The following is a 72,089-nucleotide window of genomic DNA, read 5'->3' as shown; positions in this document are numbered from 1 at the left end:
CTATTACAGACAATCAAAATATTTAAAAAATGTATTAATAAAACAGAATACTTTCTCCATTTCACAGTGTTAATAACATTTTCACCATACAGGATGGATATTCAATCTGAAATGCATGAATTCCAATATGCATCAATTAGGTTTGATCAGATGCAGAACTCAAAATATATATATATATATATATATATATATATATATATATATAGGAAATTTGCTTTTGCCCAGTTGTTGCTTAGCATAGTAGCAGCTATGCCAACATCACCACATACATGTAGAGAAACTAGCACCTTACTGTATTGACAAATTAAGGGGCTATTCATCATCACTAAAATGGCCAATCATCATTGATGGTCTAAAAGGGCCATCTAATATTCAGCAAAGTTTTGGGGGTTTGCCTGCAATATAAACAACATCTTCTCTTTCCTATGGGATCCCTCCACCACCTCATCATAGTCTAACTTGCGGCTCTATGCATGCATGACCTCAGGTCACATACAGTATGAGCAGAAGCCGGCATTGGGAGTAGAGAGTAACACTGCTGCTAAAGTAGCAATGTTACTAGGGGGCCTATTCAATAAGCTCCCTGGTCTCATGCACCAAATAAAATCATGCAACCATTATGCATTGTAGATTAAACTTATTTGGAAAGGATGCAAGTGTAATTATTAATGTGATTACAGTTATGACAAACAAAAAATCATAGAATTTCAAATTTACAGTAAAATAAAAATGGAGCTATTTTACAGTATTTTTCAATTTATTTAGTGGAAACAAGTTTTTATTATGAACAAAAGTATATCAGCAATTATGCAAGATATGACTCATCAGCCAAGCTACATGACTTGCCATTTAGTCAGTCTGTGTGTTTCTTTAGAAACTGCTCCAAAATTACTGACACAATGACAACTTAAAGGGGGTAATTCAGACTTGATCGCTGCTGTGCGTTTTCGCACAGCGGACGATCAGGTCCAAACTGCGTATGCACCGCAATGCGAAAGGCACGTAGCACGGGTACAAAGCGGATCGCCGCTCAGCGATGGTTTTGTGCAACGGATCCATTTGCATGGGCGATCGCAAGGAGATTGACAGGAAGAAGGCATTTGTGGGTGTCATTTGACCATTTTCAAGGAGTGTCTGGAAAAACGCAGGCGTGTCCATGCATGTGCAGGGGAGGGTTCCTGACGTCAATTCTGGTCCCAGATAGGCTGATGTGATCGCAGTGGCTGAGGAAGTCTTGGGCTGTGCAGAGAGTAGAGACTGCACAGAATCTGTTTGTACAGCTCTGCTACGCATGCATTCGCACACTTGAACAGCTAAAATATACTCCCCCTGTAGGCGGCGACTGTCTGATGTCAGCAGTGCAAAAATCGCTTGGTAGCGATCAGGTCTGAATTAGGCCCAAAGTGCGCACTCAGAGCTGCAATTACAAATTAAGGTTATGGGCCCTACACACTGGCCGATTATACTGAAAGTTATGATTTAATTGTGTATGCACCAACGATGAAAGATGTGCGGCCCCGCGCTTGATCATCATTGTTGCCGGCTTGTTTATACATGCAAGCCAATAAGGACATTATCTTCCATATTAGCATGTAGGGCTATGGGGCCGGGTGAAACTTCACTCCCCCCGTCAGCCCCCTTCCTCCCCAGCCGCCTGGTCATCCATCAGCCGGCAGTTGGCCAGTATGTAGGGCCCTTTAGAAAAGTTATTTTGTTTACTCTAAAGTAGTACTGTCATTTGTTTATTGAAAACAAATTAGAATATTCAGTGTGAACTATAGTACTACCAATTGTAGTGAAGCCAAAAATTAGCAAACAAAACAAAAATATTATTGTTATTTGTTGGCTCTAGATACAAAATTATAGCATATGAAAATTGTATATCAATGTGATAATGACATTTAGTTAAATATGACAGATGTAGAAATATATCCCTAATGCTGAATAGTGAATACACATTTTGCAGTTTCAAAATGTCCCAAGGCACACGTTATGTGCAATACACATGCAATTCCAATGTTCATGTAGTTGAGGTAGCTAGTAGTGCATGCAAACATGGGCTGTTCAGTGGTCATATGACTGGACTGCTGTGGGCATGTCTATGTAAGCAGCTGCATTCAAGTCGCACAGGCATAAGGCATAGGAGGCTATAGTCAGATGAAGTGTGGTATTCATTCCTCACCTTCACTCTGCTGAGGAAGCAGCCAGCAAGCCTTTGAAACATGCTTCAAGCATCGTTCCACTGAAACTTTTCCTGCTTGACCCTGCTATTATGAATCACTAACCTAGTTACAGTACTTGCTCTACAGATCACTAACCTAGTTACAGTACTTGCTCTACAGACTTGCTAGTCTATTTTGACACTACTAATCCGGGGAACTCAGAGACTTAACTCTGCACAGGTTTTCACCAGTGGCTCGTGCAAGAGTATCTGATCTTTGCTGCTGTGGTCCGCAAGTTCTGGCCCGCCGGATAAGCCCCAGACATGACAAAGGAAAGGTGAGTAGGATACCAAGGTACTAGGATGTGGAAAGAAGAGCCTAGTTAAACTATCTAAGCAGGTGAAGAGTCATCTAAATGTGATCTGGTGTCAGATCAGGAGATATCAGATACCAGATTTGGAGCAGTCAGCTAATGAAGACAAGTCCAGAAACAGGATTGGAGAGATCAAACTAGTCACAACAGCCCAGCTCAATATCCGGGATCCTGAGATAAGTAGAAGCAGGTTCAGACACAATCCCAAGGACAGTCAATATCACCAGCACTGGATGTGTTCACTTCCTGCTTATAAAACCCACAGACTGCAGAAGATTGGCTATTGGCAGAAAGTGGGCGGAGAGTAGGGAGAGATTGCAAAGTTCAAACATACCAAAGGCAAACTGCATCTTTTTGGTTCAACTGGCTGAAGCAAAATGTCCCGAGATCAAATATCAAGGAGCACATCGAAATCTTTGATTGAACATCATGTTCTAACACCTGCAGGACAGATACAGATCCACTCCTTTGTTTAAAAACTCGATATTTTCAGCAGCATTAAATAAAATACATAAATGAATGTTTAAAGAATCTCTTGAATGACTTATTTATACCATCCGTTTGATAGCTATTAAGATGTGCAAGTATTTCTTATATTATTGCCAAACTGATACAAGTTGTACTCTATAGATTTATTGCCATCTGATAAAGGTTGTATACAGGTTATTGCCAAACTGATACAAGTTGTATACAGGTCCTTGCAAAACAGATACTTGTTTGGAGACAGCGCGAATGTGATATATTTGCAAGACTACCGCATTCTAAAGGTGAGCAAATCTTTAATCTATCAGTAGGATTATTGATTTATACAGTGTATACTATATTTTTTTCTTTTTTTTTTCCCTCAGTCCTTTATGACTTAACTTACAGTGTATGGAATGTACAATACATAAATGGAAGTTACTCTATCAATTTTTTAATATCACTCTGCAAGTGTAAGCACATACACACAAAGAAAGTCCCACAGCACTCCACTGTGAACTAGTAATAAAAAAGCTGATATTCTATTATTATTATTTTTTTTATTGAAGTAGTGGACCAATCGAGTTTACATTTTGAAAAAGCGCTTGTACATTTTTATATATATTTGCTTTAGTGACTTTAATACAATATGATTCTTCTTTAATCACATATCAAGGCCCTCCTTAGACCTTTCCTTTGATATTCTATTCTAAAATAGAATACAGGAGTCCCAGATACACACATTTGTAAATATATGAAAATCCAACTGCTATGTCAAGTCACCTCTTCTCAGCTTATAGAGTGGGCCTAGCTATAAACTATAGGCTAGCTATAGTCTTTAGATTGGCTCACATGTTTATATTGACTCACACAAAGGTACTCTAGAAGCCTCCAAAATGGCAATAGAAGGATCAGCACTCCCTGTCAGTCTCTGACTTTATATATGGCTGTCAAACAACAATAACAACAATACAAGAATGGAAGCTGCTTCATCAATGTCAGCGTCCGGGGTCTTACTGGTATGCTGGGGCCGCGAGGCGGGCTTCACAGGCAGCGGCGGAGGTGGGCTGTTGTACCTGGTCCGAGGCCGGGCAGTAGCGGCGGTGAGGGGGTCCCCTCGTGGCGGTGTGGGACGCCGCTGCAGCGGGTCTCTCTTGCTGAGCTGTTGCTAGGAAACCAGGGGCAGTGAGCTGTGTGGTTATGTAAAAGGTCTGCAGTACTGGGTGCTGCCATGTTGGAGACCAGGTTTGAGGCATAGTCCTTGCTTCCTGTTCCTTCCAGCCAATCCAGGGAAACTTCTTCCTATAAAAGGGGGCTGGTTTAGGACAGGGACGCCAGTGCTTCAAGTTACAACCCTGTTGTAGGTGCTTTAGCCTTGTGCTCCCAGGATCCTTGCCGTATTCTGGTTACTCCTAATCCTGCTTAGCTGGTTCTCAGTTTCTGCTGCAGCCCTGCCGTTCCTAACCCGCTGCTGCCTGTGGAAACGCTCCTGGAAAACCCGGTCCAGTAAGACCCTTTGGGCACGGTCGGCCTCGGGTCTCCTGCCTCATCTTTCAAGCCACAGTCCGCAGATCTTTGTCTCCAGCCTCGTCTTTGAAACCACCGTCCACAGTCCGCAACCCATTATCTCCAGCCTTATCTTCCAAACCACAGTCCACCATTCCTTGTCTCCAGCCACGTCTCCAACCACCATTCACAGTTCCACAGTTCATTGTCTACAGCCTCGTCTTTCAAGTCACAGTCCACAATTCTTTGTCTCCAGCCACGTCTTTAACCACCATTCACAGTTCCGCAGTTCATTATTTACAACCTCGTCTTTCAAGCCACAACCCGCAGTTCTTTGTCTACAACTATGTCTTTAAGTCATCGTTCAGCAGCCACAGTTCTCTACCTCAGCTCTGTCCACAAGAACTACAATCCCACTGACTCTTAGCCCTGCCTACGCTCTTCATTGCCCCTTGTCCTATGAGAAGGAACTATAATACCCCCTCATCTAGTTCACCCACAGACAACTACCTCCTTGGGGAAGTCTCAGTTGCCGGATCCTCAAACCTTGCCAGACGTGACAGTAAGCACTGGCCCAATCGATTCGACGGGTGATCAGGCCTCTGGAGGTGATTCAACTGCAGATATCTGGTCCCGCTTGAGTAAGCAGGAGGCCACCCAATCCCAAATAGTGCAGTTCATGCAGAATATGTCCGAACGTCTCGATTCTCTCTGTGTTGTCATGACGGCCCCTCAAGTATCTACGGCTGCTCCCACATTAGCACCCCTGGTTCAACTTCCTCCTGTACCAGTACCACTTCCACGGTTGCATTTGCCTACTCCCAGTAAGTTTGACGGGAATCCAAAACAATGCCGCGGGTTTCTTAACCAGTGCGAAATCCAGTTCGAACTACAGTCGGCCAACTTCCCATCAGCACGAACCAAGGTAGCCTATATAATTTCTTTACTTACTGGACAGGCGCTGGAATGGGCTTCACCTTTGTGGAAGAGGACGGATCCCATCCTGTCTAACTATTTGGAGTTCGTGGCCACCTTTCGAAGAATCTTCGACGACCAGGCAGGATGTCTGCCGCTTCATTAGAAATCCTGCGCCTGCGTCAGGGCACGCATACGGTCAGTCAGTACGTGATCCCGTTTCGTACTCTCTCTCCTCTGAACTGAACTGGAATGAAGAGGCTCTCATTGCAGTTTTCTGGAGCGGTCTCTCCGAAAAGATCAAAGATGACCTCGCAACTCAGGACGAACCTGATAAGTTGGATAAATTAATTTCCTTATGCAATAAATTAGACCTGAGGTACAGAGAATGCTGTACGGAGAGATCACGGTCAGATCGTCCTAAGCCTCGAGTCATTCTTCCGCCGACACCGTCATCTTCAACTACCGAAGAACCCATGCAGATCAATCGTTCCCGTCTCTCCAACGAGGAACGTCAGAGACGGCGACAAGGGAACCTTTGCCTGTATTGCGGGGCATCTGATCATTTTGTTAAATCTTGCAGCCAACGTCCGGGAAACGCCCGCTCCTAGCATGTGCCGGGGAGGTCAAGCTAGGAGAATTCTCAGAATTTACTTGCCAAGAAAGAGTCTGTCTTGTTAACTCACCTGGAGCTCACTTCTTCTTCTCTTCTCATCCCTGCACTACTCGACTCCGGAGCCGCCGAGTGCTTCATTACATCAGCTCTGGTTAAATGATCTGGCATACAAACGGTCCACTTGGATCATACCATTTCAATTACTGCAGTGAATGGAAGTCATATTCCTGAGGAAATTATATCCTTTCGTACTGTTCCTCTCAAGGTCGGAGTTCTTCATTCGGTAGACATCTCCTTCCTAGTAATTCCTAAAGCCTCTCACGAACTGATTTTAGGATTTTCATGGTTAAGAAAACACAATCCCCACATAGACTGGCGAACCATGGATGTTCTCTCTTGGGGACAAAACTGCTTCCAGAACTGTTTGCCCTCAGTAAGACCCCTCTGTGCTTCCAGCCCTTCCAGCCTTCCTGTGGAATACCAAGCCTTTCAAGATGTTTTCAGTAAGCATGGGGCAGACACCTTGCCTCCGCATCGCACTTGGGACTGTCCCATTGATCTGGTACCAGGCAAGACTCCTCCCCGAGGCCGAACCTACCCTCTCTCACTCCCTGAGACACAGACCATGTCGGAGTATATCCGAGAAAATTTGGATAAAGGGTTCATCAGGTCTTCCACCTTTCCGGCCGGGGCGGGGTTTTTCTTTGTCAAAAAGAAGAATGGGGTCTGTGGCCCTGTATTGACTATAGAGGGCTCAACGACATAACGATTAAGAACAGATATCCGTTGCCCCTAATTCCAGAACTGTTCGACCGTGTTAAAGGAGCTACCGTGTTCTCCAAATTGGACTTACGAGGGGCCTACAATCTTATACATATTCGCCCAGGTAACGAATGGAAGACGGCATTTAATACCCGCGACAGGTATTACGCATACCTGGTAATGCCTTTCGGCCTGTGTAATGCCCCAGCTGTCTTTCAAGAATGAATTAACAAAATTTTCAGAGACCTCCTCTATGACTGCCTGGTGGTGTATTTGGATGACATCCTCATCTTTTCTAGGGATCTGAAGTCCCACCGAGATTAAGTCAAAGAGGTTCTAACTTGTTTACGGAGGAATCAGTTATTCTGTAAAGTTAGAGAAGTGCACCTTCGAAGTACCCACGATTCCATTCCTCGGTTACATCCTCTCGGGGCAGAAGTTGCAGAGGGATCCAGCTAATGTCCAGGCAATCCAGGATTGGTCACTTCCAGCTATCCTTAAGGGGGTTCAACATTTCCTGGGATTCGCTAACTTCTACCAAAGGTTTATTCAGAAATATTCCTATGTCATAGCTCCCATAACCGCTTTAACTAGGAAAGGAGCAGATCCTGCTAAGTGGTCTCCGAAAGGTTTGGAAGCCTTTTCATCTTTAAAGGAGGCCTTCATGACCGCCCCTGTTCTTTGACAACCCGATCTCAGCCGCCCATTCCTGGTGGAGGTTGATGCCTCTACTGTCGGAGTAGGAGCAGTGTTGTCCCAGCTCTTCGAGGACAAGAAGGTCCATCCCTGTGCATTTTTCTCACGAAGATTTTCTCCTGCTGAACAAAATTACGTCATTGGGGAACAAAAATTACTGGCAATTAAGTTAGCCTTTGAGGAGTGGAGGTATTTGTTGGAGGGAGCCCAGCATCCCATCTCGGTAACCACAGATCACAAGAACCTCCTATATCTACAGTCAGCTCGATGTCTGAACCCACACCAAGCAAGATGGGCACTTTTCTTTACACGTTTCAACTTTGAACTTAGTTACCGACCAGGTTCCCTCAACAAAAAGGCAGATGCATTATCCCGTTCCTTGAGTTCTGAAGAACCCTCTGACCGTTCAAAATAACAATTCATCTTGGAGTCCACCTCTTTCTCAGCAACTAATACCTCTCCACTTCCTCCTCCGGGAAAAATATTTGTTGCACCAAATCTACGCAAGAAACTTCTTACATGGGCTCACTTCTCCTCCTTCATGGGCCATGCGGGTGGTCATAAAACGTTGAATTTCATTCAGCACTCTTACTGGATGCCTCACCTCAGGGCTGACGTTCAGGAATTCGTGGCTGCTTGTCCAAAGTGTGACCAGCATAAAAGTCCCAAAGGTCCTCCAGCCGGGCTACTTCATCCGTTACCTGTGCCGCAAAGACCATGGACGCATATTTCTATGGACTTTATTACCGATTTACCTGCATCTGGCGGATGAAATACTGTATGGGTCATAGTTGACCGGTTCTCTAAAATGGCACACTTCATTCCCCTGGCTAGTCTTCCATCGGCATCCCAGTTGGCAAAATTATTCATAGCAGAGATCTTCCGACTCCATGGTCTACCGCAGGAAATCGTGTCTGATAGAGGTCCTCAGTTTGTGGCCAAATTTTGGAGGTCCCTATGTTCTGCTCTCGGTATAAGATTGAATTTCTCCTCAGGATATCATCCCCAGACGGATGGTCAAACAGAGAGAGTGAACCAGGACCTAGAGACATTTCTGTGTTTATTCATGTCCTCCTCTCAGGAAGACTGGCTGGACCTCCTCCCATTTGCAGAATTTGCCCATAACAATCTCTATCACTCTGCCACAAAATCTTCTCCATTTTTCATTAATTATGGTTATCATCCAAAAGTTCCTGACTTCCAACTTCTACCTATGCTCGAGGTTCCTGCCGCAGAATCAGCACTTCAACAATTTACCAATACCTGGAGACAAATTCACAAGGCCTTGCTTAAGACATCCAAGAGGTATAAGACCTATGCAGATCTGAAGCGAAGAGCTGTACCAAGTCTTAAGGTGGGAGATCGGGTTTGGGTTTCCACTCGTAACCTAAGGTTGAAAGTTCCTACTAAAAAGTTTGCTCCCAGATTTATTGGGCCCTACCCAATCGAAAAAGTAATAAATCCTGCTGCTTACAAGGTGAATCTGCTCCGCATTTAAGAATTCCTAATGCTTTTCATATTTCCCTCTTGAAACCATTGGTACTTAATCGATTCAGAGCTGCTCTGCCTAAATCACCCAAGATCCGATCAGCACAAGGTGACGAATTTGAGATTCACAAGATCCTCGACTCCCGCAGACGATATGGTCGCCTCCAGTACCTTGTTGATTGGAAGGGATATGGACCGGAGGAAAGGTCTTGGGTAGAAGCAAAAGATGTCCATGCTCCAAGACTACTTTGGACATTTCTTACCAAGTTTCAAGCTAAACCTTATAGGTGTCTGGAGTCCACCCGCAAAGGGGGGGGGGGGTACTGTCAGCGTCTTACCGGTACGCTGGGGCCGCAGGGCGGGTTTCACAGGTGATGGCTGGGCAGCGGCAGAGGTGGCTGTTGCGCCGGGTCCGAGGGCAGCAGTAGCGGCGGTGAGGGGGTCCTCTCGCGGTGGCGGGACGCTGCTGCAGTGGGTCTCTTGCTGAGCTGTTGCTAGGAAACCAGGGGCAGTGAGCTGTGTGGCTATGTAAAAGGTCTGCAGTACTGGGCGCCACCATGTTGGAGACCAAGTTTGAGGCATAGTCCTTGCTTCCTGTTCCTTCCAGCAAATCCAGGGAAACTTCTTCCTAAAAAAGGGGGCTGGTTTAGGACAGGGACGCCAGTGCTTCAAGTTACAACCCTGTTGTAGGTGCTTTAGCCCTGTGCTCCCAGGATCCTTGCCGTATTCTGGTTACTCCTAATCCTGCTTAGCTGGTTCTCAGTTGCTGCTGCAGCCCTGCCATTCCTAACCCGCTGCCTGTGGAAACGCTCCTGGAAAACCCGGTCCAGTAAGACCCTTTGGGCACGGTCGGCCTCAGGTCTCCTGCCTCATCTTTCAAGCCACAGTACGCAGATCTTTGTCTCCAGCCTCGTCTTTGAAACCACCGTCCACCGTTCCTTGTCTCCAGCTACGTCTCCAACCACCATTCACAGTTCCACAGTTCATTGTCTACAGCCTTGTCTTTCAAGCCACAACCCGCAGTTCTTTGTCTACAACTATGTCTTTAAGTCATCGTTCACCAGCCACGGTTCTCTACCTCAGCTCTGTCCACAAGAACTACAACCCACTGACTCTTAGCCCCACCTATGCTCTTCATTGCCCCTTGTCCTATGAGAAGGAACTATATCCAACCCCCTCGTCTAGTTCACAAGTCTCAGCTGCCGGATCCTTAAACCTTGCCAGACGTGACAATCAATTTATAAGTTCACATCAGTGCTAGAAAGGCAGGGCTACACCAGAAATAACACAGAAAAATTCTCAAGCACTTAAGGAATTAGGCAGAATTGACAGTATTAAAAAATAATCCAACCATTGTTATTGTAATATGTTATATCTAAAAAGTATTATCTATATTGTAAATATCTATATATATATATAGATGCAAAGCCCTCACTCACTGACTGACTGTCTGACTCATCACTAATTCTCATACTTCCCAATACGTTAGGAAAATTAAATAGGTATGCTGCATGTGGGAAATAGGAAAACTAAGTAATTAGAATTTTATATAAACCTTCCCTAAGGGGATGAAAAGGGGGTTGACATAATGACGTCATTAACGATGTGTGGCTTGCGTTGCATGAACAATAACGCCCAAATGGACAATCGGATCAACATTTGGATTACATCCCCAGTGTGTAGAATTTAATAAGCTATAAAAATGTGGAAGCCCTCACTCAGTCACTGACTAACTAACTCATCACTAATTATCTTACTTGCCGATATAATAGGAAGATGAAATTTATCATAGGTATTCTGCAGGTTGGAAGTAGGAAAACTACTTAATTAGAATTTTAATAAACCTCCCCTAAGGGGATGAAAAAGGGGTTGACATAATGACTTCATTACTGATACGTGGCTTGTGTTGCGGGAACGATAACACCCAAACGGATGATCGGATCAAAATTTAGATTGCACCGCCAGTGTGTAGAATTGAATAAAATACAAAAATGGCACTGTGACTTTTTACCATATCTGCTACGGGTGCTCCTTAGGTAATGCTAAGAATCATGTATTAATATTTACTTATATTAAGATGTCTCAAATTTACATCTCTATACATATACCACATTTTTAACACTCATATATTTACAACCGTGAAACTCATAAACTCTCTTGCGGGAACAGCTAGTTCAGAAATATAAGATCTGAAAGTTTAATTGTACACTAAATTACATATAAATATTCTACAATAATTGCATATAATATCTATATAATAGTGCTGTGTACACCAGACTTGTAGATCAATGCATCCTACAAATCAAACAAGACAGTGTCCACTGAGTCCTGTGCACAGCTTATTGCTTGATGTACTCTAGGAGCAGAGTTTGTCCTCCAAATTAATGAGGTGCTCCTTGTTTGTCTTCTCCATCATCCTCAGTGCTCATGTTAATTGATTGGGTGACTGTCTTTAAATTATCATTTAGATTGCACATAAGTTTGACAGTTTTCTCTCTGTTTTGCAACTCATGAATAGTAGGTTTCTTGGTACCAGAAAATGACTGATGGTGCCAGAATTCTGCTTATGTAAGCCTGGGAGTGTGTTGTGTGCAAGTAACAAAGAGTTCATAGAAGTACTGTAAGTAGTGAAGGTATAATAATTATTGAGGAATAAGATGTAGGATGCTTGAGAAAGAAGAGTTTGGAGTTTGACAAAAGACAGTTTCTATAGATTGCAAAGTCTGCAAGCAGGGCCCTCTTACCTCACTGTCTGTCTGCTATTACACATTCTTGTTCTATTACTATTTGCTACCAATTGTAAAGGACAAGAGATATGCTGGTACTGTATAAGTAAATGATAATTATTAAACAAATAGAAGAAAGAGAAGGTAACTTGAGTAGGCACATAGTGGCGCAACCAGACACACAATACACAATACAGTGACCCCCTGGCACTACTAACGTGACTCAATTAGTGTATATGTCATATAAATATTTCATAAGAAACTTTTTTTAAAAGGAACTGCACGCAGCTCACTGTAAAAGGGACCTTCTTTTGCCCCTTTAAACTATACTAAAAGCCAAAAAGAAAATACAGACAGCGCTAGCAGGTTCCTTATTAAGAATATTCCTTTCTTTATTTTTATTTTTTATCAACTTTTATATATAAGAATATAATAAAAATAATTACCTTTTCTTACCCCCACTACATTTATTTAAAGATATTTATATCTAAAAAGCATGGCAATATTACACATAAAACAGTAATAACACATACAGCTTTGTGCTCCTATTCTGTAAAATAATTCAGCTGGATACAATTAGCTCACACTGTTAAGCTGTAGTGTTACAAAATGTCCAAATCTCCATTCAGATGAATAGTTGCTCTGTCAACCCAAGCAGGTGTGAATTCTTTAGCAATCCGTAGCAGAGCAGTTGTTACAAAGTCTCTTACTCAAAGTACGGACTAATATTCAAATACCCATATTGCTTGGAACACACTGAAATTGCTTCCAGACTACTTATATTAGAATGCACAGTCTCAATGATTTTTCTCTCGCTTTGAGAGTATCAATAATATAGTGCACAGCAGTGGCGTGCGGTGAGGTCAGTTGCTGGTGAGGCACTGGCTGGTACCAGAGTTGTATCAGTGGGACGTTAGTGGTTCACTTGTATGATAATGACCTGAGGTGGTCATTCCCAGTTGTTCGCTCGTTGCCGATTTTCGCTATACTGCGATTATCTGCTAACTGCGCATGCGCAATATTCGCTTAGTTAATTTACACAAAAGTTCTGTATTTTACTCACGGCATAACTAAGCTTTTTCATCGTTCTGGTGATCGTACTGTGATTGACAGGAAGTGGGGGGTGCAAAAAAACGCTGGCGTTTCTGAGAAAAATGCGGGAGTGAGTGTCTGGGCGAACGCTTTGTGTGTTTGTGACGTCAAAACAGGAACAAAAAGTACTGAGCTGGTCACAATGGCTGAGTAAGTCTGGAGCTACTCAGGAACTGCGTGGTAATCGTTACGAGAAAATTAGGGAAGCGTTCGTTCGCAATTTTGCTGTGCTAAGATACACTCCCAGTAGGCGGCGGCTTAGCGTGTGCAATGCTGCTAAAAGCAGCTAGCGAGCTAACAACTCGGAATGACCACCTGAGAGTGCCGCTGCTATGTACACCTAATATACATATTCGCTATGCACACTGTACAGGTGAAAACTAAATTAAAGGGGAAAAAAAATATGTAGGGGTCCCCCCTATTTAATGGACCAGCACCGGGCCCTAGGAGCCAGCCTGATTCTAAAAAAATATGGGGGGAAAAAATTGTATGGATCCCCCATATTTTTAAAACCAGCACCAGGCTCCTCCAGTAAGGGTGGGTAATGCCACAGCCAGGGGACACACTTTACGGGGTCCCGTGGCCAAAGCATTCAGGCCCCCCTAACTAGTCAGCAAAGGCCACAGGTTCCTAGAGAAATAGGGACCCCCCAATACAGGGGTGCCCCTGGGCGGTGGGTGCAGGGTTGATAGCTTATGTAAAACTAATATTGTCCTTTACAATGGGACTACAAGTCCCAGCAAGCCTGCCACTCATGCTGGTACTTTCAAGTACCAGCATGCAAGGCATTAAAGGCCCGCTGGTACCTATAATCCCCCTGTAATGGAAATATTAAAATCAAAATCAAAACATTGTCGTCTTTTTAAAGTATTTTATTTATCTGCAGCTTTGCCTGGCGGGTCGGCGGCCATAAAGCTCTTTTGCGCGGCCGCTGACCCACCAGGGCTTCCGCCGCCTTCGCCTGGTGGGCCGCCGACCCACCAGGGCTTTTGCCATCTTCGCCTGGCGGGACAGCGCCCCCCAGGGCTTCCGCAGCCTTCGTCTGGTGGGCCGTCTTCACCTGGCGTGACAGCGCCCACCAGGGCTTCCGCCGCCTTCGCCTGGTGGGTCGACGGCCATATAGCTCTTTTGCGCGGCCGCCGACCCACCAGGGCTTTCGCCGTCTTCACCTGGCGGGACAGCACCCACCAGGGCTCCGCCGCCTTCGCCTGGCGGGTCGACGGCCATATAGCTCTTTTGCGCGGCCGCCGACCCACCAGGGCTTTCGCCGTCTTCACCTGGCGGGACAGCGCCCACCAGGGCTTCCGCCGCCTTCGCCTGGTGGGCCGCCGACCCACCAGGGCTTTTGCCGTCTTCGCCTGGCGGGACAGCGCCCACCAGGGCTTCCGCCGCCTTTGCCTGGCGGGTCGACGGCCATATAGCTCTTTTGCGCGGCCGCCGACCCACCAGGGCTTTCGCCGTCTTCACCTGGCGGGACAGCGCCCACCAGGGCTTCCGCCGCCTTCGCCTGGTGGGCCGCCGACCCACCAGGGCTTTTGCCATCTTCGCCTGGCGGGACAGCGCCCACCAGGGCTTCCGCCGCCTTTGCCTGGCGGGTCGACGGCCATATAGCTCTTTTGCGCGGCCGCCGACCCACCAGGGCTTTCGCCGTCTTCACCTGGCGGGACAGCGCCCACCAGGGCTTCCGCCACCTTCGCCTGGTGGGCCGCCGACCCACCAGGGCTTTTGCCGTCTTCGCCTGGCGGGACAGCGCCCACCAGGGCTTCCGCCGCCTTTGCCTGGCGGGTCGACGGCCATATAGCTCTTTTGCGCGGCCGCCGACCCACCAGGGCTTTCGCCGTCTTCACCTGGCGGGACAGCGCCCACCAGGGCTTCCGCCGCCTTCGCCTGGTGGGCCGCCGACCCACCAGGGCTTTTGCCGTCTTCGCCTGGCGGGACAGCGCCCACCAGGGCTTCCGCCGCCTTCGCCTGACGGGTCGACGGCCATATAGCTCTTTTGCGCGGCCGCCGACCCACCAGGGCTTTCGCCGTCTTCACCTGGCGTGTCGGCAGCCATATAGCTCTTTTGCGCGGCCACCGACACACCAGGGCTTCCGCCGACTTCGCCTGGGTGGCAGCAGCCTGTAAGCTCTTACATGGCTGCTGCCCTCACCCAGGACTTCTGACGTCTTCACCTGGGTGGCAGCAGCCTGTAAGCTCTTACATGGCTGCTGCCCTCACCCAGGACTTCTGACGTCTTCACCTGGGTGGCAGCAGCCTGTAAGCTCTTACATGGCTGCTGCCCTCACCCAGGACTTGTGACGTCTTCACCTGGTGGGCGGTAGCCTTTAAGCTCTTTTGCATGGCCACCGCCCACCAGGACTTCTTTCTTCAGGAGCTCTTCTCTGCTCCTACACCGCCGACGAACTGCCTGCTCCGGGCTTGTGCTGGCTTTTATAAGCCAGCCCCGGGTGGGCGGGGCGATGACGCAGCGAGCCGTGATTGGCTCGCGGCGGCCATCTTGGATTTCAAAAATGGCTCTGCACAGCAGCGCCATTTTTGTTACTGGAAGACCCTGAACTATGTTACTTTAATGGCTGCAGGGACTGGATCCATGATCCAGACCTGCAGCCACAATGCCCGCTGAGTTCCGCCGTCCGCCGCCCGTCCCGACGTTCGCCGCCGCTGAAGAGTCCCGCTGCCCGCCTCCGCCATACAAGCCCCGCCGCGGCCGCCCGACGCCTCATGACTCCCTTCTTCTCCACACATGCCCCGCCGGCCGCCTCATAATTCCCGGCTCTGCACAGTGCACACAAGCCCCGCCGCTGAAATTAATAAAAAAAAAAAGTTGTAATTCGAGTGGGGAAGGGGGGGGGGGGGGGGGGCAGGGCAGGGGAATTAATGCACTACAGAATGATGTGTTAATGTTCAGGGATTTCATTAATTTAGCAGCGCCGCGATTGTGGCGCTAATAAGTTAATGAAAGACCTGGACAGGACACTGGACATCAGAAATAAATCAGTGAGTGGTGTGACAGTGTGTGTAAACTAAACACTTACATGCACTGTCTGCCACTAACTGCAGTAAAAGACGTTGGCTGGCCTGGCACTCTCTCCTCTCCCTGTAACAGCAGCAGCACTGACGGTGACAGCCGCATGCAGGTCACTGTCAGTGCTGCTGCATCTGCTGCAGCTGCTGCCCAATCACTGTGACAGGGGTGTGCTTTCATGGCTGAAAGCACGCCCCTGCTGCACTGCGGCACCTCTATAGGTGCCGCTTCTAATGCTTTTTGTAATGGGCTTTTACAGCCCTCTGTATGGCCACGCCCCCTGCCCGCCCCCTGCTTCGGCAATTACAATTACTAGCGAGAGGCACCATTCAAGGTGCCTCCGCAATCGTTTTTTAATGATAAAACACACTAGGTTACTATAAGAAGATACTTATGACACAGAAGCATGTCATAAGTATCTTCTCTATATTTTTTTTAATCCTTAATGACAGGGGAGGCACTGCCTCCCCTGCCTCCCCTGACTGCACGTCCCTGGTGCACAGCAGCAGTTATCTAGTTGTTAGTTAGCTGATTCAGTCTGCAGAGATATAGATGCCTTTCTCAGAGCAGCAAGATTATTCAAAAGTCTCAGCAGTTTAGTTTAAACATGGCCATGTTTCTATAGATATTATTACCACAATTCCTCCTGGGTTACGTTCCTGTATGCTCCCGGCTCCGGTGCTCAATTACCATTCATGTAAGCCTTATCCGGAGAACTTCAACGTTTTATCCCAGCGTGGTAAAGCAGACTCGTGGTGTGCTGATCTGCAGGTAAGTAAGGTCAGATGAGACGCGTTTCTCCACCTATAAACATCGGCGGCTTCCTTAGTCGAATCAAGCAAGCAGGGCCCTCTTACCTCACTGTCTGTCTGCTATTACACATTCTTGTTCTATTACTATCTGGTACCAATTGTAAAGGACAAGAGAATATGCTGGTACTGTATAAGTAAATGATAATTATTAAACAAATAGAAGAAAGAGAAGGTAACTTGAGTAGGCACATAGTGGAGCAATGTGAGAGAATAGTGAGCAACTACTGAAATAGGTAGTGCAGATTACTGAAGTCTAGTTTACTGTGCCCTAACTGGGGTCAAAAGAGGAGGCATGGCCTTCAGCCTTGTGTTTTGGTATGAGGAGAATGCTCATCATTAGTATGTTGTTTACCAACAAAATCCTCATATCTTAGAAATTTTACAATTAAAAGTGGGAGGTAAAAGGTTGGATAGCTGCTAGCAGTATTAGAAAGACCTGAGATACAGTTGCTCATAGCCTCATTAGTACCTCACTGGTTCTATTCACAAGTCATAACCCTGTCGCATCCAAAGAATGTTTGATATTTCCTAACCCTGCACACATGCTTCTACACTAGCAGGCTGACAAAATAGAAGACTTCCATCTTGAAATTGGATCATTAATTCAATTAAATACTAATTAATATGACCAGGATATATTTAGCAGGTTCATGAGTATAGTTCCAGATTGTTGTAAGTGCAGTAAGGATGGAAACAACATGTACTGCCTTTGTATATGGAAAACAGTTTCAACCTCTTTGAGCTATTTATGATTTCTTTAATCTGTAACTCCTACTTACAAGTGGAAATAGAACTGAAGAGTCAGGATGAAAATAAAACATAGCAACAGATGAAAGTGACAAGCACAACACCAAGAATTTCTCATATGGACCAACAGTCAATGTAATGTCATTGCTTCTTTAATCACAGCACTGTGTCTACTTGTCCACCAACTGCATTGAAGGTTTATGACCAATTCATGGCTCTTTAAACTAGAGATCTCTCCACCATTTTCAGATCCTGAAATGAGGAAAAACATCTTCCTGGCACAGGCTCTCGCGTGTTTTAGATTCTATGTAAGTCCAGTGGCACTGTGGGCTGCCTGCAGCAAGAGAGGGCGTGGGGAACTGTGGACTGGGCTGCAGCACTTATTCCATTTCCTAGAAGTACTTTGTATGTGTATATATATTTTTGTGGGGTAGTGGTAGTGGTTTTGTGGGGTAGAGGCACTGTGTACTGTCGGGCAGGACCTTCACACACATTTAAAAAATTAGGTGTCAGTATCCCTAGAAGTGCATGAGTCACAGCAGTGTATAGAAAAAAACAACTTATGTTTTCAGGGCCAGGCAGTGGCATTGTGTTACAATAACGTTCAGCGGCTGCCGTGCCACCACCTTAATAAACCTTTTGGTGCCCTGTGCCAGAGAAATCCCATGCTATGATGCCGAATCCCACTATATATATATATATATATATTTATATATATATATATATAGTCCACTGCAAGAGGATGGATTTGGACACAAATCCTCTTCATGTCACATTCATGCACTTAACTAGAGAGCTTGTTGTTATTCAGTTACAATACCCTTAATTAAATAACACATTTGAATATACTGCCATACCCAGGATTCAAACTTACCGTATAACCTGTTGAAGTCTAATCAAACACCCTACTCTTTGAGCTATTTGATCCTGCATAAAAACTATGAGCACTATATGAAGCTACTGGTACTTTGTAAAAGAAATAATTAGCATTGCAATTGAGCAGATCTATGTAGTGTGCAGCCACACATCCAATCCCTTGCAGCCACACATTTCATAGATCTGCTCAGCCGTAATGTTGATCAGCATCTTAAAATGTAGTAAAGGATAGTGTGACTTAATAACAAAGAAATCTCAAGTTGAGTTCATGAATGCTGTATAGGTATTAGCGACAGAAGAGGTCAGGGTAGGAGACAGAGGTGGTCAGGAGATGTTGGGCTTCAAAAATGGGGGAAGCTGCAAGTGAAAGTAATTAAAGCAGATAACTGACAAGTGCCGCCAACAGCAGCCCCTACCCTGCATTGCTATGGGCGGTGCCTGTTCCACACACTTAGTTATGGCCCTGTGCCTTAATACTACAAGTGCTGGGATTCGTGGTGTGAAGTTGCCATTTGTTAAAAAATAGAATAGTTGTTTTTTTAAAAAACTTGTGTGTTTTCAGGGCCATGCAATGGCACTGTGTTATGATAATGCTCAGTAGGTGCCATGCCACTACATTAATAATATAAGTGCTGTGAGTTGATATGGATCATGATCAGTCAATAGAAGAGCAGCAACCAAGTACTAGTGCTGTGGCTGCTGCCACTCATAACAGTAGTAAAACATCTACTAAATGTGGTGGGGGCATAAAGTTTAAGAAAGAGCACCTAAAATTTAAATATTTCACAATGTTAAAAAAGAGGTAGAGATGTCACTTTTAAAACTGACAAAACAGTAACACCCAAAAAAGAACACTAAGGCTCAAGAACAAACTGTGTGTTCTCAAATCCCTGAGGAGAGTATAGGGGTGACCACTTTAACTATGTGTGAGTCTGACATTTCTCAAACTGTATTTGTAGAGAAACCTTCTTTCACCATTTCTGCACCCTCTGCAAATGTGGGTATTAGCAGACCAGGTAAAGATGGTGATGATAACATAATAGAAAATAAGGATGCTAGTGTGGATGTGCAACAGTATAAAGGGGTATTTTTGTACTATCTGATGCTAATGATGATATTAATGATAAGTATGTTGATGATGATGTTTGTGTAAGTCAGCCACCAATGGCAGCAATTCCTGGATATAAGACGAAAAAAGCTACAGTACCTCTTCAGGCCGGGGGTTAATTTGACCCAAATCCTGACAACATTTGTGAAGGCATCTACTGCGTTAGTGAGGACAAAGTTAGCAGAGGTAGGGACATAACCTTCTAGGCACCTCCTCCAAGTTAGGCCATTTTTGACAAGTTTATGAAATTTATTTTACTAAAATATAATAATTTGTAAAATAATAACAAGCAGTCCAGCATCAGCTACCAGCATTTAGACCAGCCCATGCAATCTCTGCCACCAACACCCTCAGCATCAACCTCTTCATTAATGATCAGAGGTAGTCCTTCAAAAAATTGGGTTGTGGGGGCCCAAACAAACTAAGCACTTCAGCCACAAAAAGGGCAGTGCCTGTCATTGAAGTTCTTGATTTGTTAAACTGTGCATGTCCTTTTTAATATATAACATAAGGGCTCAAGGACAATTCCATCTTGCACCACTTTTCTTTTCATAATAGGCTGTATTTTGGGGGACATTGGAAATGGTATTATTTGCATAGACATTTTTATTGGTTATTTCTCTAATACATTACAAATGTAAACACATTTCTTAACAGAGATAATTGGTTTGTTGCTTAGTTTAGCCAGCCAGTGTTTGGTAAATATTGAAGAATATTGTGAACTGTGAGGTGGTCAAAATTGACTGTAATGTAATATTTTACCGTAAATAATACAGTAGAAACAAAAACGGATCCAAAAACAGAACCAAAACTAAAACAAGTGAGGGTGGTTTTGCAAAACCAGAACCAAAACATGAAAATGAATCCAGATCCAAAACCAAAACACAGGGGTCAGAGGTAAACTTCCCTTGTGAACTCAATCTGCAGCTTGTTTCTCATTTTGCTGAAAATGCACATTGTAGAAAGAATACATTCATTGATTCAAATCCAAAGACATATGGAATCACTGTACTTACACATAAAACAAAAGCTTTGTATATCATAGCATGCAATTTCACAAACTAGTACCAGATTTGACCCCATAACTGGGTCAAATCTGGTTCCCATGGCAGTTCCAATCCATTGCACAAAATAGTCTCTGTGAAAAATAAGTGATAATTGTTCAAAATTACATGGATTCGGTCTCTTAAGATAATTTCTCTTTAGATAGTTCAGTTTTATTTATGAACCATTTGGTGGCTTCCAACACTTTTTCATATTTGATAATAATATATAGGGATGAAACATCTGAGGAGACTATGTACATTTATTTTTCCCATCTGATATCTTAGAATTTGATGATAGTGTCTATTGTATCCTTCAGCTAAGAGCGAGTGGTTGTAACTAAATGCTGTAAATGGTAATCTATGTAGGCTGACAGGTTGCTGGTTGGAATGTAGGTACGTGAAATGATTGGCTTCCCCCAGCAGATTGGTCTCATTTGTATGAACTTTGGGTAAAATGTAAATGGTGGGTATGGTAACATCAGATATCACTAAGAATTGCCTTTATCCTTCAGTGATGGCTTGTTTTTTCAGTGATGGCTTGTTATAGTTTTGTATAGTTATGTTTAATCTGTGTGGTGGGATTACTACGTGATTTTTGGTAGGTATCACTGTGTAGTTGTCGGTATATCTCATCCTCACACCAGGTCTATCAATGACTAGCACTATTGTCTGAGGGCTTGAGGACAATTTGCTTATCATTCTGTAATCCTTTAATGGATATCCATTCTTTAGGAGTCAAAGTCCATTTTCTCACACACTTTATTTTTTCCATTTGCTCTATGCCATCCAAGACCAGAATGTTCTCATAACTTTATTTTCTATGTGTTCCTCGTGTAGTTTTTTTTTTGTTTTATTCACATGGTACAGACCTGGGTTCATTATACAAGCCTTTCACCTACTCTTCCGGACATTTAATTCCAATTTGCTCTTAATGCTTGCCCATACCTGAATTGAGCTACAAACCAGGCCACCAATAAGAAACATGAAGTAGTCACAATGGCTGCAAACCATAACTGGAAGTGGTCATTGTATGTGCTAACTGGAAACTAGAAGTTATCTTTGTGCCCACCAACCAGAACCAGAAGCTGTGAGGCCATGTGCTTCTAGTCCACATGGTCACGCAGTCCATTACAGTTGTCATAAAAGGAACTTGTACTGCACCTCACTACCTGCCTTGGAAAAGAGCCAAGCAGCTTGAAATATGTCTGTGAGATTTTAGATGTAGATGCAGGGAAACTTTTAAAGACTGTCATTTCTCAGTTAAATGTCTTGAAGCCTAGCAGAGTGTGGCATCTGGAGAACACTCTGTTCATAAAACTAGTGGCTCCTAAGTCCTAATTGATCTACCAGGTATAATAATGCTTCCTGAACTATATTACCAATGTACAGTATATGAATTAAACCACCAATGTATAAGAGCTCAGTACAGTTTATATAATTTTTGGGACTTATTAACCTCAATTGTCATTACAATTTATTTTCGTCACCTACATACACTTTATTCAGTTTTTATATATTTATTTTTATATATTTGTTTTCATTTATTTTTGCTATTTTTATTACGTCATGTTCATTTAGATATTATATTTTAATAAATATATTTGGGTGTCAACTTAGCACCCAAAGGTCCTTCATCACTTACTATTTCTCTCCTTAACATTCTATTGCAGTTCATGCACCCAATCCACCTAAAGCAGCCAGTTTTCTTCTGGAACAACCAAGTACATTTGTTAGCTCTGATAATTCAATAAGGAATCTGAACAAACCACCGCTGATATCTTTCAGCAGAGGGCCAAATTTAAAAAGACATTAATGAGACTGACTTTGAATTTCCAGAAGGACAACAGCTATACTTGCATCTGCGTGAAGAAAACTGGTTGCCTCAGGTGCATTGGATGCATAACCTGTAATGGAAAGTTGCCTGGAAAGGACTTTGCACATACAGTATCCTGGTGTGCATTGCACAGATGCTGATTTAACTGTCCATTACTTGAATAATGTGGAATAATAGTTGCAATTAAGGGATTTGGATTACATGTCTGGCACATGCTCCGTGCAGTGGAAAGCATGCTGATGCTGGTGAACTGCAACAGATGCACAGTGTATTAGGGAAGTTCTGGATGATCTTTCATATTGGTGATGCTGCATGTGAAAGGCAGCTGCGGAGAAGCTGGTGGTCTTGAACATTGACATACATGCAGGTATAAAGGCATACCTGTTGATGATGATGTAGACAGTGTATTAATAACAAAAGCCTGCTATTTTTTAAGACTTCAGTATAGAGACATTTTTACAGGTGAAAAATATTAAAGTGATTATATTTCTTGTGGATTGGTGAGTGCACTGGAAATGGATACTGTTTTAAAAGGACATTGTTATTCATCACTTACATTTTTACAAGTACACTTAGGATTTTACATATGGTAAATTTCAAGTATTTCCATGCATGTAACCTGAATTTTGAAGTCACTTCCTGGTAAACTACATTTTTAGTCTTTCCTTTAGGCTGGTGAATGGCCAGGCTGTCAGATGATCAGGCTCTGGAACAAGCAACACACAATAGGCCATGGGAGAAGCACCAGCCACTTTCAAACTCTGCCCCTGAGCTTTGTTAATGGTCATGGCATAGCAGACCTTTCCCAGGAACTGCAGCCGTTTTAACAGGAAATGTCAGTCTGATGGGCTCAGAGGAATTCTCGGGAATGAAAACAGTTTCTCCCTGGCCAACGCTTGTGAATATTGTCGCTTTAATTACATGTTTGTGCAGAGTCTTCACCTGCAGCCTGGTACCATTGTACAGTTTGGGTGGATTGAAGTTGCGTAAGAGCATAATAGGGGCGCCGATCTTGAGATAGAGTACACGAGGTGCTATTCTGGATGGGTTCAGATTCTGCAGAAACTCTACAGGGTAGTCAATGGTGTCCTCCACCTCCACCATGGAATCAACTAATTTGTACCTAACCATATTAGTAGACAGCTTCTTCAGCAGAGTGTTGTTGATGTTAACCGCTGAGTCATTTGTTGGAGCGAGAATATCCCTTTCCCTCAGCCAAGAGATGCCTTTACCTCCATTCCCATTCAAGGCCGGGTAGATCCTAGCAGAGGTTTTCCAGAATACGGACTTTTCCCCCTCCTCCAAAAACTTGTCATCCCCTATTTTCAGTCATTCAGAAAACTCCTCTGCTTTTAAGTCGCCTTTAAGGTGCACTTTCTTGTTGACTCGCAAGAAAAGGACGTTAACTCTTGGCAATAAGTAGGATGACTTGAAACATGCCTTGACCTCATCGACGCATGTCCCCCATGGCAGAACAGATACTTAGGCACTTAATTTGTTAATGTTTGTATGCAAAAAACAAATGTACATCTTATCTAGTTTAAGAGATAATGAAGAATTTATAAACAAAAACACATTTCCTTTGGGGGTAGAATTTTGAAAAATTCCTCCTTGGTGAGTGCCTATGTCACAAAACGAAGCTACTGTCCAAATTTTAAGTTCCTAGTCCTCATGGTTCTGGAGATTTTGTGATGAGTCAGTGATGCAGTCAGTGGTATTTGGCCTTTAAATATGTGTGTGTGTGTGTGTGTGTGTGTGTGTGTGTGTGTGTGTGTGTGTGTGTGTGTGTCTATATGGAGGGGGTACAGCACCACTTGTGAGGTGTCTTCTAGCAACAGTATGGGTTATCAAAATGAGTCTATTGGATAGACACTCCCTAATTTTAAGGCCGTCAGCTACCCTCTAAATGTAGAGCAATGGTAAGTTACTGTGCAAATGGAACATAAAACAGGTGAATATATGTATCAGTGACTGGTTGTGTCCGGTTTATAGCAATAAAATATTGAGGTAATAGAAAGTAGGTTAAAAAGTAAAATGATAACATATTTTATTTATACAAAAGCTGGATATATAAAAATGGAAGGACAAAGATTTTACATGTACTGTAGATATTTAAAAATATTTATATACTGTAAATATGTACATAAAAATGTAAAATGTAAAAATTACAAAAAATTACTTATAAAATGTATAAAAAGTTATAAGAAACAGTAACATATAAAGGAATCTATAGGTAGCTTATCTGTAATGCAAGAGGTCAATAGGGAATGTCCAACACGTTTTGTCTATGCAGACTTTATCAAGGGGCATATATATATGTATATCAGTGATGTGCAGTGAGGTAAATGACTGAGGGGGCGCTGGCTAGTACCAGAGCCAGATTTACAAACAATATATGAACCAAAGGCTTCATGTGGGCATTATACACAGGTGCAGAGGTATAAACTCATGGAAATTTGGTAAGTTTTGATCAGAGATGTGCGGAAAAGGTAGGCCTCAGCTGCCATAGACTTTTTACTACAGAGTTTTGACTATAAAAATGAGTAGAATAATACAAAGAACATATTTCTAACATATTCGTTGTATTTTTCATATACTTTATACAGTCAAAACTTTGGCGCAAACGTTAGTATGACAGGAAAGGCTCTGCCTCACACCACCGCACGTTACTGATATATATAAATCCATACTCAGCCAGCACTCACATAACAGGGCAACTTGCTCTGGTGCACAATTCCAAGTTCAAGATATCTTCCACATAAAAAAGGCACTCAGAGACCACGAAAGTTCAAATCCAGCCATGTGTATTAGGTCAAGTACTTTCAGGTTGAACACCCCATTCTCAGGAGCACACATTTACATTCAGTGATTGTGTGGTCCTGAGGACAAGGTGTTTACCCCGAAAGTAATTGACCTAAAACACTACTGATGTGCACCGGACATTTTTCGGGTTTTGTGTTTTGGTTTTGGATTCGGTTCCGCTACCGTGTTTTGGATTCGGACGTGTTTTGGCAAAACCTCACCGAAAATTTTTTGTCGGATTCGGGTGTGTTTTGGATTCGGGTGTTTTTTTACAAAAAACCCTAAAAAACAGCTTAAATCATAGAATTTGGGGGTCATTTTGATCCCATAGTTTTATTAACCTCAATAACCATAATTTCCACTCATTTCCAGTCTATTCTGAACACCTCACAATATTATTTTTAGTCCTAAAATTTGCACCGAGGTCGCTGGATGGCTAAGCTAAGCGACACAAGTGGCCGACACAAACACCTGGCCCATCTAGGAGTGGCACTGCAGTGTCAGGCAGGATGGCACTTCAAAAAAATAGTCCCCAAACAGCACATGATGCAAAGAAAAAAAGAGGCGCACCAAGGTCGCTGTGTGACTAAGCTAAGTGACACAAGTGGCCGACACAAACACCTGGCCCATCTAGGAGTGGCACTGCAGTGTCAGGCAGGATGGCACTTCAAAAAAATAGTCCCCAAACAGCACATGATGCAAAGAAAAAAAGAGGCGCACCAAGGTCGCTGTGTGACTAAGCTAAGCGACACAAGTGGCCGACACAAACACCTGGCCCATCTAGGAGTGGCACCGCAGTGTTAGGCAGGATGGCACTTCAAAAAAATAGTCCCCAAACAGCACATGATGCAAAGAAAAAAAGAGGCGCACCAAGGTCGCTGTGTGACTAAGCTAAGCGACACAAGTGGCCGACACAAACACCTGGCCCATCTAGGAGTGGCACTACAGTGTCAGGCAGGATGGCACTTCAAAAAAATAGTCCCCAAACAGCACATGATGCAAAGAAAAAAGAGGCGCACCAAGGTCGCTGTGTGACTAAGCTAAGCGACACAAGTGGCCGACACAAACACCTGGCCCATCTAGGAGTGGCACTGCAGTGTCAGGCAGGATGGCACTTCAAAAAAATTGTCCCTAAACAGCACATGATGCAAAGAAAAAAAGAGGCGCACCAAGGTCGCTGTGTGACTAAGCTAAGCGACACAAGTGGCCGACACAAACACCTGGCCCATCTAGGAGTGGCACTGCAGTGTCAGGCAGGATGGCACTTCAAAAAAATAGTCCCCAAACAGCACATGATGCAAAGAAAAAAAGAGGCGCACCACAGGTATAGAATGTAGATGGATAGTATACTTAATGACGACACAGAGGTAGGTACAGCAGTGGCCTTCCGTACTGCTATATATAGTATACTGGTGGTCACTTTGTCAGCAAACTGCAAAACTAAAATGCACCACAGGTATAGAATGTAGATGGATAGTATACTTAATGACGACACAGATGTAGGTACAGCAGTTGCCTTCCGTACTGCTATATATAGTATACTGGTGGTCACTGTGTCAGCAAACTGCAAAACTAAAATGCACCACAGATATAGAATGTAGATGGATAGTATACTTAATGACGACACAGAGGTAGGTACAGCAGTGGCCTTCCGTACTGCTATATATAGTAAACTGGTGGTCACTGTGTCAGCAAACTGCAAAACTAAAATGCACCACAGGTATAGAATGTAGATGGATAGTATACTTAATGACGACACAGAGGTAGGTACAGCAGTGGCCTTCCGTACTGCTATATATAGTTTACTGGTGGTCACTGTGTCAGCAAACTGCAAAACTAAAATGCACCACAGGTATAGAATGTAGATGGATAGTATACTTAATGACGACACAGAGGTAGGTACAGCAGTGGCCTACTGTACCGTAATGCTATATATTATATACTGGTGGTCACTGGTCAGCAAAACTCTGCACTGTACTCCTCCTATATAATATTATACTGGTGGTCCCCAGTCCCCACAATAAAGCAGCACACTGAGCACAGATATGGAGTGTTTTTCAGGCAGACAACGTATACTGATGGTCACTGTCAGCAAAACTCTGCACAGTACTCCTGCTATATAATACAGCTGCTCCCCAGTCCCCACAATTAAGCAGTGTGAGCACAGATATATGCAGCACACTGAGCACAGATATGGAGCGTTTTTTTCAGGCAGAGAACGGATAACTGGTGGTCACTGATCAGCAAAACTCTGCACTGTACTCCTCCTATATTATACAGCTGCTCCCCATCCCTCCCCACAATTAAGCAATAGTGCACAATCAAGTTCAACAATAACGGAGAGGACACCAGCCACGTCCTCTCCCTAACATTTCCAATGCACGAGTGAAAATGGCGGCGACGCGCGGCTGCTTATATAGAATCCGAATCTCGCGAGAATCCGACAGCGGGATGATGACGTTCGGGCGCGCTCGGGTTTCCCGAGCCATACGGGAGAATCCGAGTATGGCTCGGACCCGTGTAAAAAGGGTGAAGTTCGGGGGGGTTCGGTTTCCGAGAAACCGAACCCGCTCATTACTATAAAACACGTGGCTTGATTTGAACTTTCATTTTATATATATATATATATATATATATATATAAAAACACTCACTTCTTCCACAGTTGAAAAAAGAATTAGACCAGCACTCACGTTTAGTAGGTGAAAAGAACGGCCTTCTCGATAGAACACATTGATGTATGCTTGTGTAGTGGCTCCTTTTAGCCGCTATATTATCATTTTAAACCTACAATTCTGTTCCTTTTATGTATATGTTTTTTAAAAAAAATTCTGCAATAAACCCGTATTGTTTGAAGAAAAATACGCAGTCCCTATAATAAATATGCCACAAGTGGTCGCTTTGATCTTATCCACTTTTTCCAATTTCTACTTATCCTGCACACGTACTAGTGCAGGTTCTATTTGAGATCTAGCAGACGCCCTCTACACAATAGGGAGTGGCACACAGTGACTATATATTTAATTTTTGGGGTTAGCTTCTAAACTGACATACTGTGAAAAAGATTTCTCTACTGTATTTTTTGGCGCTGTTGGCTCACCCCATACACACACACACACACACACACACACACACACACACATATATTAGTGATGAGCGGGTTCAGTTCTCCGAGATCCGAACCCCCCCGAACTTCACCCATTTTACACGGTTCCGAGACAGACTCGAATCTTCCCGCCTTGCTCGGTTAACCCGAGCGCGCCCGAACGTCATCATCCCGCTGTCGGATTCTCGCGAGATTCGTATTCTATATAAGGAGCTGCGCGTCGCCGCCATTTTCACTCGTGCATTGGAGATGATAGCGAGAGGACGTGCAGCGTTCTCTCAGTTTCTGTGTTCAGTGTGCTGCAAATATCTGTGCTCAGTGTGCTGCAAATATCTGTGCTCAGTGTGCTTGCAAATATCTGTGCTCAGTGTGCTGAAAATATCTACGTTCTCTGCCTGAAAAACGCTCCATATCTGTGCTGCATTGTAGTATATAGTAGGACAGTGCAGAATTTTGCTGACCACCAGTATATATATAGCAGTACGGTACAGTAGTCCACTGCTCTACCTCTGTGTCGTCAAGTATACTATCCATCCATACCTGTGCTGCATTTTAGTTGTGCGCAGTATATAGTAGGAGGGGACAGTGCAGAATGTTGCTGTAACCACCAGTATATATATAGCAGTACGGTACAGTAGTCCACTGCTCTACCTCTGTGTCGTCAAGTATAATATGCATCCATACCTGTGCTGCATTTTAGTTGTGCGCAGTATATAGTAGGAGGGGACAGTGCAGAATGTTGCTGTGACCACCAGTATATATATAGCAGTACGGTACAGTAGTCCACTGCTCTACCTCTGTGTCGTCAAGTATACTATGCATCCATACCTGTGCTGCATTATAGTTGTGCGCAGTATATAGTAGGAGGGGACAGTGCAGAATGTTGCTGTAACCACCAGTATATATATAGCAGTACGGTACAGTAGTCCACTGCTCTACCTCTGTGTCGTCAAGTATAATATGCATCCATACCTGTGCTGCATTTTAGTTGTGCGCAGTATATAGTAGGAGGGGACAGTGCAGAATGTTGCTGTGACCACCAGTATATATATAGCAGTACGGTACAGTAGTCCACTGCTCTACCTCTGTGTCGTCAAGTATACTATGCATCCATACCTGTGCTGCATTATAGTTGTGCGCAGTATATAGTAGGAGGGGACAGTGCAGAATGTTGCTGTGACCACCAGTATATATATAGCAGTACGGTACAGTAGTCCACTGCTCTGCCTCTGTGTCATCAAGTATACTACCAAAGTTCAGTAAAAATGACCCAAAAATCAAAATTAAAAGCGTCTGATGAGAAGCGTAAACTTGCCAATATGCCATTTTACGACACGGAGTGGCAAGGAACTGCTGAGGCCCTGGCCTATGTTCATGGCTAGTGGCTAGTTTATGGCTAGTGGTTCAGATTCAGATTGTCCTGTCTGACACTGCAGTGCCACTCCTAGATGGGCCAGGTGTTTGTGTCGGCCACTTGTTTTGCTTAGCTTAGTCACACAGCTACCTCATTGCACCTCTTTTTTTCTTTGCATCATGTGCTGTTTGGGGACTATTTTTTAAATCTGCTATCCTGTCTGACACTGCAGTGCCATTCCTAGATGGGCCAGGTGTTTGTGTCGGCCACTTGGGTCGCTTAGCTTAGCCATCCAGCGACCTTGGTGCAGCTCTTTTTTTCTTTGCATCATGTGCTGTTTGGGGACTATTTTTTAAATCTGCCATCCTGTCTGACACTGCAGTGCCACTCCTAGATGGGCCAGGTGTCTGTGTCGGCCACTTGGGTCGCCTAGCTTAGTCACACAGCTACCTCATTGCACCTCTTTTTTTCTTTGCATCATGTGCTGTTTGGGGACTATTTTTTTAAATCTGCCATCCTGTCTGACACTGCAGTGCCACTCCTAGATGGGCCAGGTGTTTGTGTCGGCCACTTGGGTCGCTTAGCTTAGCCATCCAGCGACCTTGGTGCACCTCTTTTTTTCTTTGCATCATGTGCTGTTTGGGGACTATTTTTTAAATCTGCCATCCTGTCTGACACTGCAGTGCCACTCCTAGATGGGCCAGGTGTTTGTGTCGGCCACTTGGGTCGCTTAACTTAGTCACATAGCTACCTCATTGCACCTCTTTGTTTCTTTGCATCATGTGCTGTTTGGGGACTATTTTTTAAATCTGCCATCCTGTCTGACACTGCAGTGCCACTCCTAGATGGGCCAGGTGTTTGTGTCAGCCACTTGGGTCGCTTAGCTTAGTCACACAGCTACCTCATTGCACCTCTTTTTTTCTTTGCATCATGTGCTGTTTGGGGATTATTTTTTAAATCTGCCATCCTGTCTGACACTGCAGTGCCACTCCTAGATGGGCCAGGTGTCTGTGTCGGCCACTTGGGTCGCCTAGCTTAGTCACACAGCTACCTCATTGCACCTCTTTTTTTCTTTGCATCATGTGCTGTTTGGGGACTATTTTTTTAAATCTGCCATCCTGTCTGACACTGCAGTGCCACTCCTAGATGGGCCAGGTGTTTTTGTCGGCCACTTGGGTCGCTTAGCTTAGCCATCCAGCGACCTTGGTGCACCTCTTTTTTTCTTTGCATCATGTGCTGTTTGGGGACTATTTTTTAAATCTGCCATCCTGTCTGACACTGCAGTGCCACTCCTAGATGGGCCAGGTGTTTGTGTCGGCCACTTGGGTCGCTTAACTTAGTCACATAGCTACCTCATTGCACCTCTTTGTTTCTTTGCATCATGTGCTGTTTGGGGACTATTTTTTAAATCTGCCATCCTGTCTGACACTGCAGTGCCACTCCTAGATGGGCCAGGTGTTTGTGTCAGCCACTTGGGTCGCTTAGCTTAGTCACACAGCTACCTCATTGCACCTCTTTTTTTCTTTGCATCATGTGCTGTTTGGGGACTATTTTTTAAATCTGCCATCCTGTCTGACACTGCAGTGCCACTCCTAGATGGGCCAGGTGTCTGTGTCGGCCACTTGGGTCGCCTAGCTTAGTCACACAGCTACCTCATTGCACCTCTTTTTTTCTTTGCCTCATGTGCTATTTGGGGACTATTTTTTTAAATCTGCCATCCTGTCTGACACTGCAGTGCCACTCCTAGATGGGCCAGGTGTTTGTGTCGGCCACTTGTGTTGCTTAGCTCAACCATCCAGCGACCTTGGTGCACCTCTTTTTTTCTTTGCATCATGTGCTGTTTGGGGACTATTTTTTAAATCTGCCATCCTGTCTGACACTGCAGTGCCACTCCTAGATGGGCCAGGTGTTTGTGTCGGCCACTTGGGTCGCTTAGCTTAGCCATCCAGTGACCTTGGTGCGCCTCTTTTTTTCTTTGCATCATGTGCTGTTTGGGGACTATTTTTTAAATCTGCCATCCTGTCTGACACTGCAGTGCCACTCCTAGATGGGCCAGGTGTTTGTGTCGGCCACTTGGGTCGCTGAGCTTAGCCATCCAGCGACCTTGGTGCAAATTTTAGGACTAAAAATAATATTGTGAGGTGTGAGGTGTTCAGAATAGACTGGAAATGAGTGGAAATTATGGTTATTGAAGTTAATAATACTATGGGATCAAAATGACCCCCAAATTCTATGATTTAAGCTGTTTTTGAGGGTTTTTTGTAAAATAACACCCGAATCCAAAACACACCCGAATCCAACAAAAAATTTTCAGGGAGGTTTTGCCAAAACGCGTCCGGATCCAAAACACGGCCGCAGAACCGAATCCAAAACCAAAACACAAAACCCGAAAAATTTCCGGTGCACATCACTAATATATATATAAACACGAGGATCCACTGCACTCGCCATTCCCAGAGGAGGGGTCACCCACGTACTCCCCATCCCTAGGTTTGGGTGCGGTGGCTGTGACCACCAAACTCAAATATACATGTAGAGAGAGCCCTGCACTCTCCTTGGCAGCTTCATTACTCCTCTCCCATCTACATCTCTGACCTTATCTCCCTTTACACTCCCACCCGTCCTCTTCGCTCTGCTAATGCACGCCGACTCTCCTGCCTATGGATTACTTCCTCCCACTCCTACCTCCAAGATTTTTCACGTGCTGCACCACTACTCTGGAATTCCCTACCTCTCCCCCTCAGACTCTCCACCTCTCTACAAAACTTCAAACGGGCTCTCAAGACCCACTTCTTCACCAAACCCAGCCAAATCTCATCCTAACCCTCTGTTCTACGCTCTCTGTGTACCCCATCTGTGTCACCCCTGTCTGTCTACCCCTCCCCTTTAGAATGTAAGCTCTCACGAGCAGGGCCATCTTCCCTCATGTGCTTATCCTTTCTTACTTTAATAATCTTCAACTGCACCAAATCCATCAGTCTTCTGCCACCTGATACTTATTCCAGTGTCATCTGTTGATGTAACTATCTTTGTTTATCCTGTACTTGTCCTATACCGTCATCAACTGTAAGTTGCTGTTTTCTTGTTTGATTATTTGTTTATGTACTCTGTAATTGGGCGCTGCGGAACCCTTGTGGCACCATATAAATAAAGGATAATAATAATAATTTACCTTAATGCTTTAGTATACAGTACATCTGAATAAACAATGGGGTTTTGGTTTATGTATTGTACAATGCATGTAAGCTTGCGGCCCTCTCCACGGGACCCCATTTCACCGCAAGTCCTACTCTATCACAAACTTTCACATAGATTTTTTAGGGACCTCGCTACTGCCATCTCATAGGGGAAAATGTGCTTACCTGGTTTAAAGCTTACCTGCCACACTTATGGATTTTAAAAGGTAAGACAGTCACCAACACAACTACACAAGTGTGCTTACCTGGTTTAAAGCTCACCAGGAAACTGACTTCTGGCTTTCAAAGTGAGATAGTCACCAACACACCTAAACAGCAGCTGACCCAGGTTAAAAGTAAATGACCTTAGGGGTGCATGAGAGAGAGATATGATCACAAATGGGCCAATTAAAAATTTACCCTTTTATACAAACACAAGGATCCACTGCACTCACCATTCCCAGGGGAGGGGTGCACTCACATACTCCCCACCCCTAGGTTGGGGTGCGGTGGGCTGTGACCACGGAACTCAAATATACATATACAGAGAACCCTGTACTCTCCTTGGCAGCTTAATGTACCTTAATGCTTTAGTATATATCTGAATAAACAATGGGGTTTTGGTTTATGTATTGTACAATGCATGCAAGCTTGCGGACCACTCCATGGGACCCATTTCACCGCAAGTCCTAGTCTATCACAAACTTTCACATAGATTTTTAGGGACCTCACTACTGCCGTCTCATAGGGGAAAATGTGCTTACCTGGTTTAAAGCTTACCTGCCACACATATGGCTTTTAAAAGGTAAGACAGTCACCAACACAACTACACAAGTGTGCTTACCTGGTTTAAAGCTCACCAGCCAACTGACTTCTGGCTTTCAAAGTGAGACATTTTCCCCAATGAGACAGCAGTAGTCAGGTCCCTAAAAAAATCTATGTGAAAGTTTGTGATAGAGTAGGAGTTGCGGTGAAATGGGGTCCCGTGGAGTGGGTCGCAAGCTTACATGCATTGTACAATTCATAAACCAAAACCCCATTGTTTATTCAGATATATACTAAAGCATTAATGTTCAATGTTTTTTAAAACCACCAATGACAAAGCCTTGAATGGCTATCACTTTCCAGTTCACTGTGCTGCATATACACACCCATTGTGTCATCACACTGAGCCTACGCACCTTGGGACAGGTTGCCATCACCTACAGTACTCTAGTAATTGAAAAAGAGGATTTTACAGCGCTAGCACTTTAAGCAACTATACAGAACACAAGCTGTCACCTAACACATTAAACAATGTATATAAGAAAGGGTGAAGTATTACTTTGATTTCACTTTTTAAAGAACGCCTGATAGTTTCCTCATGCGTGGAATATTAGAACAAAAAACTACTTATAGGGGGTCATTCCGAGATGATCGTATAGACCCCATAGTCTATACCATATGGCAGTAGGTAAAATAATGTCCTCATGGTGTTTCATTATATTAATCCTCCACACTTCGGGGTATATTATTTACTAAAGCCACCAATCAGATTCTACTTTGCATTTATCTAGCACCAGGCATGTGTGGTGAGGTAAATGGCTCAGGAGGCACTGGCTAGTCCCAGAGACAGATTTGCACACAATATATAAGCCCAAGGGCATTATACACAGGTGCAGCAGTATATATTGCTGAAAATTTGGTGAGTTTTGATCAGAGATGTACAGAAAAGGTAGGCAGTGCTTCACCTGCCATAGACATTTTACTCCAGACTTTTGACTATAAAAATAATTATAATAATACAAAGAATATATGTATAATATATATTATTTGTATTTTTCATATACTTTATATAGTCAAAATGCTGGCCTATACTGGAGTATGACAGGAAAGACTGTGACTCACCTGGCCTCACCTCACTGCACGTCACTGGACTAGCACCATATACTGTAGAAGATAATAGCTATAATCTAATTGGTGGCTACAGGCAACATATCCACACTTATAAAATAATAAATCTACTCCTTATTTTTCAGCTGGAAGAGAAATCCTAAAGTATAGGTTGGGTAAGTCAATGTGTATACAAAAATCTCGTAACACATTCTTTATTATCACATACTCCGCATGCTTTAAACTGCTTAATGTGAGGCTGTGATTGCAGCTTTATAAACAAGAACCTTTGCTCCACTTAACTCAAATGATATTAAAATAATGCAGAATTCACTATTTATATGTTTGCACACTGCACACTCAGCAACAAGAAAGCTATTCACAATATGTTCTACGAATATTTAATTGAACACGTGTAATTATTTTTTATAGGAAGGAGATTTAAATGTCCACTTTAAACCTATAATCTGTACCCATAATCTGTAGAACCATTTCCTTTCATGTTTTTTTTATGTCTTTATATAGTATGCCATAGCTGAGCAAAGAACTATAAACAGCACACAAACATTTCAGTACATACCTCCAGATGTGACTGATGATGATATAGCATTGCCAAGTACACAATACAGACCAGCATCAACAACCACTGCAGCACAGCTGAAATGATAAGCATCATGTTCCTGCGATTGGATCTGTCATGTCTCTCTGCGCACTTACATACTGCTGGTATTTTCTCTTCCATTCTCAGCTCTGGCAATCAGGTAGAAATAAAAAAGTGTCTGCTTTCTCCTTTATTAAGAAGCTATGTTGTGACACTAATGCATACATTGTATACACAGAACTTTCTTTTTAAGCACTTGAGGGCGGGGAACTTTTCTCTGACTAATCTAAATTTCCCTTTTATCTTTCTCTAGTGTTTCACTCCACTCTCCTACTGTGGTTTTAAAATGTCAAATAACTTATGCTGTCAAGTACACTGGATGAAATATCATTTTTCTGCATGTTGTTTTCCTGATCTAAAAATTAGTATGGCTAACTACAGTACTGTACAGCAGGTCTTGAGATCTGGTTCCCCCTGGCTATTTAGCCAAGTATAGAAGGTTGTAAATAATAACTCTGCCGTGTTTTTTGTGCTATTTTACACTGCAAAAATAAAATCTTTCTTTCTGCAGCCTATTATTACAATACAGAGAAATGCCACAAATATAATTGTCCCTGTCATTGCTGTTCATGGTGATTTGGAGATACATGTTTTGGACTATTTATCAATACCCTGAGCTGAATCAGATGTGCCAATCATCAGGGCCGATTTGGGGAGAGATGTGTGCTGAGCGGTTCACTCAGCACACACCTCTCCCCCTGCTCAGCACAGCGCGATGTGTGCTGAGCGTGCGGGGGGGGGGCGCTCATTTCACCCAGTGGGTGAAGTGAGCGACCTGCTAGATTGGCCTTCTCAATCTAGCACCAGCGATGCGCGGCGCTGCGCATGGCTATCGCTGTGAGGGGTACACACAGAGTGATCGCTGCTTAAAATCTAAGCAATCAAGTCAGATTGCTTAGATTTTAAGCAGTGATCACTCCGTAAGTACCCCCCTTAAGTGCTGTACTTTTGTTGTAAATGACAGTGACCGCAGTTTACTTTACTGGGTTCTATTATGCACAGTTAACACACACACACACACACACACACACACATACACACACCATCTTACAGTAGATCACATTTACTTTGAGTGCCGGCAAAAGGCAAAGGAATCTAAATGTATCTCTCTTTGCACTTTGGTATATCTTTGCAAAAAGAGCATGCTAAGGCCACCTAAAGATGCCGCCAGTCAAACGCTTTGTTTTCTGGAGTTGATAAATAGCACATTTGCAATGTCCCTATACCTTTCCTCCCAACATTTGGGACTTTAGATTCAGGCCTCTGAAAAGGGGGTGTGACCTCATGGGAAAAGGGCATGGCCTTGTGGCATGCACCTATTTTCATCATTCTGGGTCTGTGCTCGGCACTCCTGGACAGTGTCTGACTGGGGCATGAAGGGCCCGTAGGGGAATGCAATGGAAGAGGTTCGCTGATTGGAGGCAGCACAAAGCTAAACAGGTGTGCCAACTGTTTGAAGGGGTGTGGCAAAAGGGTCCGATGTTGCATTGATATTGGTGTGCTCACAACCCCCAGATCTGCCCACAATGCAGATAAGGAAAGTAGGTGTAGTACTATTATTGCTCCATCCTCTGCACGCTAGTTTAGGTGGGGAGTCTGTTGACAGGCATTTGCAAATTTTCACACACATGAATGAGAAATCACAGCTGGGAATGTAATAACGAATCAGGCTCAATGTCAGTAAGGCTTTGTATATAGGCATACTTCCCAACTTTACGGCTACATAAAGAGAGACTTGCCGGAAAAGGGGGCATGGTGTCAGGGAAGGGGGCATGGCTTCACAAGAGAGCAGCAATTGCGAGTTATGACCCCCCCCCCCCCCCCCCCCGGTTTTCATCACTGGGGGGGCATGCCCAGTGCTCTGTGAGCTCCTGGCCTTACCCCCTCTCCTCCCATCTCTAGTGAATAGATGCTGTGCGCGTGTGCACAGCGTCTATTCACCGCTGCTCTGCTAAGAAGAGCAGCAGTGACAGGAGCCTCCCAATTGCCCCCAATCGCGGGACACTGCAAAAAAATGGGACTGTCCCATGAAAATCGGGACAGTTGGGAGGTATGTATAGGTGTTCATTTTAAGCTTTTAACACTAAACCAAAAGTTAAAATTACTAAACATCAGTTTTGCTGTCAATTGTAAATTGATGGATGTTAATGGCAGTTTAGTGTTTAAAGAAACAGTATGTACAGTATTTAGCACATTTTTTTGACCATCAATTCAAATCCGTAGGCAACATCCATTGGTTTTTAAAGTCTAAAAGCCCAGTCGATTTTCAGAATTGCACCTAGAAATCTGCTGGAAACAGATGAAAACAGGATGAAATCAAACCAAAAATCAACAAATACTTCCTAGTGCTTTTCGTTTGGTTTTAAAATAACACATGATATTCTGACATGGAAAACTCTTTTATAATGCCCCAAACCTCCAAAACGCATTGATAGGGTGTAGTGAGGTGGCTGCGGAAGTGGAATTTAGGCATTTGGAGTATTCTTCTCAAAGTTATTTGTGATTTCCTGTGAGTAGGTGTAGTATCAGTGTTACAGTAGGATTTATTCATAAATGTTTGTCTTGTCTGTCTTTTCTGCTTTGTGTTAGTATAGAGGTAGAGAGAAAAATGAGTAGGTAGCAGGATAGAGAGCCATAGGTAAGGTAGCATGTGCACAGTGGTGGAACTAGAGAGTGGTGGGCACAGGTGCAACAATACAAATTGGGCCCCCCCACTCATATTCCAAACAGGAACAGTGCGCGCCTTAGACGAGCACCCCAACCAATGGGTGTCGGTTCACTGAAAAGGGGCGTGGCCACACAATATAACCCCCAATTCAAATGACGCCACACATCAGTGCAACTTTCTTTATATTAGTAGTACTCCTTTTACATGTTATGCCACACAGTAGTAGTCCTTACACACATTAGTGCTTCTTAAACACGTTATGCCACACAGTAGTTACACATGTGACACCACACGAGAGCTTCTTACACACGTTATGCCACACAGTAGGGCTCCTTACACACGTTACGCCACACAGTAGTGCTCCTTACAGATGTTACGCCATACAGTAGTGCTTATTTTGCACATTATGCCACGCAGTAGTGCTCCTTACACACGTTATGCCACACGAGAGCGCCTTACACACGTTACACCACATATTAGAGCTCCTTACACAGGTTACGCCACACAGTAGTGCTCCTTGCACATGTTACTTCACACAGTAGTTTTCCTTGCGCATGTTATGCCACACAGTAGTGCTCCTTACACACAGTACGCCACACAGTAGTGATCCTGATTCCTTACACACATGCCACACATTAGAGCTCCTTACACACGATATGTCACACAGTAATGTTCCTTACACATGTTACGCCACACAGTAGTTCTCCTTACACACATTATGCCACATAGTAGTGCTCCTTACACACATTACGCCACACAGTAGTGCTCCTTTTACCCTTTTACAGGATACGCTACACAGTAGTACTCCTTACCTTACACATGTCACACCACACATTAGAGCTTCTTACACCTGTTACCCCACACAGTAGTGCTCCTTGTACACATTACCCCACACAGTATTCCACACAGTAGTGCTCCTTACACATGTTGCACCACACAGTAGTGCTCCTTAAACACGATACACCACACAGTAGTGCTCCATACACACGTTATGCCACACAGTAGAACTCCCTATACACCAGGCATGTCCAAACTGCGGCCCTCCAGCTGTTGTGAAACTACATATCCCAGAATGTCCTGACACAGTTTTGCTGTCAGAGAATGCTAAAGCTGTGTCAGGGCATGCAGGGATGTGAAGTTTCTCAACAGCTGGAGGGCCGCAGTATGGACATGCCTGCTATACACCATACATGACACGGTAGTGCTGTATTTAAGATGTGCTTGCTCCCCCTTTATAAGATGTGCACTGCCGATAGTTCTGCCTCTGTTTTTATATATATACATACATACATACATACATACATATATATATATATATATATACAGTATATATATATATATATTTACATATGTAAATATACATATATACTCACACATTTTATATATATATATATATATATATATATATATATACATAGATAGATGGATAGATAGATATAATACTGTATATATATATATATATATATATAAAATCACATCGGCAGGTCACACTCTCATCCTCAAGATAATCATCAGCTTGGGTGTCCACTCAATACCCACGGTATGTAAATATAGAAAACAGTCACAGAGGAGGTACTCTCCAGGCTTTGCAAATATACAAACATGTTGTGTTTATTATATCATACTCAACAATATCTTCGAAATGTCTCGTAGCATCTCTAGCGCTATCGACCCTATCAGGGCCTTTATCAGGAGGCACTTAGGAATAACATGAGTCATACAATTGAGATCCAGTCTCACAGCAGTACAGAATATATATATATATATTAGAGATGTGCACCTGAAATTTTTCGGGTTTTGTGTTTTGGTTTTGGATTCGGGCCGTGTTTTGGATTCGGACGCGTTTTGGCAAAACCTCCCTGAAAATTTTTTGGTGGATTCGGGTGTGTTTTGGATTCGGGTTTTTTTTTTTCAATAAATCCCTCAATAACAGCTTAAATCATAGCATTTGGGGGTAATTTTGATCCCATAGTGTTATTAACCTCAATAACCATAATTTCCACTCATTTCCAGTCTATTCTGAACACCTCACACATCACAATATTATATTTAGTCCTAAAATTTGCACCGAGGTCGCTGGATAACTAAGCTAAGCGACCCAAGTGGGCGGCACAAACACCTGGCCCATCTAGGAGTGGCACTGCAGTGTCAGACAGGATGGCACTTAAAAAATTAGCCCCAAACATCACATGATGTGCAAGATGGAATTGTCCTTGGGCCCTCCCACCCACCCTTATGTTGTATAAACAGGACATGCACACTTTAACAAACCCATCATTTCAGCGACAGGGTCTGCCACACGACTGTGGCTGAAATGACTGGTTGGTTTGGGCCCCCACCAAAAAAGAAGCAATCAATCTCTCCTTGCACAAACTGGCTCTACAGAGGCAAGATGTCCACCTCATCCTCATCGTCCGATTCCTCACCCCTTTCACTGTGTACCCCTCCTCACAGAGTATTAATTTGTCCCCACTGGAATGCACCATCTCAGGTCCCTGTGTACTTTCTGGAGGCAATTGCTGGTGAATGTCTCCACGGAGGAATTGATTATAATTCATTTTTATGAACATCATCTTCTCCACATTTTCTGGAAGTAACCTCGTACGCCGATTGCTGACAAGGTGACCGGCTGCACTAAACACTCTTTCGGATTAAACAATGGAAGGGGGGGGGGGCAACTTAGGTGTCACTCATATAATCCTTCACCACTCTTTCAATGGTGACAGAATTATATGCAGTGACAGTAGATGACATGTCAGTAATCGTTGGCAGGCCCTTCAGTCTGGACCAGATGTCAGCACTCATTCCAGACTGCCCTGCATCACCGCCAGCAGGTGGGCTCGGAATTCTTAGCCTTTTCCTCGCAGCCCCAGTTGCGGGAGAATGTGAAGGAGGAGCTGTTGACGGGTCACGTTCCGCTTGACTTGACAAGTGTCTCACCAGCAGGTCTTTGCACCTCTGCAGACTTGTGTCTGCTGGAAAGAGAGATACAACGTAGGCTTTAAACCTAGGATCGAGCACGGTGGCCAAAATGTAGTGCTCTGATTTCAACAGATTGACCACCCGTGAATCCTGGTTAAGCGAATTAAGGGCTACATCCACAAGTCCCACATGCCTAGCGGAATCGCTCTGTTTTAGCTCCTCCTTCAATCTCTCCAGCTGCTTCTGCAAAAGCCTAATGAGGGTAATGACCTGACTCAGGCTGGCAGTGTCTGAACTGACTTCATGTGTGGCAAGTTCAAAGGGTTGCAGAACCTTGCACAACGTTGAAATCATTCTCCACTGCGCTTGAGTCAGGTGCATTCCCCCTCCTTTGCCTATATCGTAGGCAGATGTATAGGCTTGAATGGCCTTTAGCTGCTCCTCCATCCTCTGAAGCATATAGAGAGTTAAATTCCACCTCGTTACCACCTCTTGCTTCAGATGATGGCGGAGCAGGTTCAGGAGTGTTTGCTGGTACTCCAGTCTTCGGCAAGCGGTGGCTGAATGCCGAAAGTGGCCCGCAATTCTTCGGGCCACCGACAGCATCTCTTGCATGCCCCTGTCATTTTTTATATAATTCTGCACCACCAAATTCAGTGTATGTGCAAAACATGGGACGTGCTGGAATTTGCCCACATGTAATGCACGCACAATATTGGTGGAGTGTCCGATGTCACAAATCCCCAGGAGAGTCCAATTGGGGTAAGCCATTCTGCGAGGATGTTCCTCAGTTTCCGTAAGAGGTTTTGAGCTGTGTGCCTCTTGTGGAAAGTGGTGATACAAAGCGTAGCCTGCCTAGGAATGAGTTGACGTTTGCGAGATGCTGCTACTGGTGCCGCCAATGCTGTTCTTGCTGCGGGAGGCAATACATCTACCCAGTGGGCTGTCACAGTCATATAGTCCTGAGTCTGCCCTGCTCCACTTGTCCATATGTCCGTGGTTAAGTGGACATTGGGTACAACTGCATTTTTTAGGACACTGGTGACTCTTTTTCTGACGTCTGTGTACATTCTCGGTATCGCCTGCCTAGAGAAGTGGAACCTAGATGGTATTTGGTACCGGGGACACAATACCTCAAGCAATTCTCTAATTCCCTGTAAATTAACGGATACCGGACACACATTTAACACCAACACAGCTGCCAAGGCCTGAGTTATTTGCTTTGCAGCAGGATGACTGCTGTGATATTTCATTTTCCTCACAAAGGACTGTTGGATAGTCAATTGCTTACTGGAAGTAGTACAAGTGATCTTCCAACTTCCCCTCTGGGATGAGAATCGACTCCCAGCAGCAACAACTGCAGCGCCAGCAGGACTTTTGGCGTTCCTGTCTAAGGAGGAAATTGACACTGAGGGAGTTGGTGGTGTGGTTTGCAGGAGCTTGGGTACAAGAGGAAGGGATTTAGTTGTCAGTGGACTGCTACCGCTGTCACCAAAAGTTTTTGAACTTGTCGATGACTTCTGATGAATGCGCTCCAGGTGACGTATAAGGGAGGATGTTCCTAGGTGATTACTGTCCTTACCCCTACTTATTACAGCTTGACAAAGGCAACACATGGCTTGACACTTGTTGTCCGCATTTCTGTTAAAATAATTCCACACCGAAGAGGTGATTTTTTTTGTAATTTGACCAAGCATGTCAATGGCCATATTCATCCCACAGACAACAGGTGTCTCCCCGGGTGCCTGACAAACCACCTCACCATCAGAATCCTCTTTGTCATTTTCTTCCTCAGCGCCAGCAACACCCATATCCTTATCCTGGTGTACTTCAACAGTGACATCTTCAATTTGACTATCAGACACTGGACTGTGGGTGCTCCTTCCAGCACTTGCAGGGGGCGTGCAAATGGTGGAAGGCACCACCTCTTCCCGTCCAGTGTTGGGAAGGTCAGGCATCGCAACCGACACAATTGGACAATTCTTGCGGATTTGTGATTTAGAAGAACGCACAGTTCTTTGCTGTGCTTTTGCCATCTTAACTCTTTTCAGTTTTCTAGCTGGAGTATGAGTGCTTCCGTCCTCATGTGAAGCTGAACCACTAGCCATGAACATAGGCCAGGGCCTCAGCCGTTTCTTGCCACTCCATGTCGTAAATGGCACATTGGCAAGTTTACGCTTCTCAGACGCTTTTAATTTAGATTTTTGGGTCATTTTACTGAACGTTAGTTTTTTTTATTTTACATGCTCTCTACATGCTCTCAAGGCATCGGCCTTGGCAGACGATGTTGATGGCATTTCATCATCTCGGCCATGACTAGTGGCAGCAGCTTCAGCACGAGGTGGAAGTGGATCTTGATCTTTCCCTATTTTACCCTCCACATTTTTGTTCTCCATTTTTTAATGTGTGGAATTATATGCCAGTAATATATCAATAGCAATGGCCTACTGTACTGTACTATATATGTGTACTGCTGGTCACCAAAATGCTGCACAGTCCTACTATATACTGCTCACAATAATGCAGCACAGAGATAGTATACTTGACACAGAGCTGCAAGATACAGCAATGGCCTACTGTACTATACTATATATGTATACTGCTGGTCACCAAAATGCTGCACTGTCCTACTATATTCTGCTCACAATAATGCAGCACAGAGATAGTATACTTGACACAGAGCTGAGCACAGATATTTGCTGCACACTGAGCACAGATTACGGAGCTTTTCAGGGAGAGAACGCAGCCACGTCCTCTCTGTTCAATCTCCAATGCACGAGTGAAAATGGCGGCGACGCGCGGCTCTTTATATAGAATACGAATCTCGCGAGAAACCGACAGCGGAATGATGACGTTCGGGCGCGTTCGGGTTAACCGAGTAAGGCGGGAAGATCCGAGGCTGCCTCGGACCCGTGTAAAATAGGTGAAGTTCGGGGTGGGGGGGGGGGGGGGGGGGTTCGGCTCTCGGAGAACCGAACCCGCTCATCTCTAATATATATATATATATATATATATATATATAATGTAGAATGAGGGCGGCACTCACGCAGGCTGATGCAGGTAAAAAAAGTCAGTTTTATTGATCCGACATGTTTCGGGGATTAACCCCGTCCTCAGGGCTTTAACGTTAAATCAATAAAACTGACTTTTTTTACCTGCATCAGCCTGCGTGAGTGCCGCCCTCATTCTACATTATATTCGTTGAGGAGATTCACCTCTGGGAAGGCACCGCAGCAACTTCACCGTATTCAAAGTGGAGTGCCGGGACTTTATGCTTGTATATATATATATATATATATATATATATATATATGTGTGTATGGGGTGAGCAAACAGCGCCAAAAAAATATATGCAGTGGACACAAGTTTTTCACAGTATGTCAGCTTAAAATACCCCCAAATATACAGTCTCTATATGCCACTCCCTAATCCATAAAGGGCGTCTGCTACCTCTTAAGTGGGTTCTGCACTAGTACGAGTGCAGGATAGAGATTAAAAGTTGGAAGTGATGGATAAGATCTGAGCGACCGATGGTGGCAGCAAATTAAAAAGACTGCTAATTTACTTAAAAGAAGGGGGTTTATTCAGGAACAGAAAGATGTTTTATATATAAAAAAAGCTTATAAAACACACAACTGGCCAAACGGGGTTGCAACATCCAAGGTGCTAGGTATTAGCACGATGGGACCCTAGGCACATAAAAATGAAAAAACATCAAAATTACACTAGCAAGAAAACAATTTAAAATTTACACGGAGCACATAAAAAGTTGGAAAACAAATTGAAAAGCATGGGGTTACTAAAAAATACAATTCAAATGTTAAAAGCTAAACACATGGATTTGATGAGGGATAAATGAAAGTTGGAATGCAATTAAAATAATGGAGATGGATATAAGTAGCTTAACTAAGGATTCAGTAGTATCAGGATTCCCCCAACGCGTTTCATCTGGTCTGACTTCATCAAGGGGTATCATGTAAGTGGGACAGATCATCTATATATACCGTTATGGGTCAGGAAGTGATTAATTACCTCACTTCCTGTAATTAACCTCACCAGGGGTTCGGGATCTAGTATTACATATTCATTGTGCTAGTTGCATAGATGGACACTGGGACATGTAAAACGCCATGTTTGCGTTGTAAAACTAGTGTTGCAAAGTGGTTTAAAACTTAAAAGAAGTCTCTAGGTGCGGACTTCCGGTCCGGGACGTCGCTGACGTCATTTCCGCCCCACTTCCTGTGTCCGGGAGCCTTTACTGCGCATGCGCCAGGCGGGTGTATTACAGGGTGCGGCGGCCATCTTTAAGAAGTCCGTTATTTGGAGACAGTCTTAGATGCTGAAAGCAGGTGCCGGTGGCCATCTTAGTGGTGATTTAGTTCATTCATAGGCGCTGATTCTTCAGGATTGCTTGTCTCCAGGCAGAGATTCATCATACAAGGAAAGGAAAACGGAATCAGAAGTTTCTTTTTTAGCAGCACAGATCTATTTGCTACAAAATTTATATATGTTTCTTAAGGGACATGACATCTGGACATATTCATATGGATACTTAAGCACATAAAATAAGGAATGTTCTGCACATATGATACAGATAAAAACATCAATAATCTAGTGTATACATACAGGAGATTTAGATGAGTATAACCTTCAGGCACAATGGTTCGAAGGAGACTAGAGTGCTAAAATAACATATACCGGTGTCTTATGGATATTAAACTAGTAAAATATTAACAAAATTAAAAATATTAAAAATATTATAAAGGAGTCACTTAAGTGACATAATTCAAGTAATTAATACTTTGTCTAGTAGTGACGCCGTCATATGCAGAATTTCAGTTTGGAAAGAATACATCCCTGCCAGACCTGTGTATCTTACAGCACCCGGTATTCCTGGGCAGTCTCCTAGCCCTGTACTAACCGGGCCAACACTGCTTGGCTTCCAATATCGGGCGTATTTGGGCATATCCAGTGTGGTATGGCTGTAATTAGGATCTGAGCTGCACGGGAAGAGGTGTCCAGAGATTGGGAATACACTGTTAGGTGCCCCAAAACTCATAGACGTAGTAGGAAGGAAGAGAGAATGCCGACGGTTTCATATAAGTGAAATAATACGCTTACGTTCACAAAAATCACGCAATCTCATAATTCTCATTAAGTCCATCTTGGTGGAGTGATTTCACTTCGTAAATCCAATACATTTCGCGCCTTGATAGGAGGTTGGATCCAACCTCCTATCAAGGCACGAAATGTACTGGATTTACGAAGTGAAATCACTCCACCCAGATGGACTTAATGAGAATTACGAGATTGCACCATTTTTGTGAACGTAAGCGTATTATTTCACTTATATGAAACCGTCGGCATTCTCTCTTCCTTCCTACTACGTCTATGAGTTTTGGGGCACCTAACAGTGTATTCCCAATCTCTGGACACCTCTTCCCGTGCAGCCCAGATCCTAATTACAGCCATACCACACTGGATATGCCCAAATACGCCCGATCTTGGAAGCCAAGCAGTGTTGGCCCGGTTAGTACAGGGCTAGGAGACTGCCCAGGAATACCGGGTGCTGTAAAATACACAGGTCTGGCAGGGATGTATTCTTTCCAAACTGAAATTCTGCATATGACGGCGTCACTACTAGACAAAGTATTAATTACTTGAATTATGTCACTTAAGTGACTCCTTTATATTATTTTTAATATTTTTAATTTTGTTAATATTTTACTAGTTTAATATCCATAAGACACTGGTATATGTTATTTTAGCACTCTAGTCTCCTTCGAACCATTGTGCCTGAAGGTTATACTCATCTAAATCTCCTGTATGTATACACTAGATTATTGATGTTTTTATCTGTATCATATGTGCAGAACATTGCTTATTTTATGTGCTTAAGTATCCATATGAATATGTCCAGATGTCATGTCCCTTAAGAAACATATATAAATTTTGTAGCAAATAGATCTGTGCTGCTAAAAAAGAAACTTCTGATTCCGTTTTCCTTTCCTTGTATGATGAATCTCTGCCTGGAGACAAGCAATCCTGAAGAATCAGCGCCTATGAATGAACTAAATCACCACTAAGATGGCCACTGGCACCTGCTTTCAGCATCTAAGACTGTCTCCAAATAACGGACTTCTTAAAGATGGCCACCGCACCCTGTAATACACCCGCCTGGCGCATGCGCAGTAAAGGCTCCCGGACACAGGAAGTGGGGCGAAAATGACGTCAGCGACGTCCCGGACCGGAAGTCCGCACCTAGAGACTTCTTTTAAGTTTTAAACCACTTTGCAACACTAGTTTTACAACGCAAACATGGCGTTTTACATGTCCCAGTGTCCATCTATGCAACTAGCACAATGAATATGTAATACTAGATCCCGAACCCCTGGTGAGGTTAATTACAGGAAGTGAGGTAATTAATCACTTCCTGACCCATAACGGTATATATAGATGATCTGTCCCACTTACATGATACCCCTTGATGAAGTCAGACCAGACGAAACGCGTTGGGGGAATCCTGATACTACTGAATCCTCAGGTAAGCTACTTATATCCATCTCCATTATTTTAATTGCATTCCAACTTTCATTTATCCCTCATCAATTCCGTGTTTTTAGCTTTTAACATTTGAATTGTATTTTTTAGTAACCCCATACTTTTCAATTTGTTTTTCAACTTTTTATGTGCTCCGTGTAAATTTTAAATTGTTTTCTTGCTAGTGTAATTTTGATGTTTTTTCATTTTTATGTGCCTAGGGTCCCATCGTGCTAATACCTAGCACCTTGGATGTTGCAACCCCGTTTGGCCAGTTGTGTGTTTTATAAGCTTTTTTTATATATAAAACATCTTTCTGTTCCTGAATAAACCCCCTTCTTTTAAGTAAATTAGCAGTCTTTTTAATTTGCTGCCACCATCGGTCGCTCAGATCTTATCCATCACTTCCTATATATATATATATATATATATATATATATTTATTTAATAAAAAACAGTTTCCCAAGTGCGCTAAATAAGACTGTATCTACAATGATTCTTCCAGTGTTGTTTCCATAAGTCAGAATTGAATACTGGAGAAGATTTGTATCTGGGAACCTGTAACGGACACTCCTCACCAAGATGTTCACCCAAGCAAGAGGCCCAAGGCCAATTAGTAAAAAATTGTTTTAATAACACATGTTAGAACAAATACAGTTTTCACATAAAATTCCTCATATAGTGTTTACAAAGATGTATTTAAAATGATGACAATAAAGGATAACCAGTATGTTCGTTGTGTGATCTTTAACTCTAGATACTCCCTCACATTTTTTAAGGTGCGAGCTTAAGAGGGAGTATCTTCACAAACTATGCTGGAAACTCCTGACTGACAAACCCAACGCATTTCGTCTTATCGACTTCATCAGGGGTAACTTGTTTGGGGATGAATAAAAATAATTAATTTAGTTTATAAGGACTGATGTCCAAAATTTGAAGAGCAAAGAATATAAATGGTATGAGAATTTAGAAAAAAGGTACCTACCAAATATATAAAACAGGCTTATTTGCCAATAATAGATTTGTGTGTGGAGAATCACAACCTAAAATTGTGAATGAAAAGCACATTAATAAATGTGTTTTATAACTACTCAAGAAATTTCTAATAAAAATTGTCTGGGCATACCTTGGGTATAGTGATAAAAAAGGATTCTCTTAAGTTCGCTCCTGATAGGAGCTTTCTTGGTGGTTCCTTTTAGGAATCCTAATGGTCCTAGATATAAAATTCTGCCTAATAGGGAGGAAACAAGGGATCTGATATAAGCCAATATTGGGGAGAATTGAGGGGTGTAATCTATTTTATTGATAAGTAGAACATACATTAAAGATAATTATTCGAGACTCCTTTGTGGAGCTCCTTATAGGGACTATTGATTGAGGTTCCCTGGCAGTCAGATTTTGACGCACTGCCTAGAAAGGGGAAAATTCACATATATACCGATTATTAAGGAAAAAAGAAAATCTATATTACTGGTTCTAATGTTTACCAATAACCTGATCCATTCAGCACATACCTGAATAAGATATCCAGATCTTACAATCAGGACTATTTCTGATTCAGGTAGTAGCCCGTATATAGAATACTTCTAGGAAAAAATACTTCTAGAAAAAAAAATCAGAATTTAATTAATTATTAAATTATTAATGAACCGAACCCGCTCATCTCTAATAAATATATATATATATATATATATATATATATATATACAGAGCCGGCCCTAACCAATATAATGCCCTAGGCAAGATTTTGGCGGATGCCCCCTAGCACCACCGTTGGTTCCGCCTCTGACCTGACACCTCTTTCCCAGCACCATCACCCCTCGCCCATAGCAGTCCTTATTTTGGTGTTTGTACCCCCTATATTTCAAATAGGAACAGTTTGCACATTTGGCGCACAGCCCAAAAAGGGGTGTGTTTTTGCTGGCAAGGGGCATGGCCACACAATAGTAACCCCAATTCCAATTACGCCACACAGTACTGCAACTTCATTCACATTTGAACATGTGATAGTGTCCATAATTCATATTACATCCCACAGTAGTATCACTTTACCTTATAAACATTACTCCTCACAGTAGAGCCCCTTATTCACAATACATCACACTGAATTGCTCCTTATTCACATTACATCACACCCTATTGCTCTTTATTCACATTAGATGACACAGTAGTGCCTTTTCTATATGCAACGCCACATAGTAGAGCACCTTATACACATAATGCCACACATTAGTAATGCATTTATACACATAATTTCACACAGTAATGCCCCATGAGACACATTGATAATGTCCTTATAAACATAATGCGCCTCACACATTATGATATCCTTTATTAATGCCCTTTTACACATAATGTCCCTTACACATATGCCGCACATTATTAATGCACTTATACACATAATGACACACATAGTGCCCCCTACACATTTGCTGCACATTATTAGTGCCCCTATACACATAATGACACGCATACAGTAGTACCCTTTTACACATATGCCGCACATTATTAATGCCCTTATACACATAATGACATGCATAGTGCCCCTTACACATGTTCTGAACACTACTGTACAACCAACCCACTCACATGCACACAGCAATCACACTGCCACTAACACTGTGACCTCTGCCTTTGCTTGGATACAGACGTGTCCTCCTAAATCTTGCCTCAATGCTAACGTCTGGCACCTTTTTTTAATCAAAATGCATCTTACTTTGGCTAGGATGCCAAAGCAGCTTCTACTGATTAAAATGATATGCAGCATGCCTATATACTGTGTGAGACTGTGGCTGTGGCTGCATCTGAAATGCTACACACAGAATATAGGCATGCCGCATATCATTTTAATCAGCAGAAGCTGCTGATGCCCCTAGGCATATCAAATGCCCTAGGCAATTGCCTAGTTTGTCTATACCTATGGCCGGCTCTGTATATATATATATATATACAGTATATTTATACACATGAACAAGAGGTTCTACAGCAGATGCAATGCAGAACACGGACTCCCAGTTTGTGCAAAAGCTCCTAGGGGATTGTGTAGCTCTCCATTGAATGAAACTATATAAACTGTTTCTACCTGCACATTTTCCAGGGGACTTTAAGCCACCGCTGCTCCTTCTCTGATGCTCAGTTCTTCCTGGGGACGGTCAGGTGATGTCTCCATTTCCCACTCCACTGGTGTTGGTAGTAATAAGAAAAAGCCATGCAATGGATGAGAGGGAGGGACAGCCACTCCTCCCTCCCCTCCTCCGCCTCTTCCTTCTTCTCTGTCCGGACTACAGCTGAGCTCAGCGGATGAGCTCATTCTGCTTGGCGGCTCGCAGCGTGCCAGAGGGCGGCTTATAATGAGTCAGTGTGACTCATTATAATGCCTCCGGCTGTGGGCAGTAGTGTCGAGAGAGGGGGTACAGATTACCCAGGCCCGGGCATGCCAGGGAGCCTGGGCCAGAGCACACCAGTAGTTATTTTTTTGATGGGTTAATTTTCCCCCCCTTTATTATAAATCAGTGGGCGTGCGTGCGAGCGACGGGTTGGGCCACCGGGAGAGGTGATGTATGTGTGTGTCACCTGGCATATGTCCCTTGTCATGGATGTCCCTCACAGCCACTTCCAGCCGCCGCACCGCTGCTAGGATCTTGTAAGATGATATCATCATCTCGCGAGTCAATCTCTGCAGTAGGCTCTGGATGGCCTCTTCAGAATCAGCAAGCTCCGGGAACAGTAGCGGATCTTGCCACGGGCAAGCAAGACTTTTGCCCGGAGCGCCACCTTCCGGAGGGCGCCGCACCATGGCAAGATCCACTACTGTGCCCCCCGCTGTGTCCACTGTGTCCCCCGCTGTGATGGGAACTAGACGCTACCCATCTACTTTCCCTTCGTGGAGAGGACCTTTGCTGTGCGGTGCACGTTGACGTCATCACGCACCGCACAGCATTGTGGTACTGACACAGACGCTAGGGGTCATAATTGACCTCTAGTGTCTATCTGTCCCATAGATCAGAGGAGAGGAGCGGCGCCGGAGGAGGTCTGCAGCGGTCGGGAATCAGGAGCGGAGATAGTAAGTATTAATTATTTTTTTTTGTGTAAGCGGCGCTACTCCTACAGGGGGCACAAATGGGGGACAACTCTACAGGGTGCGTAACTGACCACGCCCCCTGTATGAAGCCACGCCCCTATTTTCCACCCGGGGTGCCAAAAGAGTTAAAACCGGCCCTGTCCGGGAAGTGGGCAGGGATTGGGAGGGACAGGCATGCAGCTGGCTAGGTGTGGCCCGTTGGTATAAGAAGTGGCGCAGCTCAGCTTAGCTGTAAGAATCAACAGCAGGACAGGTCACCTCGTCGGGAGCTAGTCTGTTAGGTTGCGACACTGTAAGCTGAGAACTGTGACTGTGAGTGACAAACACAGCACCGTGTCTTATAAATTATATATAAATATTCTATAATACATGCATCCATACATTACCATTAGTTATATATATTATATATATATATATATATATATATATAATTTCTATATAGATATACAGTATATGTGCCAGTAGAGGAATGGGCGCACTTGGGTTGTTTTTCCACCCAATATTCAATGGGGAAAAACAGCAGTCTCCTTAAGATATTTACTCCTAATTCGTGAGCATAAAACCACATTTAACATGTTCCATGTAAAATTTATTACAACATAAAAGCAATGATACAAAACAGTATAGTATCTCTTCTTGCAGATAACACCATATAGTACAGAGGACCAGTTGAAATAACTTTGATAGATTCCTCCTTCTCCTTTGACAATTCAGAGATTTGATGTTTATGAACAAATAACCAGACGCGTTTCGTCTTACTCTAAGACTTCATCAGGGGTATGTCTCTAGTGCTTGATAAATACTGTTAGTGCATCAATGAAATGGCAATTACGTATTCTGGATACTTGAAAAAACCACACACCGGTGGGGTACACAGGTGAAAGTTAGATTAAGCCTTATGGTTAAGTGCTTGAATAACAAGTTCAAACGCATAGGCCTGAACGCAAGTTCAAATAGGTATGTGACCTTATGATTCAGGGATTTGGATAACAAGTTCAAATACACAGGTCTACCACAATTTCATATTCGTGTGTAACCTTACCAGTAGCTACAATAGCTTCAAGTCACAACCAGTGTTACTACACTGGTTGTGACTTGAAGCTATTGTAGCTACTGGTAAGGTTACACACGCAATGAAATTGTGGTAGACCTGTGTATTTGAACATACCTATTTGAACATACCTTGAACATACCTATTTGAACATACCTATTTGAACTTGCGTTCAGGCCTATGCGTTTGAACTTGTTATTCAAACACTTAACCATAAGGCTTAATCTGACTTTCACCTGTGTACCCCACCGGTGTGTGGTTTTTTCAAGTATCCAGAATACGTAATTGCCATTTCATTGATGCACTAACAGTATTTATCAAGCACTAGAGACATACCCCTGATGAAGTCTTGGAGTAAGACGAAACGCGTCGGGTTATTTGTTCATAAACTGTTAGGGTCTCCTGCCCTGTGCTGCCACGTCGTCATGGCAACCGGGAGACAAGTGCTAGTGGAGTAACCTGAGCGCAGCTGATACTCCGGTTCGGGTCTTTTGCTGTGCAGTGGTTATAGGCTCTGTGCACGGCAGGGGATCCGGTGCTGGTTTTTGTGCTCACAGTCTGTGAGGTCTGAGTGGGGCGTGGACAGCACCTGCTTTATAAGGCCTCTTTTCAGGGTAAGCAGATGCTGCTGAATCTTTGTTGGTTAGTCAGTTCATGAAAGTTAGCCAGTACTGTGTAGCTTTGTATTTGTTTGTTGCTTACTGCAAATAGGCCTGGGGATTTGGTATTACACTCTGCCAATCCAGACCTAGCAGTAAGACTGGAGTCAGTCGTTTAGCTTGCTGGGGTTCTGTTACTACTCTGTGAACTTAGCAAGTTTGCGGCTGTATTCTAAGACTTGCCTGTCTAATCCTGTCTCACTGTGCTAGGTGTCAGGGGTCAGTTTAGTGGCAGTAAGCTAAAACCTGTGCACTGCAAGTGAGAATTAGGATTGTGGAGATTCTCCTTGTGTCTATCATTCCATCTCTGACCAAGGAGTTTACTGCCACACCCGTTGGTAACCCTTTAGGGTTTTGCTGTTGCCCTTAGCAACAGCATTTCGGGTTCTCTACGTATTAAAACACAACATCTTGCTTTTCCATCTGAGCAGTTCTAATACAAGGGAGATACCCAGTTCCTTAGCCTCTGGGCTTCTCTGTTCACTTTGTGTGTATTTTGTTACCCTATCACCTTCTGTGTACATTATGTCATATCCCCCAGTTTGTCTGTGAGTCCATCTGTTTTGCATAACAGTTCAAACACCAGTACTTTCCTGCAGGCACTGGTGTGCATAACATATTCAGCAGCCTAATACTCCTGTTGAAATTTTGTGGGAATATGGAGCATACCCCTCAAAATACGTTGCAACAGGTGGTCGATCAGGTGCAGGTCCTGACTCGACAATTTAATGATTTGTCCATTAAAATGCACACCTCCCAGGCTGCTGGCGGAGCTCCCGCAGCAGCAGCACCTGCAGGGGTTAAGGAGCCGAAAGTAAATCTCCCGGATCGTTTTTCTGGAGATCGCTCGCAGTTCTTTTGTTTCAAGGAGAGCTGCAAGCTATACTTCCGGCTTAGGCCTCAGTCTTCTGGGTCGGAGATTCAGCGGGTGGGCATAGTGATTTCCTTGCTACAAGGAGACCCACAGGTCTGGGCATATGGGTTGCAGCCTGACTGTCCGTCGCTTAAAAGTGTTGATGCTTTTTTTACGGCACTGGGCATGTTGTATGATGACCCTGACAAGACGGCCTCAGCCGAGGCTCAGATTTCGATCCTTAAGCAAGGGCGAAGGCCAGTTGAGGTTTACTGTACGGAGTTTCGGAGGTTGGCCCATGATACCCAGTGGAATGACCCAGCCCTGAGACACCAGTACCGAAGAGGTCTTTCTAACCAGATAAAGGACCAACTGGTACAATATCCCTTGCCTGATAGCTTGGATCAGCTCATGCAGTTATCCATCCGGGTGGATAGACGGCTGAGAGAGCGTAGGCTTGAAAGGGAGACTGAGATTTCCTTCCTTCCCAAGGGAACCTCAGACTCTGAGGAATTTTCTGAGGAGCCTATGCAGATTGGGGCTACCCGCCTCTCCTCGCGTGAGAAGACGCGGAGGAGACAGCAGGGGTTGTGTTTGTACTGTGGGAATAAAGGTCATGTGGTAGTATCATGCCCAGAAAAGCCGGAAAACTTCAGGGCCAGAGGGTGATGGGAAATATCCTGTCAGGCCAGAAGTCAGAATTTCCCAAGAAGACTTTTATCATTCCGGTGACCTTGAAGATCCTCGGTCAAACTGTCAAGACTGAGGCCTTTGTGGACAGTGGGGCCGACGGGGTTTTTATGGACCGCCAATTCGCCCTGAAACACTCTGTTCCCTTAGTACCCTTGGCATCGGAAATTGAGATTTGTGGGTTAAACGGGGAACCATTATCCCAAGGTAAAATTACCTCTTGCACTAGCCAGATTTCTTTGTTTATTGGAGCCACACACTCTGAAAAATTGTCCTTTTATGTGACTGTTTGTACTTTTGCCCCATTGGTGTTGGGGTTACCCTGGTTAAGGGCCCACAATCCTCAATTTGACTGGGTCTCTGGGGAGATTCTTAGTTGGGGTACTGATTGTTTCAGGAGTTGCTTGAGCCTTCCAGTCAGGCTCTCGCAGCTAAGTTTGCCAGGATTGCCAGGGTGTTATGCAGATTTTGCGGACGTGTTCTCCAAAAAAGTTGCAGAGGTACTACCTCCCCATCGCCCCTATGACTGTGCCATTGATTTGTTGCCAAATGCTAAGCTTCCCAAGAGCAGGTTGTACTCCCTGTCACGTCCTGAGACTCAGGCTATGGCAGAGTACATTCAGGAGAACTTGGCTAAGGGATTTATCAGACCTTCACAGTCTCCAGTTGGGTCGGGGTTCTTCTTCGTGGGTAAAAAGGACGGTTCGTTGCGACCCTGCATCGACTTCAGGGAATTGAACCGTATCACGATTAAAAGCTCATACCCACTGCCTCTCATTTCGGTCTTGTTTGACCAGCTTCGTACTGCCACCATTTTTTCTAAGATTGACCTACGCGGTGCGTACAATCTAATCCGAATAAGAGAGGGGGATGAATGGAAGACTGCCTTTAATACCCACTCAGGGCATTATGAATATTTGGTGATGCCTTTTGGGCTCTGTAATGCCCCGGCAGTCTTCCAGGATTTCATGAATGATGTGCTCAGGGAATATTTGGATAGATTCTTAGTTGTATACTTAGATGACATCCTAATCTTCTCCCATTCCCTGGAGGAACATCGGAAGCATGTACGCTTAGTCCTCCAGAAACTCAGAGACCACCGGCTTGGGGCGAAGCTGGAGAAGTGCGAATTTGAAGTTAAGCAAATCGCATTTCTAGGATATATTATCTCCCCAGAAGGTTTCCAAATGGAGGGTTCCAAGGTACAGGCAGTCCTGGATTGGGTGCAGCCCACTAGTTTGAAGGCGCTTCAGCGTTTCCTGGGCTTTGCAAATTTTTATAGACGATTTATCGCTGGATTTTCGTCTATAGTGGCGCCCTTGGTGGCACTCACTAAGAAAGGGGCGGATGTTGCTCACTGGTCTTGTGAGGCTAAAGCGGCTTTTGCCCGTCTCAAAAGGGCATTTGTTTCGGCCAAGGTGCTGCGACACCCAGATCCAGAGCGTCCTTTTGTGGTGGAGGTGGATGCCTCTGAGATGGGTATTGGGGCAGTGCTTTCTCAGATGGGAGTGTCTGATAATCGCCTTCATCCCTGTGCTTACTTTTCCCGTAAATTTTCGCCTGCCGAGATGAATTATGACGTGGGTAACCGGGAATTGTTGGCTATTAAGGATGCACTCGAGGAGTGGAGACACTGGCTTGAGGGGGCTAAGTTTGTGGTCTCAATTCTCACTGACCATAAGAATCTGGCATATTTAGAGTCAGCGAAGCGTCTCAATGCCAGGCAGGCACGATGGGCTTTGTTTTTTGCTCGCTTTAATTTTTTGATAACATATCGCCCTGGGTCAAAAAACATCAAGGCTGATGCGCTCTCGCGGAGTTTTGCTCCAATCCAGGAGACCACCGAGGAGCCGTTGCCCATTGTTTCCCCATCATGTATTAAAGTGGGCATTACCCAGGACCTCTTATCATTAGTCCTTAGAGCACAGGAGCAGGCTCCTCCAGACCTTCCGGTAGGTCTTTTGTTTGTGCCTCCTAGGTTAAGACAGCGAGTGTTCCTGGAATTCCATGCCAAGAAGTCGGCAGGTCACCCGGGTATTGCCAGAACTCGGGAGTTGCTATCTAGGGCGGTGTGGTGGCCCTCGGTGGCTAAGGATGTGGATCAGTGGGTTCGGGCATGTGACATCTGTGCCCGAAATAAGACTCCTAGAGGGGTTCCTGTTGGCCCATTACATCCACTCTCTATCCCATCTAAGCCATGGACCCACATTTCTATGGATTTTGTGGTGGACTTGCCCAAATCCTCGGGGATGACAGCCATCTGGGTTGTCGTTGACAGGTTTTCGAAGATGGCGCACTTCGTTCCACTGGTTGGGCTGCCATCAGCCAGACGCCTGTCTGAATTATTTATGCTGCATGTTGTGCGTCTCCACGGGTTGCCACTTGATGTGGTCTCTGACCGCGGATCCCAGTTTGTGGCCAAATTCTGGAGGGCATTTTGTTCCGATCTCCAGATTTCTGTCAGCTTGTCGTCAGGCTACCATCCGCAGTCTAATGGGCAGAATGAAAGGGTGAACCAGTCCTTGGAGCAGTTCCTCAGGTGTCAGACTGACTGGGTTGCTCATCTGTCCATGGCGGAGTTTGCCAATAACAACGCGGCTCACTCTGCTACAGGGATCTCTCCCTTCCTTTGTGTGTATGGGCATCATCCTAAGGCCAATTCTTTTGACCCCCTGGACTCCACGCCTGGTGGTTCCTCTGTGGTTTCGGTCCTTAGAGGTATTTGGCGGAAAGTGAAGAAAGCCCTTGTGTCTGTGTCATTAGTGACCAAAAGGGTTTTTGATAAGCGGAAAAGACCCTGCAGCTTCAAATTAGGAGACTTCGTCTGGTTGTCTACCAAGAATTTGAAGTTGAGACAGCCATCTCATAAGTTAGGGCCCCGGTTCATCGGCCCTTATAAGATCACCAGGGTTATCAATCCGGTGGCATTTCAGTTAGATCTGCCCCGTTCTTTGGGTATCAATAAAACATTCCATTGTTCCCTTTTAAAACGGGCGATTAGTAATCCTTCTTCCAGTGGAAGACCTTCCCCTCTTCTGATACGTGGCCAGAGGGAGTTTGTTGTTGAAAGGATTCTTGACTCCAAGGTGGTTCGGGGTCGGCTGTCATTTTTGGTGCACTGGAAGGGGTATGGCCCAGAGGAGCGGTCGTGGGTGCGCAGTTGTGATCTTCATGCCCCCAGACTGATACGCTCTTTCTTCTCGCAGTTCCCCGATAAACCCGGTGGTAGGGGTTCTTTGACCCCTCGTCAGAGGGGGGGTACTGTTAGGGTCTCCTGCCCTGTGCTGCCACGTCGTCATGGCAACCGGGAGACAAGTGCTAGTGGAGTAACCTGAGCGCAGCTGATACTCCGGTTCGGGTCTTTTGCTGTGCAGTGGTTATAGGCTCTGTGCACGGCAGGGGATCCGGTGCTGGTTTTTGTGCTCACAGTCTGTGAGGTCTGAGTGGGGCGTGGACAGCACCTGCTTTATAAGGCCTCTTTTCAGGGTAAGCAGATGCTGCTGAATCTTTGTTGGTTAGTCAGTTCATGAAAGTTAGCCAGTACTGTGTAGCTTTGTATTTGTTTGTTGCTTACTGCAAATAGGCCTGGGGATTTGGTATTACACTCTGCCAATCCAGACCTAGCAGTAAGACTGGAGTCAGTCATTTAGCTTGCTGGGGTTCTGTTACTACTCTGTGAACTTAGCAAGTTTGCGGCTGTATTCTAAGACTTGCCTGTCTAATCCTGTCTCACTGTGCTAGGTGTCAGGGGTCAGTTTAGTGGCAGTAAGCTAAAACCTGTGCACTGCAAGTGAGAATTAGGATTGTGGAGATTCTCCTTGTGTCTATCATTCCATCTCTGACCAAGGAGTTTACTGCCACACCCGTTGGTAACCCTTTAGGGTTTGGCTGTTGCCCTTAGCAACAGCATTTCGGGTTCTCTACGTATTAAAACACAACATCTTGCTTTTCCATCTGAGCAGTTCTAATACAAGGGAGATACCCAGTTCCTTAGCCTCTGGGCTTCTCTGTTCACTTTGTGTGTATTTTGTTACCCTATCACCTTCTGTGTACATTATGTCATATCCCCCAGTTTGTCTGTGAGTCCATCTGTTTTGCATAACAGTTCAAACACCAGTACTTTCCTGCAGGCACTGGTGTGCATAACATAAACATCAAGTCTCCGAATTGTCAAAGGAGAAGGAGGAATCTATCAAAGTTATTTCAACTGGTCCTCTGTACTATATGGTGTTATCTGCAAGAAGAGATACTATAGTGTTTTGTATCATTGCTTTTATGTTGTAATAAATTTTACATGGAACATGTTAAATGTGGTTTTATGCTCACGAATTAGGAGTAAATATCTTAGGGAGACTGCTGTTTTTCCCCATTGAATATTGGGTGGAAAAACAACCCAAGTGCGCCCATTCCTCTACTGGCACATATTTGTATCTTTTTAGTCCCTCCTAACAAGGGACTTAGTGGAATTTGGCAGCCTTAACCCAATCCTTTCTCACTTTCTGTTTAATAGCGCAAAAGGGAGAGTATCTGTTTTGTAGATATACAGTATATATTTACCTATATATAGAAATAGAAAAATATACATACTGTGGCCACACCCACTCCGGGGGGGGAAGGGAGTTGTTGTACCAGGGCCCAGGATCTCTCTTGGCAGCCCTGGCTGTGGATCCCTTCATTGTGATGGGGCCCATATGCATTGCACCACTGCAAGTTCTGCCACTGCATGTGCATGAGGTTGAGCAGGAGTCAGAGGAGAGCCAGCCATCCAAAACAAAGTCTGCCCATAATCTGCAAGGCCTTGTACCTGGAGGATGAGGAGCAAGTGCGGGGGATACTGCCATCTCAGCTGGTGCATGGGACAAGTGTGTACAATTCTGATGCACCCAACAGACAAGGAAGTGTTTTTATGTAAATTAATAAAAATGTATTTAATGTCTTACACATGCCTTACACACACATATAATATGCAAATGTAGTTTCAGCCTTCCCCTTGTGTACTAGTGTACACCTGAATGTGCAAACACTGAAACGCCCACTTTCTGCATCTTTGTTTGCTTTAACACCACCAGAGGTTCTGGAAATGCCAGTATCATGTGCACCATTGACACTTGCACCTTACCTATAGCCTCTGGGGAAGCAGGTGTGCATCAGAGAACGCAGCCCCTTTCACTGACACACTCACAGGTAATTTGCAATGCAGAAAAATTTAGAAAGATAAAACTTTTTGGGGGGCACTCTTATTTAATCACAAAGATAGAAAATAGTTCATATAAAACTTTACATTTATTATAGCATATATTAGAATTATTTGTAGCAACACAAATATAATTTAAAATGAGTCACAAAATAAAATGATTCATATAAAATAAACACTACAGGTGTGTAATGCTCAGTAGTTAGATCTAATTGGATCTTATACATAAATATAATTGAGCACAAATGCAGAAATACTGTAGAAAGTTTTTAATACTAAAAAAGTATCATCCACAACATTTAGAAAACGTATAAATAAGAATAACCCAGAAAAGGATACCCAGAAAGTATCCTTAAACATGCATTTGAAGAAGATAAATATAAAAATAGGGAATCTTTATTAAAGGGACCAGAAAAGAAACTTTAGGGATCCGGTCTCTAGGTCGAGAGTAACTAGGTCGACCACCATTGGTCGACAATAACTAGGTCGACAGGGTCTCTCGGTCGACAGGATCTCTAGGTTGACATATTCTAGGTCGACAGGTCAAAAGGTCGACATGAGTTTTTAAAAAAAAAATCTTTTTTTTACCTATTTCATACTTATTGATCCACGTGGACTACGATTGCCTTGCCCGAAGCATGGCAAGTGAAGCAAGCCATGCGAGGTGACATGGTACACTAACTGGGGTTCCCGGTCACTGAATGGAGAAAACGACACACACACAAAAAACATAAAAAAACTCATGTCGACCTTTTTACCTGTTGACCCAGACCATGTCGACATACAGACCCTGTCAGCCTAGTTACTCTTGACCAATAGTGGTCGACCTAGTTACTGTCGATCTAGTTACTGTCGACCTTGCATACCACACCCGAAACTTTGTGGGGTGCTAACATTTGAGGAAAATCCAACCTTTGTTTCTAAATTTCATTCTTGTTTTAAGGAAGTTAAACAAATTATTAAGAAGTACTACAAAATATTGATAGTCTATCAACATATTTAGATGATTAGCCTATAATAGTTTGTTTGTTTTTTAAACAGGAACCTACAGAGTTACTTAGCACCAAGCCATTTCAAATCAGAATCTTCAATTGGCCTGGAGAATAGCAACTGGTTCAGTAAGAACATATGGAGAAAGAGTTGCTATAAAAGTGGGAAACCAAGGGGGTGATTCCGAGTTGTTCGCTCGCTAGCTGCTTTTAGCAGCATTGCACACGCTAAGCCACCGCCCTCTGGGAGTGTATCTTAGCTTAGCAGAAGTGCGAATGAAAGATTAGCAGAATTGCAAATAGAAATTTCTTAGCAGTTTCTGAGTAGCTCCAGACTTAAGAAAAGAATTCCAGATTCCGTGCGCACTAGACTGGGGTGCAGCTACACAATACACAAATGTGTGAATCCACCAAACACACAGAAGACATATACAAAAAAGACAAAATGTGCATTAACAGTAGCGCTCTCCAACCACCATGTATAGAAACCCCCAACAAAAGTGAAACAAAATTGATAGAATTGATTCACCCTGGGGGAATGGAGGGATTCTTCGCCCTCCCTTTGCTTAGATCTATATAAGCAGCAGCACACACTTCTCTCTTTGAATCACAAACCAAGGGAAAATTCTCCAGAGCCCCAGAGAAAAATCCACAGAGGATTTGGATGTAGTTTTACTTCTTGCTGAACATCCTAAACAGCTTTAAGAAGAGAGAGACATAGTGTAGCAGTCCTTAAACATGAAGGAGAAGGGAAAGAACTATGGGATACAAAAAGAGAACCTTTGAAAATAGGTATCCTAGAAATAGGGATCAGGAGAATACATATGGTAACACTGATAGTAACCCTAGTCAGTCAAAAAGATGGGTTAATACAAGGGACTTTAAGAGAGCAGTGAGGTTTGAAAACAGATCTCCAGGAATTAATACCTATAATAGATTTCAGCCCCTTCGAGATGTTGAACAGGATGCTTCCTCTCCTTCTTTTTTAGAGTGGGGCCCAAGAACCCAAAGGAATCGATGGTAGGATGTCTACCATCTGAAAAACTAAGTAAACCGACCAAAAGGGGTAAAAGAGCAGGCAAAAGTCGCAAGTTTAAGAAAACTACCAGCTCTAATGAACAAAGTGCGACTGTTGGAATCTCTGTAGTAGAGAACCCCTCAGAGGGCAAGATTTTTAATCTCTCTGATAGAGAACTTGATGCACATGAGATAGGGGTACTACAGAAGGGTTTAAAATTTGCGCCCTCAAATAAACCTAATTCTTTTGAAATTTTCCTTGACGTACAAAAGTTTGTACGCAAACTGACTATTAAGCGGTTTTTCGAATTAAAAGAAGATAAACAGGAACCCAGACAAGAGGAGGTAAATATGGAAGTATCTTCTTTTAGACCTCCTTCTACTTTTTATCCAACCCAGGCTAGAGGAAATTGCCTCGATGTCTTTAATAAAGTGGTTTGTGATGAAATAGAAAAAGTTGTCCAGAAAAGTGCCAAAAATAAGAGCATAAGGCCGAATTTAACTAAAAAGGAATTCGAGGCTATTCAAAATTTGAAAAATGATAAAGATTTAATCATTAAACCGGCAGACAAGGGTGGAGGTGTGGTCCTGATGAAAAGGGAGGCATACATGCAGGAGATTTATAGACAATTGAATGACGGTAAAACCTACTCAAAACTCAAATCTGATCCAACTATTAAAATATCTAAGGCATTGTTGGAGTTAAGTACCAAGGCATTAGAAGAAAAGGTCATTACTAAAAAATAATTTGAGTTTCTAAACATATCGACACCATCAATCCCCACACTGTATGTCCTCCCTAAGATACACAAGGACCCCCTCCACCCACCAGGAAGGCCTATTGTATCAGGGTGTAATAGCCTTACTAGTAACTTGTCAGCTATGGTGGATCACCACCTACAACCTTTGGTGCAAAAAACAAAAGCATACCTAAAGGATACAGGTGATACCCTGAGAAGGATCAGTATGTATAATTGGGAAGAAGGTGACACTTTATGTACAGCTGACGTGTGTACTCTGTATACAATTATAGACCTCGAGAAAGGCCTGACAGCGGTGTCCTATTTTCTAGAGAGGAGTTCCCTCAGTAGTAACATCAAAAATTTCATTCTGGATAGTATTAAGTTTATCTTACTAAACAATTATTTCTATTTCGATGGGACCTTCTACTTACAACAGGTTGGCACTGCCATGGGCACTAGGTTCGCCCCCAGTTACGCTAATTTATTTATGGCGTACTGGGAGGACCATCAGATTTGGCGTAGTGATGGTCTGGTGGCGGGCCTAGTGTCCTGGCAGCGCTATATAGACGACGTATTGTTCGTCTGGCGAGGTGATGATGACTCTTTGAATGCCTTTTGTGAAGGTCTCAACTTGAATGACATGTCTATTCAACTGGTGTTTACCAGAAGCAAGAAAGAAGTGTCCTTTTTGGATCTGGGCATTTACATTTCGGATGGGAAGGTCCATACTAGGACCTATAGGAAGTTGACTGACTCCAATAGCTTTATAGACCGTACAAGTCAGCACCATGCAAACTGGCTGGATGGTATTCCATTCAGCCAGTTTGCAAGGATAAAAAGGAACTGCACTGATGTACAGGAGTGTGATCAACAGCTTGATGAAGTATCCAACAGATTTCTGAAAAAGGGTTACTCTCCGAACCTATTAGCTCAAGCAAGAAGCAAAATATCCATTGTAGAAAGAGAGACCTTATTGAAAACTAAAACCACTTTAGGCCCACAAGATGAAAAATACAAGTGGGCATTTATTAGTCAATACAACCAATCTTTTAAAGGTATAGAACGTGTCTTTCGTGATAATTGGAATATACTCAAACAGGACTCGGTCTTAGGTTCCCTGTTACCAGAGGGTCCCACCTTTGTGTATAGAAGAGCACCCTCCTTAAAGAACCAGTTAGTAAAGAGTAGTTTAGAAACAGACCTTAGACAAAGTATAAGGACAAAGGGTTTTCACCGTTGTGGTGACTGCCTAATGTGCAAGTCAGTAAAATCACCTATAAGAAAGATCACAGAATTTATGGTGAATGGGAAGTCTTTCCCCATCAGGGAATTCATCACATGTCACACCAAGAATGTGGTTTACATTCTAGAATGTACATGTGGTTTATTTTATGTTGGAAGGACAGGGAGGTGTGTTAAGGTGAGGTGGGCCGAACACATCTACAACATAAGAAAGGGGTTAGAGACCCATACTGTCTCAGCACATTTTAAAAGGGTCCATGGGTCGAAGGAATGTTTTTTAAAGTCATTCTGTGGAATACAGACGGTTATACCGAAATGGAGAACAAGAGATCTAGAGAGGAGATTGGCGAGGGCAGAAATGCAATGGATTCACCGTTTGGGCACCCTGGTACCCAGGGGGTTAAACGGTGAATTCGAATTGAAATGCTTTTTGGAATAATTCCTTCCCTTTCTTCGGGTTCCTCTTTCTCAGTCTTGTCACTTTTTATCAGTATCTATTTATGGTTTTATTATATTTATTTTATATGTGCTGTTTTGTCTTGGTAAATATGTATTTTTCTTTCTTTTTTATGGCCTCGTTATTAACGGGTTTTATGGGACTTTTAATTGGATCAAATGGACTGATTGTAAAAGGACTATACTTTATAAACTTTGCCGAGTCCGGAAGCCCGTGGAACGCATAAGGATATGAAGTGGAACGCGGCTGTGATGAAGATTGCCGCGTGGAACGCATGTGAACCGCAAAGGGAGTTTCCGTTTCCGGTCAGATGACCAAAGCGGAAATGAAGATACTGGAGGTTGCCGGCTAGCGGTAATCAATTCCAGCTGTGTATAGGGTATAAGTATGGTCTTTTAACAAGCGAATGTATGCTCCTGATGAAGGACTGAATGTCCGATACGCGTCGAGCTTCGCTTGTCTTTTCATTTCCGTGGACCTGTTCTCCATTCGCTCTGAAGGATCTTCCTTGTACTTGTGGTAGCTGTGGATCCGGAACCCAGCATTTCCACTCACCGTGTCCAGCTGGTGTTGCAGGAATTTCCCGAGGAGGAGAGATGCCATCTTGGTGATATGTCCATTGGATTTGATTCTAATTGCTCTTTTTATATTATTGTTCTGTAAGTGCGGTCTGTGGAATAAATTTTTATTCATGTTTAAGGACTGCTACACTATGTCTCTCTCTTCTTAAAGCTGTTTAGGATGTTCAGCAAGAAGTAAAACTACATCCAAATCCTCTGTGGATTTTTCTCTGGGGCTCTGGAGAATTTTCCCTTGGTTTGTGATTCAAAGAGAGAAGTGTGTGCTGCTGCTTATATAGATCTAAGCAAAGGGAGGGCGAAGAATCCCTCCATTCCCCCAGGGTGAATCAATTCTATCAATTTTGTTTCACTTTTGTTGGGGGTTTCTATACATGGTGGTTGGAGAGCGCTACTGTTAATGCACATTTTGTCTTTTTTGTATATAGCTCCAGACTTACTCAGCCAATGCGACCAGCTCAGTCCTTTTCGTTCCTGGTTTGACGTCACAAACACACCCAGCGTTTGCCCAACCACTCCCCCCGTTTCTCCAGCCACTCCTGCGTTTTGCAACTCGAACGCCTGCGTTTTTCCGCACACTCCCATAAAACGGCCGGTTTCCGACCAGAAACACACACTTCCTGTCAATCACACTACGATCAGCACAGCGATGAAAAAGCTTTGTTATGCCGTGAGTAAAATACCTAACTTTTGTGTAAAATATCTAAGCGCATGTGCGCTGCGAACCTTGCGCATGAGCAGTAAGCAACTAATCGCAGTATAGCGAAAATCGGCAACGAGCGAACAACTCGGAATGACCCCCCAAGTTGCATTACCTGCACATTTATTGATGATAAAGGCAGCACTCAATCCCAGTCTAGGGTTAGTACTATATATATATATATATTTAGTGATGTGCACCGGACATTTTTCGGGTTTTGTGTTTTGGTTTTGGATTCGGTTCCGCGGCTCGTGTTTTGGATTCGGACACGTTTTGGCAAATCCTCCCTGAAATTTTTTTGTCTGATTCAGGTGTGTTTTGGATTCGGGTGTTTTTTTTACAAAAAACCCTCAAAAACAGCTTAAATCATAGAATTTGGGGGTCATTTTGATCCCATAGTATTATTAACCTCAATAACCATAATTTACACTCATTTCCAGTCTATTCTGAACACCTCACAATATTATTTTTAGTCCTAAAATTTGCACCGAGGTCGCTGGATGACTAAGCTAAGCGACCCAAGTGGCCGACACAAACACCTGGCCCATCTAGGAGTGGCACTGCAGTGTCAGACAGGATGGCAGATTAAAAAAATTGTCCCCAAACAGCACATGATGCAAAGAAAAAAAGAGGCGCAATGAGGTAGCTGTGTGACTAAGCTAAGCGACCCAAGTGGCCGACACAAACATCTGGCCCATCTAGGAGTGGCACTGCAGTGTCAGACAGCATGGCAGATTTAAAAAATAGTCCCCAAACAGCACATGATGCAAAGAAAAAAAAAGGTGCACCAAGGTCGCTGGATGGCTAAGCTAAGCTAAGCGACCCAAGTGGCCGACACAAACACCTGGCCCATCTAGGAGTGGCACTGCAGTGTCAGACAGGATGGCAGATTTAAAAAATAGTCCCCAAACAGCACATGATGCAAAGAAAAAAAGAGGTGCACCAAGGTCGCTGGATGGCTAAGCTAAGCATCACAAGTGGCCGACACAAACACCTGGCCCATCTAGGAGTGGCACTGCAGTGTCAGACAGGATGGCAATTCAAAAAAATAGTCCCCAAACAGCACATGATGCAAAGAAAAATGAAAGAAAAAAGAGGTGCAAGATGGAATTGTCCTTGGGCCCTCCCACCCACCCTTATGTTGTATAAACAGGACATGCACACTTTAACGAACCCATCATTTCAGCGACAGGGTCTGCACACGACTGTGACTGAAATGACTGGTTGGTTTGGGCCCCCACCAAAAAAGAAGCAATCAATCTCTCCTTGAACAAACTGGCTCTACAGAGGCAAGATGTCCACCTCCTCCTCATCGTCCGATTCCTCACCCCTTTCACTGTGTACATCCCCCTCCTCACAGATTATTAATTCGTCCCCACTGGAATCCACCATCTCAGGTCTCTGTGTACTTTCTGGAGGCAATTGCTGCTGGTGAATGTCTCCACGGAGGAATTGATTATAATTCATTTTGATGAACATCATCTTCTCCACATTTTCTGGAAGTAACCTCGTACGCCGATTGCTGACAAGGTGAGCGGCTGCACTAAACACTCTTTCGGAGTACACACTGGAGGGGGGGGCAACTTAGGTAAAATAAAGCCAGTTTCTGCAAGGGCCTCCAAATTGCCTCTTTTTTCTGCCAGTATACGTACGGACTGTCTGACGTGCCTACTTGGATGCGGTCACTCATATAATCCTCCACCATTCTTTCAATGGTGACAGAATCATATGCAGTGACAGTAGACGACATGTCAGTAATCGTTGGCAAGTCCTTCAGTCCGGACCAGATGTCAGCACTTGCTCCAGACTGCCCTGCATCACCGCCAGCGGGTGGGCTCAGAATTCTTAGCCTTTTCCTCGCAGCCCCAGTTGCGGGAGAATGTGAAGGAGGAGCTGTTGACGGGTCACGTTCTGCTTGACTTGACAATTTTCTCACCAGCAGGTCTTTGAACCTCTGCAGACTTGTGTCTGCCGGAAAGAGAGATACAACGTAGGTTTTAAATCTAGGATCGAGCACGGTGGCCAAAATGTAGTGCTCTGATTTCAACAGATTGACCACCCGTGAATCCTGGTTTAGCGAATTAAGGGCTCCATCCACAAGTCCCACATGCCTAGCGGAATCGCTCTGTGTTAGCTCCTCCTTCAATGTCTCCAGCTTCTTCTGCAAAAGCCTGATGAGGGGAATGACCTGACTCAGGCTGGCAGTGTCTGAACTTACTTCACGTGTGGCAAGTTCAAAGGGTTGCAGAACCTTGCACAACGTTGAAATCATTCTCCACTGTGCTTGAGTCAGGTGCATTCCCCCTCCTTTGCCTATATCGTAGGCAGATGTATAGGCCTGAATGGCCTTTTGCTGCTCCTCCATCCTCTGAAGCATATAGAGGGTTGAATTCCACCTCGTTACCACCTCTTGCTTCAGATGATGGCAGGGCAGGTTCAGCACTGTTTGCTGGTACTCCAGTCTTCAGCACGCGGTGGCTGAATGCCGAAAGTGGCCCGCAATTCTTCGGGCCACCGACAGCATCTCTTGCACACCCCTGTCGTTTTTTTAAATAATTCTGCACCACCAAATTCAATGTATGTGCAAAATATGGGACGTGCTGGAATTTGCCCAGATTTAATGCACGCACAATATTGGTGGCGTTGTCCGATGTCACAAATCCCCAGGAGAGTCCAATTGGGGTAAACCATTCTGCGATGATTTTCCTCAGTTTCCGTAAGAGGTTGTCAGCTGTGTGCCTCTTATGGAAAGCAGTGATACAAAGCGTAGCCTGCCTAGGAACGAGTTGGCGTTTGCGAGATGCTGCTACTGGTGCCGCTGCTGCTGTTCTTGCTGCGGGAGGCAATACATCTACCCAGTGGGCTGTCACAGTCATATAGTCCTGAGTCTGCCCTGCTCCACTTGTCCACATGTCCGTGGTTAAGTGGACATTGGGTACAACTGCATTTTTTAGGACACTGGTGACTCTTTTTCTGAGGTCTGTGTACATTTTCGGTATCGCCTGCCTAGAGAAATGGAACCTAGATGGTATTTGGTACAGGGGACACAGTACCTCAATCAAGTCTCTAGTTGCCTGTGAATTAACGGTGGATACCGGAAACACGTTTCTCACCACCCAGGTTGCCAAGGCCTGAGTTATCCCGTTTTGCAGCAGGATGACTGCTGTGATATTTCATCTTCCTCGCAAAGGACTGTTGGACAGTCAATTGCTTACTGGAAGTAGTACAAGTGGTATTCCGACTTCCCCTCTGGGATGACGATCGACTCCCAGCAACAACAACAGCAGCGCCAGCAGCAGTAGGCGTTACACTCAAGGATGCATCGGAGGAGTCCCAGGCAGGAGAGGACTCGTCAGACTTGACAGTGACATGGCCTGAAGGACTATTGGCTTTCCTGTGTAAGGAGGAAATTGACACTGAAGGAGTTGGTGGTGTGGTTTGCAGGAGCTTGGTTACAAGAGGAAGGGATTTAGTGGTCAGTGGACTGCTTCCGCTGTCATCCAAAGTTTTTGAACTTGTCACGGACTTCTGATGAATGCGGTCCAGGTGACATATAAGGGAGGATGTTCCTAGGTGGTTAACGTCCTTACCCCTACTTATTACAGCTTGACAAAGGCAACACACGGCTTGACACCAGTTGTCTGCATTTCTGTTGAAATAATTCCACACCGAAGAGGTGATTTTTTTTTGTATTTTGACCAGGCGTTTCCCCGGGTGCCTGACTTAAACAAACCACCTCACCATCATAATCCTCCTTGTCAATTTCCTCCCCAGCGCCAGCAACACCCATATCCTCATCCTGGTGTACTTCAACAGTGACATCTTCAATTTGACTATCAGGAACTGGACTGCGGGTGCTCCTTCCAGCACTTGCAGGGGGCGTGCAAATGGTGTAAGGCGCCACCTCTTCCCGTCCAGTGTTGGGAAGGTCAGGCATCGCAACCGACACAATTGGACTCTCCTTGGGGATTTGTGATTTAGAAGAACGCACAGTTCTTTGCTGTGCTTTTGCCATCTTAACTCTTTTAAGTTCTCTAGCAGGAGGATGAGTGCTTCCATCCTCATGTGAAGCTGAACCACTAGCCTTGAACATAGGCCAGGGCCTCAGCCGTTCCTTGCCACTCCGTGTCGTAAATGGCACATTGGCAAGTTTACGCTTCTCCTCAGACGATTTTGATTTCGATTTTTGGGTCATTTCACTGAGCTTTATTTATTTTTTATTTTACATGCTCTCTACTATGACATTGGGCATAGGCCTTGGCAGACGACGTTGATGGCATTTCATCGTCTCGACCATGACTAGTGGCAGCAGCTTCAGCATGAGGTGGAAGTGGATCTTGATCTTTCCCTATTTTAACCACCAGATTTTTGTTCTCCATTTTTTAATGTGTGGAATTACATGCCAGTATCAATAGCAATGGCCTACTACTATATATACTGCGCACAACTGAAATGCACCACAGGTATGGATGGATAGTATACTTGACGACACAGAGGTAGGTAGAGCAGTGACCTTCTGTACCGTACTGCTGTATATTATATACTGGTGGTCAGCAAACTTTGCAAAACTGAAATGCACCACAGGTATGGATGGATAGTATACTTGACGACACAGAGGTAGGTAGAGCAGTGGCCTACTGTACCGTACTGCTGTATATTATATACTGGTGGTCAGCAAACTGTGCAAAACTGAAATGCACCACAGGTATGGATGGATAGTATACTTGACGACACAGAGGTAGGTAGAGCAGTGGCCTTCTGTACTGTACCGCTATATATTATATACTGGTGGTCAGCAAAATTATGCACTGTACTCCTACTATATACTACAATGCAGAACAGATATGGAGCATTTTTCAGCAGAGAATGTATAATACTGGTGGTCACTGGTCAGCAAAACTCTGCACTGTACTCCTCCTATATAATACTGGTGGTCCCCAGTCCCCACAATAAAGCAGTGTGAGCACAGATATATGCATCACACTGAGCACAGATATGGAGCGTTTTTCAGGCAGAGAACGTATAATACTGGTGGTCACTGGTCAGCAAAACTCTGCACTATATTCCTCCTATATAATACTGGTGGTCCCCAGTCCCCACAGTAAAGCAGTGAGCACAGATATTTGCAGCCACCTGAATAAAACTGAGAGGACGCCAGCCACGTCCTCTCACTATCATTTCCAATGCACGAGTGAAAAATGGCGGCGACGCGCGGCTCCTTATATAGAATACGAATCTCGCTAGAATCCGACCGCGGGATGATGACGTTCGGGCGCGCTCGGGTTAACCGAGCAAGGCGGGAGGATCCGAGTCTGCCTCGGACCCGTGTAAAAAGGGTGAAGTTTGGGGGGGGGTCGTATTCCTACGAACTGAACCCGCTCATCACTAATATATATATATATATGCTTTGTAAAATGTATATATTCGATTGCTCCTTATCATTATATTTTATATATATATATATATATATATATATATATATTTTTTTTTTTTTTTTGGAAAGTGAAGAAAAGGGCGCCTACTAGTGTCTGATAAGATTGTGTAAAAAAGAACTGGTGTGATTGAGAACAGGACGCTACTTATCTGGCATAAACAGACTTTTGCTTCAGTCATAAGACCAGTATGGGTACATGAAACAAGAAGAACAAGATAACATAGCGCGTACTGTTTTTACGCAATTTTCAATCTACAGATCAAGTGAGCCAATTATGTGTTTATAAAAAACTTTCCGGGTAAAAGCAAATCCCACAATTTAAAATCCACAGCCAGGGATTTTTTAAAAGTTTTTCACAATATTTAATAAAACACATAAAACATAGAAAGTAGAAGTAATGCGAGCGTACAAGATAAAAATGAATGACAAGCTTATCTGTCTATATCAGGAATGGTATACATCAGGTTTTTCCATAAACATCCAAGATATATAGTAAAAATTCAAACGTACAAAAAATAAATATTAAAACAGCTTATCTGCCCATAGGGGAAGTACAGGTGCATCAATCCCAACGCGTTTCGTCCTTAATTAGACTTCATCATGTGACGAAACGCGTTGGGACTGATGCACCTGTACTTCCCCTATGGGCAGATAAGCTGTTTTAATATTTAATATTATTTTTTATGTGTTTTATTAAATATTGTGAAAAACTTTTAAAAAATCCCTGGCTGTGGATTTTAAATTGTGGGATTTGCTTTTACCCGGAAAGTTTTTTATAAACACATAATTGGCTCACTTGATCTGTAGATTGAAAATTGCGTAAAAACAGTACGCGCTATGTTATCTTGTTCTTCTTGTTTCATGTACCCATACTGGTCTTATGACTGAAGCAAAAGTCTGTTTATGCCAGATAAGTAGCGTCCTGTTCTCAATCACACCAGTTCTTTTTTACACAATCTTATTAGACACTAGTAGGCGCCCTTTTCTTCACTTTCCAAAAAATTTCCATTTATGTGTTTTCCAAGCACATATTTATTGTTTAAGGTTGCAGC

This window comes from Pseudophryne corroboree, chromosome 9 (genome assembly GCF_028390025.1).
Source record: "Pseudophryne corroboree isolate aPseCor3 chromosome 9, aPseCor3.hap2, whole genome shotgun sequence".
NCBI classification, from domain to species: Eukaryota; Metazoa; Chordata; class Amphibia; order Anura; family Myobatrachidae; genus Pseudophryne; species Pseudophryne corroboree.
This window is presented reverse-complemented; position numbering follows the sequence as displayed.